The following is a 72,089-nucleotide window of genomic DNA, read 5'->3' as shown; positions in this document are numbered from 1 at the left end:
GGACTATGAGGAGTGTATTATACTATGTTGAGGACTGAGCAGTGTATTTTAATATATGGAGGACTATAGGGAGTGTATTATACTATATGGAGGACTATGGAGCACATTATAATATATGGAGGACTATGGGGTGTATTTTACTAAACAAGTAAAATGCTGCATATTCAGATTGTTTTTGCTGGAACAAAAAGCCTTGTTGTCAGCAGCACATTGCCAGTGTAAACTGTAGATGTGCTGCTGAAAACATGATACTGTATGGTGATCTGTTAGTGATCTATTAGTGATCGTTCTGTCCCATCATTATTCCTCAGCTGGTGGAAAGAGGCCGGGAAACAAGCGTTGAACAACTTCTGTATTGTCGATCAAACTCATTTAGCGGCCTGAACTCAGCACACGTAAATACAACAGAAAGGCTTCTGTGTGATGTGGAATATGTTAGCTTTTGGGGCCCCATTTTAAACTTTGCCTAGGGCCCCACTTTGCCTAAAACCGGCCCTGCCTACAAGTGTACAAAGATATTATACAGTCACCATGTGACAAGTGGGCCTGTGTAACTTCAAATGCCAGGGCTGAATTTTAGTCCCAGTCCGGCCCTGCCACAGACCAACGATCATCCAGAAGCCATCCTTACCAATATAAGCAGTATGGCTAGTAAAGGGTAGTGGAGTTGTGAGACAGTAGTGAAAACAGACCTAAAAGCCCCAAGTTGACTGGATCACAAGAAAAAAAGCCACGGCCTACAAAGTTGTACATACCACTGAGAGTCATACGCCACCAAAGGCCCCATCAAGTCACACCATGAGGCAGAGGCAGCTAATAAAATGCCCTTCACCTGAGCTGGCAGGAAAGTAGGCAACACCTACAAAGTGGCAGGAAAGCCTTCAGGCAGGCCAAACAGGAAACAGTGGCAAACACCAAACAAGAGACACGTGGCCAGATCCACAAGACATGAGACCAGACATGAGGTGGCCAGCAAAACACACAAGACACGAGCCCAGACACTACCGAGATTCTAACACGACAGGCTCTTTAACAAACTAAGCTACAGCACCTAAACGAGAAACGCCAGGCTGCAAGAATCACAATTCTTCATGACGTGATAATCACAAGACCGCGGGACTACTGAAACACAAGGCCCCAGATATCAAACATTGGTAGGAACTGAAGCATTAAATGTAGATCCTCCCAGACTGGGCCACTATATTCATTGCCATTTATACTAGAGGTATTCTATGATTCACGGCTCCTCTGTGTGCTCAAGGCTCCAACATCCAAACGACAGGAAACCACATTGAAGGAGGAAGTGCAAGTTTTTAAGTCCTCATTCTCCCCTTCAGTCTTTGGACAGCATTTAACATCAGTATCTGTAAGCCAAAACCAGGAGTGGTTTATAAATACAGGAGTGGTGACATGATTTTATTTTTTTCTCTAATTGTTCCACTCCTGGTTTTGGCAAATACTGATGTAAAATACTGACCTAATACCGAAGGTGGGAACGTGGCCTTATTTTGTGCTCTTGAAAGGCTTGAAAAATCCTTCCAGGCATGCTCAGAAGGGAAAAACTGGACCCTTCGCTGGATTCCTGTGTGTGACGGTCAGCGATGCATCCTGCGCCCATAGGCTTCCATTGTAGCCAACGACAGGCAGCGCAGGATGTATCGCTGACCGATTTTCCGACGTGCACAAAAAAATGTTACTATGAACGTTTTTTCTGCACAACTGACCGCTATTTTACGACGGATCCAGTGCACGACGGATGAAACGGATGGCCATCCATCACAATCCGTCGCTAATACAAGTCTGTGGGAAAATGTAGGATCCTGCATTCACAAAAAACGACGGATTGTGACGGGAGCTGAAAGACGGAAGTGTGAAAGTAGCCTAAGGAGACTTTCATTTAAGTCTACGCATGTGCAAAAAAAATTTGGATTCCATAAGGAGCCGACATGTAGAATCTATTTTTACAAATACAATACAAATCTTTAAATGGAATCTGTCATCCCAAAATTTGCCTATAAGCTAAGGCCGCCGCCATTAGGGGCTTATCTACAGAATTCTGTAATGCTGTAGATAAGTCCCAGATGTAACCTGCAAGATAAAAAAAAAACCCACAGGTTTATATTATAGTCACCCAGGGGCGGTCCCGGTGCGGTCCGGTCCGATGGGAGTCGCGGTCTGGATCCGGCGCCTCCCATCTTCATACGATGACGTCCTCTTCTTTTCTTCCTGCCGCAGCTCCGGTGCAGGCGTACTTTATCTGCCCTGTTGAGGGCAGAGCAAAGTACTGCAGTGCGCAAGTTAGAAATCGACTCCATGAGGATGGTCTGAGTGCCCGACGTCCACAGATGGGGGTTGTGCTCACAGCCCAACACTGTTCAGGACGCCTGGCAATTCCACAGAACACCAGGATTGGCAAAATCGCTACTGGCGCCCTGTACTCTTCACAGATGAAAGCAGGTTCACACTGAGCACATGTGACAGACGTGACAGAGTCTGGAGACGCCATGGAGAACATGACCAGTTTGGCAGCGGGTCAGTAATGGTGTGGGGTGGCATTTCTTCGGAGGGCTGCACAGCCCTCCATGTGCTCGCCAGAGGTAGCCTGACTGCCATTAGGTGCCGAGGTGAGATCCTCAGACCCCTTGTGAGACCATATGCTGGTACGGTTGGCCCTGGGTTCCTCCTATTGCAGGACAATGCCAGATCTCATGTGGCTGGAATGTGTCAGCAGTTCCTGGAAGATTAAGGCATTGAAGCTATGGACTAGCCCGCCGGTTCCCCAGACCTGAATCCGATTGAACACATGTGGGACATCATGTCTCGCACCATCCACCAACGTCACGTTGCACCACAGACTGTCCAGGAGTTGGCGGATGCTTTAGTCCAGGTCTGGAAGAAGATCCCTCAGGAGACCATCCGCCGCGTCATCAGGAGCATATGCCTAGGCGTTGTGGGAAGGTAATACAGGCATGTGGAGGCCACAAACACTACTGAGCATCATTTCCTTATCTTGAGGCATTTCCACTGATGTTTTATCAGCCTATAACTTCATTTTCCACTTTGATTTTGAGCATCATTCCAACACCAGACCTCCGTGGGATATTAGCTGTTATGATCCTTAGTGGTTGAGGATCACGAATTACTCCAGCTAAGTAACAAAAATAGGACAAGCTCTAGGGAGGTGGCAAACTGGACTGACCGTAAATCTGAACCTATCCAAACACACTAGAAGTAGCCGGTGAACGTGCCTAAAAATCCTAGACGTCACGAGCCAGCCTGAGGAACTAACTACCCCTAGAGAGAAAGAAAGACCTCTCTTGCCACCAGAGAAATAATTCCCAAAGATATAGAAGCCCCGAACAAATAATAACGGTGAGGTAAGAAGAAGGCACATACACAGGGGTGAAAATAGATTCAGCAAATGAGGCCCACTAATACTAGACAGCAGAAAATAGTAAAGGGGTCTGTGCGGTCAGTAAAAAACCCTTACAAAATATCCACACTGAGATTTCAAGAACCCCCGCACCAACTAACGGTGTGGGGGGAGAAACTCAGTCCCCTAGAGCAACCAGCAAGCGAGGAGATCACATCTTAGCAAGCTGGACAAGAAACATGATGAATGCTGATAATCAAAAAATGAACGGACAAAAACTTAGCTTGTCTTGGAGAGGCTGGGAGCAAGGTAATCACATGGAATCTGAAGAGCACTGAATACATTGATAGCAGGCAAGGAACTGAGTATCCAGGTGAGTTAAATAGGAAACCAACCAAGGATAACGAACCAGCTGATGCAGCCAACCTGCAGAAAGACAACACTACACAGTACCGCTTGTGACCACTAGAGGGAGCCTAAAAATAGAGTTCACAACAGTACCCCCCCCTTGACGAGGGGTCACCGAACCCTCATCAAGACCCCCAGGGCGATCAGGATGAGCCGCGTGGAAGGCACGAACCAAATCGGCCGCATGAACATCAGAGGCGACAACCCAGGAATTATCCTCCTGACCATAGCCCTTCCACTTCACCAATTACTGAAGCCTCCGTCTAGAGATACGAGAATCCAAAATCTTCTCCACCACGTACTCCAATTCTCCCTCGACCAGCACCGGAGCAGGAGGCTCAACAGAAGGAACCACAGGTACCACATACCTCTGCAACAAAGACCTATGGAACACATTATGAATGGCAAACGATGCTGGGAGATCCAAACGAAAAGACACCGGGTTAAGGATTTCCAAGATCTTATAAGGACCGATGAAGCGAGGCTTGAATTTAGGAGAGGAGACCTTCATAGGAACATACCGAGAAGACAGCCACACCAAATCCCCAACACGAAGTCGGGGACCCACACCGCGGCGGCGGTTGGCAAAGCGCTGAGCCTTCTCCTGTGACAACCTCAAATTGTCCACCACATGGTTCCAAATCTGCTGCAACCTATCCACCACAGAATCCACCCCAGGACAGTCAGAAGACTCAACCTGACCCGAGGAAAAACGAGGATGGAAACCAGAATTGCAGAAAAAAGGCGAAACCAAAGTAGCAGAACTAGCCCGATTATTAAGGGCAAACTCGGCCAATGGCAAAAAAGTCACCCAATCATCCTGATCAGCAGAAACAAAACATCTCAAATAAGTTTCCAACGTCTGATTAGTTCGCTCGGTTTGGCCATTAGTCTGAGGATGGAAGGCCGACGAAAAAGATAAATCAATGCCCATCTTAGCACAAAAAGTCCGCCAAAACCTGGACACAAACTGGGATCCTCTATCAGACACAATATTTTCAGGAATGCCGTGCAAGCGAACCATATTCTGAAAAAATAGAGGAACCAAATCGGAGGAGGAAGGCAACTTAGGCAAGGGCACCAAATGGACCATCTTGGAAAAACGATCACACACTACCCAGATGACAGACATTTTCTGAGATACTGGAAGATCCGAAATAAAATCCATGGAAATGTGCGTCCAAGGCCTTTTCGGGACAGGCAAAGGCAAAAGCAAACTGCTGGCACGAGAACAGCAAGGCTTAGCCCGAGCACAAATCCCACAAGACTGCACAAAGGAACGCACATCCCGCGACAAGGAAGGCCACCAGAAGGACCTAGCCACCAAATCTCTGGTACCAAAAATCCCAGGATGACCCGCCAACACCGAAGAATGAACCTCGGAAATAACTCTGCTGGTCCATCTATCCGGGACAAACAGTCTCTCTGGTGGACAACGGTCAGGTCTATCCGCCTGAAATTTCTGCAGCACTCGTCGCAAATCTGGGGAAATGGCAGACAAAATCACTCCGTCTCTGAGAATACCAGCCGGCTCAGAAACTCCCGGAGAGTCAGGCACAAAACTCCTAGAAAGTGCATCAGCCTTCACGTTCTTCGAACCAGGCAGGTATGAGACCACAAAGTTGAAACGGGAGAAAAACAGCGACCAACGAGCCTGTCTAGGATTCAGGCGCTTGGCAGATTCGAGGTAAATCAGGTTTTTGTGATCAGTCAACACCACCACACGATGTTTAGCTCCTTCGAGCCAATGTCGCCACTCCTCAAATGCCCACTTCATAGCCAACAACTCCCGATTACCAACATCATAATTCCGCTCGGCAGGCGAAAACTTTCTTGAAAAGAAAGCACATGGCTTCATCACAGAGCCATCAGAGCTTCTCTGCGACAAAACAGCCCCTGCTCCAATCTCAGAAGCATCAACCTCGACCTGGAAGGGGAGAGAGACATCTGGTTGACATAAGACTGGAGCTGAAGAAAACCGGTGCTTCAGTTCCCGAAAGGCCTCCACGGCCGCAGGAGACCAATTAGTCACATCAGAACCCTTCTTGGTCAAATCCGTCAAAGGTTTAACCACGCTAGAAAAATTAGCCATGAAACGACGGTAAAAATTAACAAAACCCAAGAACTTCTGAAGACTCTTAACAGACGTAGGCTGAGTCCAGTCATGAATAGCCTGGACCTTGACTGGGTCCATCTCCACAGTAGAAGGAGAAAAAATAAAACCCAAAAAGGAGACCTTCTGTACTCCGAAGAGGCATTTTGAGCCCTTCACAAATAAAGCATTAGCACGCAGGACCTGAAACACCATCCTGACCTGCTTCACATGGGACTCCCAATCATCAGAAAAAAACAAAATGTCATCCAGATAAACAATCATAAATTTATCCAGATATTCTCGGAAGATGTCATGCATGAAGGACTGAAACACAGAAGGAGCATTAGAGAGTCCAAAAGGCATCACTAAGTACTCAAAATGGCCTTCGGGCGTATTAAATGCTGTTTTCCATTCATCTCCCTGCTTAATGCGCACAAGGTTATACGCACCACGGAGATCTATCTTAGTGAACCAACTGGCCCCCTTAATCCGAGCAAACAAATCAGACAATAGTGGCAAAGGATACTGAAATTTGACTGTGATTTTATTCAGAAGACGATAATCTATACAAGGTCTCAAAGAACCGTCCTTCTTGGCCACAAAAAAAAAATCCTGCACCAAGAGGGGAAGAGGATGGGCGAATATGTCCCTTCTCCAAAGACTCCTTTATATAACTCCGCATCGCGGCATGCTCTGGTATAGACAAATTAAAAAGTCGTCCCTTAGGGAATTTACTACCAGGAATTAAATTTATAGCACAGTCACAATCCCTATGAGGGGGCAGGGCACTGGACCTGGGCTCATCAAATACATCCTGGTAGTCAGACAAAAACTCAGGGACCTCAGAAGGAGTGGAAGAAGCAATAGACACCAATGGAGTATAGCCATGAATTCCCTGACAACCCCAACTTGACACAGACATAGCTTTCCAATCTAAAACTGGATTATGAGCCTGCAGCCATGGCAGACCCAAAACGACAACATCATGCAAATTATGCAGAACGAGAAAGCGAATCACCTCCTGATGTACGGGAGTCATGCACATGGTCATTTGCGTTAAAGGACTCTCAAGTGCATCTTCATGTGGATGACAGTGTTCGTCCAGTAGCCCAGGCTCACAGGCGTATTCCATTTCACCTAAGAAAGAAGGTAGAAAAGGAACTCCAATTACTCATGGTGGATGATGATGTAATTGAAACTGTTTCTGGTCCCACTCCGTGGGTCTCTCCACTTGTGGTAGTTCCAAAACCAAAGAATCCAGAGCAGGTGAGACTGTGTGTTGACATGCGCCTGCCCAACACTGCTATTCAAAGGGAAAGACACATTTCACCCACAATTGATGACATTATTCATTTATTAAATGGAGCAACCGTTTTTTCAAAGCTCGACCTCAATAAGGGCTATCATCAATTAGAATTGAGTCCAGAATCCAGATACTTAACAACATTTTCTACCCATGTGGGTCTCAGAAGATACAAAAGATTGACGTTTGGGGTCTGCTCAGCAGCGGAAATTTTTCAAGATACGATAAGGAGCGTCATTCATCATATTCCAAATGCCTTTAATTACAGTGATGACATACTGGTTTTTGGGAAAACTCAAGCTGAACATAATCGTGCTCTATATGCTATCTTTGAATGTCTGCTCTCTGCTGGACTTACTTTAAACAAAGAAAAATGCAAATTTGATAAAAATTCATTGGAGTTCTATGGTCACATTTTCTCAGCGGAAGGAGTTCGACCTGATCCCAAGAAAGTGGAATCCATCAGAGCAGCTTCAATTCCACAGAATGCCAGTGAAGTGCGCTCTTTTCTTGGAATGGCAAGTTACTGTGCTAGATATATTCCAAATATTTCAACAATCAGCACTCCATTAAGGGAACTCACGAAACAAAATTGCGTTTTTCAATGGTCCCAAGACTGTCAGGCCTCTTTTGAAACAATCAAAAACGAACTCTGCTCAACAACCACCATGGCCTATTTTGATCCAGCTCTTCGAACCGAACTGATTGTGGACGCCAGTCACGTGGGACTGGGTGCAATTTTAGCACAATACAAGGATGACAATCAAAGTCCCCACATCATTTCTTATGCAAGTAAAAGCTTAACAAGCACTGAAAGAAAGTATTCGCAACCTGAAAAAGAAAGCTTGGCAGTCGTCTGGGGATGTGAACACTTTCACTTATTTCTCTATGGCGCTCCCTTCACTATTGTCACAGATCATCAAGCTCTCCTTACAATTTTTGGAAATCCCAGAGCTAAAATGCCGGCACGGATTGAACGATGGGGTCTACGTCTACAGGACTATAATTACAAAATTGTTCACAAACCTGGAAAATACAGCAATTCTGCTGATTATCTCTCAAGACATCCTACGAATGATGATTTACCTGTGCATTCTTCCATTGAAGAATACATCCACTTTGTTGCAGCTCACGCCGTGCCAAAAGCACTTTCTGTTGATCAGTTTGTGAATACAACAACAAGTGACAAGACACTCTGTGCCTTAATACAAATTATCCAAAATAGAAGGTGGCATGAAATTCAAAAGAAAAAATTTCCTGAAGATGGGATTGATCTGAAGGAGTTAAAACTATTTTCAAATGTATGTGAGGAATTATCTGTCACTGAAGACCAACTCATCCTTCGTGGTACCAAACTGGTTGTACCTAAGGCCTTGCGCAACCTAGTCATACAGATAGCACACGAAGGTCATCTAGGAATTGTTGGCACAAAAAAGTTACTCAGAGAAAAAGTGTGGTTCCCAAATATGGATAAATTGGTGGAAGAGAAGATTAGACATTGCTCCACTTGTCAATTAATTACTCCATCATCAACTCTAGAGCCATTACAAATGTCTCCGTTACCCACTGCTGTATGGGAGGAAGTGGCAGTCGACATATATGGACCATTACCAAATGGCCAATACATTCTAGTAACAATTGATGAATATTCTAGATACCCTGTCATTTCATTCATCTCTTCAACGTCTGCTAATAGTGTCATACCAGAACTGGACGACATATTTTCTGCATATGGCATTCCGAGAGTGGTCAAAACAGATAATGGACCTCCATTCAATGGACCTCCATTCAATGGACATGTGTTTGCACAGTTTTCTGAATACTTGGGGTTCAGCCACAGAAAAATCACACCTTGCTGGCTGCAAGCTAATGGAATCGTAGAACGTTTCATGCGCACCATGGGGAAAGGAATCAAGGCAGCTAGTCTGGAGCACACCCCACTGAAACAGTCACTATACAAATTCCTGCGCAATTACCGCAACACGCCACATTCCACCACTAATGCTGCTCCATCTCATCTCATGTTCAGCAGAACTCTTCGTACACGGATCCCTGATGTGACTAGTCATCCCTTACCAAATGACTCTTCAGTGCGATCAACGGATTTCTTTAACAAGCAAGCCATGAAACATTATGCAGGCAGAAGGCGACGGGCACAGCCATGTGCCATCAAAAGAGGTGATATGGTTGTTGTGCGTCAAAAATCAACCAACAAAACCTCAGCTGTATATAGTCCTGCAAAATATAATGTTACTGAGAGAAAAGGCAGTATGGTCACGGCTGAGCAAGACGGACACCATCACTCTAAATTCCTCACATTTTAAAATCATACCGCAGAACAATGGTAATAAATTCCCACCAGTGGAAGATTTGATACCTGATGGTGGAGAGGACCAACAAGAGGTGACTGATCCGTCAACACTGGACACCCCCAGTGAACCCAGACATTACCCTACACGAGAAAGAAGGGCTCCATCGAGACGTATTGAAGAGATATAGTTAAAAAAAGGGGGAATAAGACAATACAGACATATGGTTTTTCTTGGACGTTTTCGTGTTGTTACATTGTCAATATGTGTTTTAGGTTGTTAATATATATATAATGTATACATCAAAAAAAAAAAAAAAAAGGGGGGGGATGATGTAATGTATAAGAATTAGATCTGTCTCTTTAAGAAAGTAAGAGCGGGAGTTGAGTTTAGTTTCAGTTTCAGTTCTAGCCTGAGGAGGAAATGTTATGCTGCTGTTATACTGTGTGCTGGAGGAAAAGAGGAGAAGAATAAAATACAGTTAAAGCTTACTCTCTCTTAAATTCCTTACACCGTGTGGACGCTACAGACATGTTTAAGAAAAATTCACAGGATCATTGCATGGGAGCTAACTAAATGTGTATAGGGCTTAATAATAATATCACTAACATTGGTGACAAAACACACCATTTTGCTGGCATAAACTGAAAAATGCTTTTATGGAATCTGTCAGCAGGTTTTGCAGTGTATCGTAAAAACAGCATGAGGTAGGGACAGAGACCCTGATTCCAGCAATGTGTCACTTAATCTACCCTATCACAGTGTTCAAATGCCAATAATTAGTATGTCACATTATTTTTTTTTACATTTTATAATATTTCATTCTTTCATTCTTTGCTGTTGGGAGTAGGGTTTAAAAATGATGCCGATATGACAACCAGTGTTGAGCGCAAGTGCTCGCTACTCAAGTTTGCATCAAACGTGACATGGTGTCCGATCTCAATTCCAGCTATTTTTGAATTCACAAAGTCAAACTGTGCTCCTTCCGAGCCCTGACCCTGCTGAGTACAGTAGTACTCAGGAGAAATTGCATAACAAATTTTGGGGTTCACTTTATCCTGTTACCTAGTGAAAGTAAAAAATTTGGGGCTAAAGTAACATTTTTGTGAGAAAAAAAAAAATTGTAAAAAATGTTCATTTTTTCCTTGAACATTGTATTAATTCCTGTGAAGCACCTGAAGGGTTAATAAACCTCCTGAACGTGGTTTTCAGGACTTTGAGGAGTGCAGTTTATAATGATGTTAATTTGGGTATTTTCTGTCACATAGGCCCCCAAAGTCACTTCAAATGTGATGTGGTCCCTAAAAAATGGTTTTGTATCTTTTGTTGGAAAAATGAAAAATTGCTGATCAACTTTGAATCTTAATGAGGTAACCACAGTTCATTATCCTGGCTCACAGAGAAGTGCCGGTACGAACACAGCCTCTGTAACCTGTGGTAACCTCAATAACGTCACCGCCTAGCACTGAGGCTGCGCTCACAGCAGCTCACTCTCCCGTGGTTTTCAGCCTGGACAATCCAGGTTGTAAACCGCATATCGCAGACATGGATTATGGCATGGAACATCTTCACTTCGGACAGGTGAGAGATATGGGTAGTTTTTTTTTTTTTTTTACAGGAGACAAGGGCTTCAATGGAATGGGCGTAAGGCAAGTATAATTGTTTATTTTTAAATACATTTGTAAAACGGTGTGTATTTTTATTTCAAATAAAGGACTTTATTCTGGGTGTTTTTTATTTACAATATGACTATGGGGTTAGTAATGGATAAGCATCTTATAGACACCTCTCCATTACTAACTGCTGGGCTTAATGTCACGTGGCAATACAAAGCCATCAAGCCCACAAATTTTACCCCACTTGCCATCGCCACAGTGCAAGTGGGAAGAGCTGGGCAAAGTGACAAAATTGGCACATTTAATAGATGCGCCTTTTCAGGGGTCGCTGTGGGCTGCTATTTTTAGGCAGGGGCCAATATCCATGGCCCCTTAATAAACTCAGAAAACCAGAAGCTAGCTGTCTGCTTTAGCTTGGCTGGTTGTCAAAAATGGGGGGGACCCCACTGTGGTTTGTTTGTAATTATTTATTTTAATAATTAAAGAAAAGTGTTCTTGATAACTGGCCATGATAAAGCTGAAGGTTGCAGCCTGCAGCTGTCAGTTTTGCCTGCACAGATAATCAAAAATAGAACCCCTAGTCATTTTTTTCTTATTAATTTATTTATTTATAGCGCAGGCACTGTCTGATGAATACTCCCATCAGCGGTGCCTACTCTCGCTGTTATCAGAGACAACAAACATAGGCTGATGGGAGTACTGCCAATCAGAGGAAGTATTTGCCACGCTGTCTTCCAGAGGACAGCATGGCAAACAATGGATCTTTGGGGCCCCCATTCACCTGAATGGGGTCTGGGTTCAGGTAATGTTCTGATACCCGAACTGAACTTTTTTAAAATGTTCTGCTGAACCCGAACATCCAGGGGTTTGCCCTTCATTAGTCACAATCTCTCAATGCAAGTCTATGAGAACCAGAACGAGGCTCTAATACACTTGTATTGAAAAGTGACCTCTGGCGCGCTCCATTAAAATCACTGGAGCTGCAGGCAGGTCTCTTGTCACCGCAGACGAAACACAAGAAAATGGGCAGATGAGTATGAGACAGGGGGCAAGGGACTTACATTTAAAGCAGCACTCCACCGATGCAAAAAAAGACAACTAAACGCTGGAGTGGTGCTTTAACACCAGTGATTGGAACAGCTGTTTAACCTATATAAAGATGGACTAAACCTATATCCTTTAACCCAAAAAATCAAAGTTAAGAATTTTAAGAATCATCAAAATATAAAAAAAAGGAAGTGCGACTTATTTTTCATACCAACATTTCAACACACGTTAACTTTTCTCCACATTTTTCAGTCCATTATAAAGTAAAATAAATGGTGGCATCCAAAATTACTACTCCTGCCCTGCAATGCCAGCCTGTACCCCTGACCCTCAATGCCAGGCTATGCCTTTGTCCCTGATCCCCAATGCCAGCCTGTGCCCCTGATGCCCAATGCCAGACTGTGCCCCTGACTCTCAATGCCAGGCTATGCCTGTACCCGACCCTCAATGCCAACCTGTGCCCCTGACCCTCAATGCCAAGCTATGCCTGTGCCCCTGACCCCCAATGCCAGTCTGTGCCCCTGACCCTTAATGCCAGGCTATGCCTGTGCCCCTGACCCCCAATGCCAGCCTGTGCCCCTGACCCTCAATGCCACATTACGTCTGTGCCCCTGATCCCCAATGCCAGCCTGTGCCCCTGGCCCTCAATGTCAGCCTGTGCCCCTGACCCTCAATGCCAGGCTATGCCTGTGCCCCTGATCCCCAATGCCAGGCTGTGCCCCTGACCCTCAATGCCACGCTATGCCTGTGCCCCTGATCCCCAATGCTAGCCTGTGCCCCTGGACTTCAATGTCAGCCTGTACCCCTGACCCTCAATGCCAGGCTGTGCCCCTGCTCCCCAATGCCAGCCTGTGCCCCTGACCCTCAATGCCACGCTATGCCTGTGCCCCTGATCCCCATTGCCAGCCTGTGCCTCTGACCCTCAATGCCACGTTATGCCTGTGCCCCTGATCCCCATTGCCAGCCTATGCCCCTTAGCCTTAATACCAGCATATACCTCTGCCCAGCATTGCCAGCCTGTGCCCCGAAGCCTTAATGCCAGCATATACCTCTGCCCAGCATTGCCAGCCTGTGCAATTTACTTTCAATGTAAAACTATGCTTCTGTTCTACAATGCCAGCCTGTGTTCCTGCCCCAACATGCTGTGTCACCTACCCAACAACGACCTGTACCCCTGCTCTGAAAAAGACAAGAACAGCGAATTGTATTGTAGAGGGTGAGAAACTAAGTCATAGCGAAAGGAGAGGAAACCAGAAGGAGTTCTGTCCTGCAAAAGGCTGCCTCCTGTCTGAGGCGCAGGATCCGGTAGCCGGAACACCGAGGGAGTAATCATCTCCAAGCCTTGCTCCAGAGACCGGCAGGACAGGTAATTCCACGTTACCTGCCCGACCCACACCCAGGAGGCACTGTGGCAATTTGTGGGGGCTGGGGCATGCTAGAGTCCCTGTAAAAAGCCTCAGGCCACCAGTCGTACGGGTTTGTCCTATCCTTACCATCAGGGGGACAGAGAAAGAGACATAACATCTAGAACACCAACATGAGGACCTTACCGAGACGCTCAGCAGGAAGGTACTACAACATCCAGGCGCTAGAGGAAGGCTACTTATTTCCACCTGGATAAGGGGACTCTGGATTTGCCTTCAGACCGGCCGGACTCTGCCTACCCTGTGGTCCGTACCCTGGACTGTGGATGCTGAAGCCATCAGTAAAAAGGTAAAGAGACTGCAACCTTGTGTCCTTGTTCTTCACTGCGCCTCACACCATACACCATCTATACCTCTGGGAAGCCCTGGGGATACACTTCACCTGTGGGAAGGTATACCATCTAGCTGCCATTACATCACCCCAGCGGACCCCTAAGCAGCGTTGGTCACCCAGGTGGCATCACGAACATTATCCCTTTAAAGACCTTTCCCCCATTTATCAACGGACGTCCCTAGGGCCACAGACCGGGTCAGCCACCGTGACATCCCCCTTGAGAACCGAAGGACCTGGTACCGAGTACCCCACTGTCCTACGGGGGCGCTCCACATGCACAGCTCCGTTGACCCTCTGTCCTCCTCAGACCACTGTCTGGAACTGACTGAGCAAAGCTCAGCCAGCAACTATCTCCTTTTCCCTACAGACTATCAGTTATATATATATATATATATATATATATATATATATATATATATATATATATATATATATATATATATGGGGGGGTGACCTAATAAATAGGAGCAGAAGCTCCCCCTGGTGGTCCGGAGTATGAAATGTGTGGCATGCTTGTGATACCTGGATGCAGTTATCCTTTCTTGCCTCAAAACCTAGCATCACTCTCCTAGGGAGGAAAGCGACACTACTGCGATGACCAGGACCCTGGAGCGCCGCACATGCGCAGATTGAGATCTCGCCTCAATGAAGGTCTTTAGATATTTAATTGTGCCGAGATCTCAGTCTGCGCATGTATCACCATTTTACTGAAGACCACTGTCACATTAATCTAGACAAGCGCCACGCGCAGCGAGAATGGCGCCAGTGCAAGCTTTCAAACAGGAGGCAGGTCACTCACACAGCAGTAACCTGTCCCACAAACACCAGAGGCCGGTGGAGGGCCTGGTTTAGGAGCCTCTACCCTCAGTCCTGCCCCCATGACTTAAAGCTAATTACATCAAAACTTCAACTGCTGATTAAGGAACAACCATCATACAAATTTCTTCACTATAAGTATCTATTTACCCTGTGTAATAACGCCATTATAGTGATGCCTTTACTTTAACATGCAAAATCACGCTGATGGGTTATTGGTAAACAGTAAAAAAGGCAGCCAAGGTCATATTCTGTTCCTGAATGCATTTCTAAATGATAGAGCATCTTTCATCATTGATTTGTGAAAGGAAATTAATTGCACAATCTTATTGTTATTTTCTGATAATGAAAGAATGCGCCAAGCTCAAACAATACGAGAATTTTTTTCTGTAGATCTTAGACTGTGTTCATACGTGGCATTTTTGCTGCATTCTTTGTACAGCAGGCAAAACCTGCTCTCTTGGCTGTAAAGAAGCTGTTTACAAAAAGTAGGTTTTGCTGCGTTTTTATTGCTGCGTTTTTGTTGTCTCTTGTGCATGTTGATAAAGTTTAGTGGCCCCCAAAAAAGCATGATTTAAATTCCTTAGGCTTTTGCACCAAAAACCCTGAAAAAACTGATATCTGTGTTTTTGCTGTGTTTTTGCACTTACCCATTGTTTTATATGGGTGAAAATACGCTGAAAGAAGTGACATGCTGCAGTTTTCAAAAGCGCAGCAGTTTTCCATATTCAGGAAAAAAAAAATCGATGTGTGTGTTTTGAAATCTCATAGACTGTGCTGGTAGTGTAAAAGGCAGCTTAAAATGTACATTAAAAAAATGCAGCAAAGAACGCAACGCGTGAACATAGCCTTAGTCATTACAAGAAATATAAAAGACACATTGCATAATGCTGCTCCATAGGAATCATTCACTTGTTATTGAATTTTGACTACATTGTTGCTGATTTTCCTAATGTGGTCCAACAGCGTGTTTCTAGGGTGAGTGCATTCAGTCAATGATGATGAAGATAATCTTGGAAATGTTCAATCTGCTATACACAAGAAATCTTCCTAATATCTCTCTTCCTGCCATTTACAGAAGCAATATAAGCTGCTGAAGTTCCACAATGAAAGTGATGTTTGCTGAATTAATTACTGCTTGGAATGCATTGGAGCGCCCGATAGGGCCGTGGGGTGCTTGGCCTGGGTCCAACGGTTCTTAAGGCGGTTGTCTTGGCAGCAGTGACCAGTCCGTGGCCCTGGGCGTCCAATAAAAGTGAATTAAAGGGGAAAAATAAAGTTTACAGGGGGTGTGTTCGTGACTCCACCCATGGTGCGCGGCAATAAGGAGATGGCCATCTGTGGTTCAGGTCCACCGGGGCAGTTGGTGACGCAACAGAGATGTTACAGCTCTCCACGGGTAGAGCTAGGCCCCGGGGCAGTTAAGGAATTAAAGTCAATGATGGTAAATGTTGTTGTGCAGGACACGTGATGCAGTAAATAATTCTGAGGACACCGCAGGGTGCAGTTTCCACACTTTACTCACAGTTATTAGATGCAGTCCCCAGCCGGGCGCTGTGTCCTTCAGGCCTGTGGTCCAGCCAACTCTCAGGTAATTTGGGGTTTACTTTCCCGAGACTCCCTTTCTTATGTTCCTTCCCTGGTCGTCTCTCTATGGCATAAATTCCCTGCCTAACAGTCCCTATATTATATTAAACACAGGAGCAGATCTTAAGTGAATACTTTTGGTTTGGCCTCCCATTGAATTTTATGGGGATCGGGTACATTCGGCGAACTGCTTGGCAAACATGTCGGTGAACAACTAAACGTTCAGGAAATGAACCTGAATCGAACCTTAAAGGGTTCGCTCATCTCTATCCGCCAGGCCAGTCCGACCCTGTCTAGGAAAAGGTCTTGTATTGTTTGTGTCCTGCGGAAGAAGTCTGTTTTCACAAAGGGTTCAAAGTCTTTCCTAGATAATTTTGTCCATTGACATTTGAATGAAAAGAAACACTCACACTGTGACCCATCCATATTGTCTCTTGCACTATCCCTCTTTCTGTAAGCGCCCCTAAAAATTGAAAAAGATCACACTCCACAATGGTCCAGCTCCAAGTTTGAGGCATGAATAGTTAAAATCTATTATTTATTGGTTGTAACTTGTGATTAAAACCTGATCATACACTGAATACATTGTGCACCGTATCATCATGTTTTAATTGAAACCAATAAATAATGGATTCTAACTATTGATGTCAAACTTGAAGCTGGACCAGGTGAGCTGGTCTCCTTTTTCAATAGAAGTTCCACAACCCCTCAGTCTACAGAAAAATTCCCCCCAAACTGCAGTCTACAGTAAAGGCAACAGACCTCCGATGACTATGGCCTGAATAGGTGATAACTCCTTTTTACCAAAATACCTTATTAGTTAAAAAGAAAAAGGAAACAAGCTCCCTTTGTGATTATTCATGACTTAGTTGTCAGATTATCCAATAGGTTTCCTTTTATTTTTCTCACTTACGAGGCAGTGCCAGAGATAGTGGCAGGCAGGTTCTGCATCTCGGCAATCTGAAGTTCCTGAGGATGGCCAGCAGATATAGGAGTAGATAATGAGGAGATGAGGAATACATACTGTATATTCTTTGTTTTTATTTGGGGTCGGGGTGAGGAAGAAGAATGTATTTTTTATATAATTTTTGCTAATTTTATTTTTTTCCTCTTACAACCTTTTCTCAGCACACTCTTCCTCCTCTTGTTCAGTAGGCCAATGGTTGGTATAAATAGATGCTCTTCCAGGCTTTATGATGACTCTTGCAGACAACTCTCCATTAGGATGTACATTCACAGGAGTCGTAGGCATAGTCTCCGATAGGAGAAGTCATGTTGTCCACCAAGTACGTAGCCTTCAGAATAGCATGTAGGCCGTGAGCAGGATGTTTAATTTTGGAAGAAGAGGTGCATCCTTGGTCGTATTCTGTGAATGTGGATAATAAGAATGACTTTTTAAAACAAAAATACACTTATTTTATAGCGTAAGGATATAACTTTATGAATATGATCATGTTTGCAGTCCCATGTCAACTGAGTGATTACAGAAAATGTCTTTTGCTCAATTGATATTTCTCTTAATACTGGCTTTAATCTTAATCTGTCATTCAGCCTGATGCTGTGAGTCCATAAGACAATGTTTCCATAGGATCTGTGTTTCCTGACGTGTACTGGACTATATGCTGACGCTGGTAGGATGGCTTTTACGCTTTTTTTTAATTAAAAGCGGTGTTTACTAAGTACTTTATTATTTATATGCTGTATTGCCTTTACTTATTTACTAACAGCAGGGTATATCTTCACTTTGTTTCTATCTTAAGAATAGACAATAGACAGAAAAGAGCAGGAATATCAGTTATTAGTGGAAGGGCATGGATTATTAGTGAGATATTAGATCCTTGTCTTTAGTGAACTCTTGGTGTCAGAATATAAATGTCATTAATATATACTTTATAATTATATGAAAATAAAATATCTTCTTACCTGTTTTCACAACTTGCATACACGTTATTGTGCATTCAGTTGTCATCAATTGTATGATACATGCTCACTGGTGGAAGCCCAGGGTGAACATGGGTGACCTTCTGAGTGTAGGACATCCACAGTGGACCATGTCCATCATTTTGCACTCTGAAAATGCCAGCAGGCGGCATGGCACATTTCTGTGCTAATGTGTCTGTAAGGCACTCTAAAGATAGAAAATACACAATATTAGTTGTAAAGATACTTTACATCCTAAGTGCCAACCTGCTAGGCCATATTATAGGGAAGGCTGAAGAGACATTTTCCCTGGAGCTTTGGAGTTTTCGTCAAGTATATGATGTAAAGTAACTCCATCACCCAGGATGACTCCTCTGATCTATTGACCCAGCAGTTTCTAGTTACACCCCTGGCAGTCACTTATTATATGTAGTGTATCCACTGCTCACCTCTGGAACACGGAAAAAAGGCTTTTCAATGGTTTGGTTAACAACATATAACCGAGCATGTGTGTTTCTCCAGCTTGGAAGCTACAAAAGTTGCAGTAACTTTAGTCCTGCCTTAACAATCTGTTACTTCTATGAAAATGTTATATTTTTGCAAAATAATTGCCATGTGAAACTTACCTACGGAGTCACTGACTTTTTCTGACCGCTCATCCTGGGAAATCGATCCTTTTCCTGATAGATATGGATGCAATGGGCTCATGTTGCCCTCAGTCTTTTGGTCCACGATATTTGTATGGAAGCAGGAACCTAAACATGAGAAATGAAGAATCAAAATGTATTAAATCTGTTGTTCCATCAACAACAGTAGACAAGCAGTTCCTTCTAGGACACTACAAAATTGAGGAATAACTTGTGGCTACTGGTCCTAAAGACTCTGTTGGGCACCAGGGCCTGGGGTGACTGCTGCTACCCTGCTACCTCTACACCTCTATAACTGCATTTATATAGAGGGATAGTAAAGGGTATTGATGATTTTTTATGTGATAGTTTACATGAAGAGCTACAGATAGCAGAACATAGATGAGGATGTACAACCCGGGGATTGTAATATTTTACCTTGTTCTCAAACACGGTTCGGTTGTAGAGCTTGAACAGCCATGTAACCAGCTCATGTTCTATCTCCAGGAAATCCATCATGGAAGGAGATGTGGATGATGTAATATCTTTTAGGAAACAGCCATGGATGTTATACAAGGTCTGCAAATAATGGAAGCTCGTATAGTAAGCCGTGGATAATGTCTCATTCTGACTGCCTGTTTGCGGTTGTCTAGACATCTATTGTCTATCTGTGGTTTCCTTTCCCTCAACTGTCCATGTCCTATGGGTTCAATCTATATGCTGCACCGATGTCTGTTGTCCGTGTGCCCACCCCGACCTTGGGCTTGGAGGATCCACCTCAACTGGTGAGTCTAACACTAATCTTAATCTGCCATCCTTTCTAATGCTGTGAGTTTATAAAACAGTGTTTCTGTAGGATATATGTTTCCTGATGTACTGGACACTGACCATTGCATAAATGTTGTTCATATTGTTACTATACAATAAACATGTATACTTACATGGGATAATGGAAGCAATAAATTGCTTCTGATTGGTAGTCCAGCCCTGATTATGTTTCTGCAGGTTTTGGTGGATTTTTCCAGATTTAGGTCTTATTTCTGGAATGCAGGTCTCCCTGAGATGTAGATGGTCCTCCCAGAGGTAGGTGGTATTCATCTTAGATGTTTTCCATAAGAAGTTTGCCTCCACATTTTCGGCAATATTCCTTCTCTTTACAGACCTTAGAGAAACGTCCGACTCTAAGGAGACAGAAAGAACATGGATTAGCAGACAAGAAAGGGCAGGAATATCAGTTACTAGAGATGATGTCCGGGTATCAGAATATTGCATTAATGTAGTTTCTTTATAATTATATAAAAATAAAATATTTCCTTACCTGCGTCCACAACCTGCGCACACATAGTTGTACTTGTACTTGATGTCAAAAGTGTGATAGACGCTCACAGGTGGTAACTCTGGGTGGACACGTGCGGCCTGTTCGGTGTACGACACCCAGAATGGACCATGTCCATCAACTTGTACGCCATTTAAATGCCAGCAAGCGGCATGGCACATTTCGTGCAGTAATGTGTCTCTAAGGCGCTCTAAAGTTAGAAATTACACAGTTACTATAAGTTATAAAGATACTTCACATCACAAGTGCCAACCTGCTGGGCCATATTATCGGGAAAGCTTCAGAAACCTTTGCCCTGGAGCTTTGGAGATTTCCCCAACTAAAGGATCTGAAGGATCTCCATCACCCAGGCTGACTTTTCTGATTCATCGACCCAGTCATTTCTAGTTACAAGCCTGGAAGTTACTATTTATGTGTATTTTATACATTGTTCACCTTCGGACCCCCCACACTTAGGGAAAAAGGAGCCATGGAAGGTTTTTCAATTATCCTATCCAGTTAAGAGTCTACAGCCATGTGTGTGTGTCTGTGTTTCTCTGGTTTGCAAGCTATGAAAGTTTCAGTAACTTCAGTCTGGCCCTAACAACCTGTTATTTCTATCACAATGTCAATTTTTTGCTATATGATGGTCATATCAGACTTACCTGCAGAGTCGCACACTTTCTCTGACAGTTGAATTATGGAGTATAGATCTCCATCCAGAAAGGTGTTACGGCAGTTTCCAGCTGATACCCTGAGTCTCTTACTCCACTTTATTTCTATGTTTGACTCAGGAAGCTAAAGATGAGGAATGAAGAAATAAAATACTTTATATCTGTAATTCAATGAAAAACAGCGAAAAATACAGTCCCTTCTAAGACACTACAAAAGGGAGGTATAACTTGTGACTACTGGTCCTAAAGCCTCCCGTAGCCACGGGGTCCCGGGGTGAGTGCTACCTCCTCCACACCAGTATCACTGTGCATTTACATGGAGGAATAGTAAAAGTTATAGATGATTTATTACACAGACGTTTACATGAAGAGTTACAGATAGCAGAATATAGATGAGGATGTACGACCCGAGGATTGTAATACTTTACCTTGCTCTCAAACACGGTGCTGTTGAAGATCTTGAACAGCCATGTAACCAGCTCATATTTGGTGTTCTGGAAGTCCTGCACATACGGAGATGCCGGAGATGTGAGGTCCATTAAGACCCAGCCCTGAGTGGCACAAATAGGCCTAGAAGTATAGAAGATCATACATGAAGCCTTGGGTCATAACTCAGGACATACAGAACATTTACCTATTCATTCCTTTCCCCTACAATTTAGAAGGGATTTCCCAATTAAGAATCGAGTCACCCCAATGGTAGAAGGTCAGGGGCACATATACAGCAGGGGCATCCAGCAACAAGCTACGAGTCCGGGCAGGTGGAAGTATCAGCACGGAGATAAATCTCCCGAAAATGTCAATGCAAGAATATAATATATTGCTATGTGAGCGGAGCTGGAACGTCTCATTGGGAGCCAGGAGTTCTATAGGGCAGAGAGGAGGATTAACTACACCCTGACATGGATTGGGGTGTAAAGCAAGGAGATGTGGGAGTGTTGGATTTTGTGAACTGAGCTGATGGCTGAGGATGTCCACCAGTAGGCTGCACCACTTTTTAGTTTATAGGATACCATAACTTTATGTAACTTACTGCTCCTCTGAGGTGGATCTCTCCAGGCATCCTGATGATTCTGTATCTGGAAGGAAACATGGAGCAGTGAAAATCTTTTCAACTTTGGTCATTTTTACATTAGGGCATCTACGTAATATTCGTATACAGTTTAGCTAAATTTGCCACCCTTGATTTAAAGGGAGTGAAAAGGCAGCAGATATTCGGGGCCATTACTCCTTTTTACTCTAGAGTGCCAGGACTGTGACCACTTTTTGGCTATCCGGCCAAGGTGCCCTGTCTATTGTTAGATTATATTTATGGGAAATATGTGCAATCTTTATAAATTGTGATATAATCCATAGTTTTGGACTCTGACCAGTGACAGGAGATGATGGTGTTATTATATTGTAGTCTCCATCGCTGAGAATATAAATCTGTGGAGATCCACATTGCTCAGGGGCGTCATCAGCCTCGATGTCAGAAGTCCTGAGTCCTGTGAATAACATAGAACAGCGCAGAAAATGGATTAATGGACTGTGTCAGACACCAGAAATCTAGGTTGTGTCTAGAAAACACAGCTAATTAGTCCTTACTTTTGGGAGATGATGTCTCCTCCCCACTAAGATAGTCATCGTCATCAGACACAACAATGACGTTGAAGTCACTGTGAAAAGAAATAAAGAAATTGAAATTAATGGGGAAAATTCTAATATTAAAACTACATGAAATTAAGGATGAAATTATTAATATAAATGGATCAGATGAAGTAATTCACAGCCCAGGAACCATCAGGGTCTTAAATGAAGCCACGATGAAGGACACTGATTGTCCCCAATAGAAATATCTCCCAATGGAACCTGAGCTCAGAGATGGAGAAGATGAGATTCATCCTACCTGTAAATGCCATTGCTGACTGACGGAAAAGTTGTTATTACACCTGAGGAAGTGAAAAAAAGATGATATGTTAGACGGTTATTGTAGGTAACAGCAATAAGTGATAATTAAAGGGATCTTTCAGGATGTGAAGATTGGTTGCAATACTTAGGGTACCGTTACACAAAACGATTTACCAACGATCACGACCAGCGATACGACCTGGCCGTGATCGTTGGTAAGTCGTTGTGTGGTCGCTGGAGAGCTATCACACAGACAGCTCTCCAGCGACCAACGATGCCATAAAGTAAAAGCAGAGCACAGCGGTGACGTCACCGCTGTGCTCTGCGTTTACTTTACGGCCGGCAGTCAGTCAGTGCGGGAAGCAGACGGCGAGGGAACTGACGGACACCGGAATGTAAGTATGTTCTGTTTTTTTTTTTTTACATTTACGATGGTAACCAGGGTAAACATTGGGTTACTAAGTGCGGCCCTGCACTTAGTAACCCGATGTTTACCCTGGTTACAAGCGGTTACAAGCGAACGCATCGCTGGATCGGTGTAACACACACCGATCCAGCGATGACAGCGGGAGATCCAGCGACGAAATAAAGTTCCAAACGATCTGCTACGACGTACAATTCTCAGCGGGGTCCCTGATCGCTGCTGCGTGTCAGACACAGCGATATCGTATGGATATCGCTGGAACGTCACGGATCGTGCCGTCGTAGCGACCAAAGTGCCACTGTGAGACGGTACCCTTAGGATAGGCTCATAATGATTAGTGTGGGTCTTATCAAAACAATGAAGGAGTCGCAGTGCCCCTGGAAACCTAATCATTGCCCCCTTCATTGTTTGTAACCCAGTCCCATTGGGTGAGCTGCAGTACCAGAATCGGCTGCCCAAGAGATCAAGCCTGAGCTTACAATGAAGGATGTTTTCCAGGATCCGATGCCCGTTGGTCAAACACTGACAGCTTTTACTAAGAATAGGCCATTCACGTTTAAGTTACACACAAGACATTAAAAACAAAACAAAACAAAAAAAAAGTATAGAAGCTGCAAACCCTATAATCCCGGGCAAAGCTGTTCTTATAAACCCATTATTGTGAGGGCACATTTCAGCAGATTACATTGTATCGGGGTCAGTACCTGGGTCTGCAGATGTTACCCCAGTATCAAAGCCAGCTTCCTGTTGGTCCGGAAGTCTTGGTCTTTTTGGGTGATGGGACTAGAAAAAGAGAAGAAATATAAGACCCCCAATGTCACATAAATCATCAGAAACATCAGTAAGGGTGTAAAAATAACACAAGGGCACATGAGGTAACGAATGCGGGGTGCGGGGGGCATGTTATTCTTCTATTAATACTAATAATGATAGAGACGGTCTAGTAAGATGGATATAAACTCTTTTGTGATTTTCTAAGGTCAAAGCTCATTTACCCAATACCCAAACAGGACTATTACTCTCCATTATCAGTTAGTAAGGAGCCAACAATCAGCAATGTTATGTATTCTAACACATAAATCATTGGCCATAAATGAGTTATATATAAGAATAATGCAGAGAAGTGACGGCTCACCTGATGGAAATCCTCATCGCTGCTGTTCTCTGAATCAGACAGAACACATGTTCGCTTTTTATTCGCCATTTTATAACTCTCACAAAACCACAATCCACTCTCTCCAACGCCTTCAACAACCCTCAACGGAATTACGCGTTACACGGCATCTAGAACTGTCCGGTAACTGTGACATCACTGTAGTGACTCCATCAGCTCTGCACCATCGTCACTGTGACCTCAGCACATATACAATTATAGGCAGCTATGTACTGTATGTATAGACAGGAGGCTGCACGAATATCCCCGATAATTATCCTAATCACATGGGGTAATAATGGTGGGGTTATTCTCAATAAAGTCTGTTTGTAAAAAGAGTTGTTGTCTATTGGTGAAAATAGATTTCCCCCTTTTATTTTCCTCCCTTCTCTCCCCTTGTTCCTCATTTTATCATTGCTTTTATAAGTTTGTATGTCTGCTTCCTAAATCTTTTCTCGCTGTTTAGCTTTTTCTGTAACTTAAAAAATTACAGTTTTATAAAAAAATGGCCCAGATTTATCAAATAAGACCAATATTCTTCTATAAGAAACCGAGGCTTACAGGACTGTGGGACAAGTACATATGTAGTGATGTATGGTGCCAATTACATATGGAGCATCTTATGGGGCCAATTATATATTGAGCAGTATATGGGGCCAATTACATATGGAGCAGTATATGGGGGCAATAATATATGGAGCAGTATATGGGGACAATTACATATGGAGCAGTATATAGTGCCAATTACATATGGAGCAGTATATGGGACCTATTAAATATGGAGGAGTATATGAGGTCATTTACATATGGAGCAGTATATAGTGCCAATTACATATGGAGCAGTATAAGGGGCCAATTACATATGGAGCAGTATAAGGGGCCAATTACATATGGAGCAGTATATGGGGCCAATTACATATGGAGCAGTATATGGGGACAATAATATATGGAGCAGTATATGGGGACAATTACATATGGAGCAGTATATAGTGCCAATTACATATGGAGCAGTATATGGGACCTATTAAATATGGAGGAGTATATGAGGTCATTTACATATGGAGCAGTATATAGTGCCAATTACATATGGAGCAGTATAAGGGGCCAATTACATATGGAGCAGTATATGGCACCAATTACATATGGAGCAGTATAAGGGGCCAATTACATATGGAGCAGTATATGGGACCAATTACATATGGACCAGTGTATGGGGACAATTACATATGGACCAGTGTATGGTGACAATTACATATGCAGCAGCATATGGGGCCAATAATATATGGAGCAGTATATGCGGCTAATTATATAAGGAGCAGTATATGGGCTAATTACATATGGAGCAGTATATGGGGACAATTTTATATGGATTATCTTATGGGGTCAATTATGTATGGAGTATCTTATGGGGTCAATTACATATGGAGCAGTATATTGGACCAATTACATACAGTATGGAGCATTATAAGGGGCCAGTTACATATGGAGCAGAATATTGAACCAATTACATATGGAGCATTATAAGGGGCCAATTACATATGGAGCAGTATATTGGACCAATTATATATGGAACAATTTAGGGGGCCAATTATATATGGAGAAGTATATGGTGCCAGTTATGAATGGTGCAGTATATGGGACCAATAGTATATGGGGCCAATTACATATGGAGAATCTTATGGGGCCAATTACAGTATATATGGAGTATAATATGGAGCCAATTACATATGGAGCATCTTATGGGGCCAATTATATATGGAGAAGTACAGTACAGACCAAAAGTTTGGACACACCTCATATAAAGATTTTTCTGTATTTTCAGGACTATGAAAAAATTGTACATTCACACTGAAGGCATCAAAACTATGAATTAACACATGTAGAATTATATACTTAACAAAAAAGTGTGAAACAACTGAAAATATGTCTTATATTCTAGGTTCCTCAAAGTAGCCACCTTTTGCTTTGATGACTGCTTTGCACACTCTTGGCATTCTCTTGATGAGCTTCAAGAGGTAGTCACCGGGAAAGGTTTTCACTTCACAGGTGTGCCCTGTCAGGGTTAATAAGTGGGATTTCTTGCCTTATAAATGGGGTTGGAACCATCAGTTGTGTTGTGCAGAAGTCTGGTTGATACACAGCTGATAGTCCTACTGAATAGACTATTAGAATTTGCATTATGGCATGAAAAAAGCAGCTAAGTAAAGAAAAACGAGTGGCCATCTTTACTTTAAGAAATGAAGGTCAGTCAGTCCGAAAAATTGGGCAAACTTTAAAAGTGTCCCCAAGTGGAGTGGAAAAAACCATCAAGCGCTACAAAGAAACTGGCTCACATGAGTACCGCCCCAGGAAAGGAAGACCAAGAGTCACCTCTGCTTCTGAGGATAAGTTTATCCGAGTCACCAGCCCCAGAAATCGCAGGTTAACAGCAGCTCAGATTAGAGACCAGGTCAATGCCACACAAAGTTCTAGCAGCAGACACATCTCTACAACAACTGTTAAGAGGAGACTTTGTGCAGCAGGCCTTCATGGTAAAATAACTGCTAGGAAACCACTGCTAAGGACAGGTGCAGCGCCCCAGAGTCCTGGTCGTTGCAGTACTGTGGCTCCGCCGCTAAGGGGGGCTATGGTACGTCTGATGGCACTGAAGGAGTTCATCTGACCAGGTATCACATACACCAATACATTTCACAGTCTGGCCTCCAGGGGGAGCTAAGGGTACTATTCATTAGGCCACTCCTCACAGTCTGGTAAAACTGGGGGTTAGGCAGGAAGTTAGAGAGAACGCTGACTGGGTTGGAACCAGGCAACACCTTGTGGCAGAGGGTGTTGTAAGGGAAGATTCGGTAGGGTCCCTGTCAGGGGTGGGATCCTGACAGAGGCCTGGCATTCAGAGAGAAAGCTACGGGACCGCACCTGCACTTCATAGCGGCGGTGCCCTAAGAAAGGACAAGAAGCAAGATTTATTGTGCTGAGTGAGAAACGAGATCAACGCAACAGGGAGAAATACCAGTAGGAGTCGTGCTGTTAGACCGAGGCAACATCCTACTGAGGCGTAAATAACCGGTGGCCGGAACGCCGAGGAAGTACAGAGCTCTAAGCATTACTTCAAACCAACGGCAGGACAGAGAGCTATAGGCTGGCTGTCTCACCTACATCACCTACGCAGACATAGGGGGCAACCTTTGGAGAGGGGCGACTCTAGGGTCCCGGAAGAGCTCCGAGCCTTCCCGTCATACGGGTGCGTCCTACCATAAAATCTGGGGGACGAGAATAAGAAGAACATCAGAATTGAGTTGTTGTGAGGGAACACGAGGAACAGACACAACAGTTGTGGGGACTATCCCGTAAGCACAGCAGGGGAGGACCACAACACACAAGCGCTAGAAGGAAGGCACAGATTTCCACCTGCAACGGGAACTCTGGAGGTGCCATCGGACCGGCCGGACTTGCGCAGCCCGGTTAACCGTATTCCGGACTGAGGACCCAGAAGCCTTCAGTAAAGAGGTAAAGAGACTGCAACCTTGTGTCCTCGTTATTAACTGTGACCGGCACTACACCGCACCACTACCACCATCCACATCTATTATTGTACGCCCCTCAGCAGGGTCACGGACCGGGTCTAGCCACCGTGACAACCCCAGAGCAGAGACTCAGAGGCCCGGTACCAGGTACCCCTCGGCCCTGCGGCCGTGGGGGCGCTGCACAGGCAACAAGCGGAAGAGACTTGTTTGGGCTAAAGAACACAAGGAATGGACATTAGACCAGTGGAAATCTGTGCTTTGGTCTGATGAGTCCAAATTTGAGATCTTTGGTTCCAACCACCGTGTCTTTGTGCGAATCAGAAAAGGTGAGCGGATGGACCCTACATGCCTGGTTCCCACCATGAAGCATGGAGGAGGAGGTGTGATGGTGTGGGAGTGCTTTGCTGGTGACACTGTTGGGGATTTATTCAAAATTGAAGGCATACTGAACCACTATGGCTACCAGAGCATCTTGCAGCGGCATGCTATTCCATCCGGTTTGCGTTTAGTTGGACCATCATTTATTTTTCTACAGGACAATGACCCCAAACACACCTCCAGGCTGTGTAAGGGCTATTTGACCAAGAAGGAGAGTGATGGGGTGCTACGCCAGATGACCTGGCCTCCACAGTCACCAGACCTGAACCCAATCGAGATGGTTTGGGGTGAACTGGACCGCAGAGTGAAGGCAAAAGGGCCAACAAGTGCTAAGCATCTCTGGGAACTCCTTGAAGATTGTTGGAAGACCATTCCTGGTGACTACCTCTTGAAGCTCATCAAGAGAATGCCAAGAGTGTGCAAAGCAGTCATCAAAGCAAAAGGTGACTATTTTGAAGAACCTAGAATATAAGACATAATTTCAGTTGTTTCAGACTTTTTTGTTAAGTATATAATTCCACATATTTTAATTCATAGTTTTGATGCCTTCAGTGTGAATGTATAATTTTCATAGTCATGAAAATACAGACAAATCTTTAAATGAGGTGTGTCCAAACTTTTGGTCTGTACTGTATATGGGGCCAATTACATATGGACCAGTATATGGGGACAATCACATATGGAGCAGTATATGGGGCCAATTACATATGGACCAGTGTATGGGGACAATTATAAATGGAGTAGGATATGGGGCCAATAGTATATTGTCAATCAAAGGTAAAGGATTCGGAGGTGGGACACATGACGAATCCTCTCTGGACAGAGAGGAGCCCTGGGATGCCCTGGTCCTCTGGCTGGGACGGCTGCTGCTCCTACCACTTGAATGGCTGCGTTCCTTGTCTCCATGCTGATGCTGAGCAAATCGTTTTGGTCCATCTTCATCTCATGCGATGATCTGGCTTCAGCAGCTACCTGCTCCGCTCCTTGACTTTATGAAGTGGCAGCCAGCGCCATCTTGTGGGGCCTCCCTTCCAGTTCCAATGATTGCCCTCCCCCTCCCGGCAAAATCCAGCCAGACACGCTCCTCATTCCAAAATAGCATCCGGCATTGCATAGGGTGCCGTCTCTTGCTTCCGACACACCTTCTTGACGTCACTCGGGGGCGCCTACCAGCATGCCTTGTGGCACCGCCATCTTGCCCATGTTGTAGGCGGTACCCAGAAGATGCCCCAGCCGCTCAACCATGCTGATATCAGCTGGGAGCCAGCTCAGGGAGTGCAGCAGGGGGAAGGCGGCATGGCGGACCAAGCCAGGATAGACCAACTATGCCGCCTGTGCCCCCTCATACACTGAGCCCCTGGGGGACTCATGGACAGCATTTTCAGAACCGGAAGGCCAGCACAACAGGTACGAGACCTGTTCTTCAGACGACGGGACGGGCCTGGGACCTTTCCTTTCACCCATTAGAGGTGACCGTCTTTTTCAGTATGGGAATCCCATCAAGGCCAGGAACCCAACTGAAGTGGGGGAGATTTACCACCTTTTTATTTCAGTAGGTTCCAGTCCTGGGTGGGCGGATCCCTCTCTCTCTCTCAGGTGTGCTGTCATGAGTGAGGGGAAAATAAGCAATTTTCCTATCCTGGTGAGCCTGTGGCCACTCCTGGGAGAAAAATCTTCCATTGCAGACAAACGGCGAAAGGGCAAAAAGGAACAAAACTTACCCTTCAGAGGAGGCTGGTGAAGTATGGACTGAGGAAGGAGGTAGCTCATCCCTCCAGTTGCCTCCTGAATAATTTGGTCCAACTTGGAGCCAAATAGACGCGAACCCTGGAAAGGCAAGCTGGTAAGTGACTTTTTTGAAGATAAGTCCACCTGCCACGCCTTAAGCTAAATAGTCCATTGGATGGCCACAATATTGCTGGACGTCTGAGCTGCACATGAAGCGGCGTCCAGGGAGGTGGATACCATGTACTTCCCTGCATGAGGAAACAGGTCCTCGAGGTCAGCCAATTCCTCCGTTCGGACTCCAGAAAGAATTCCCTGATGGAGTTGTTTAGCCCATGCAGCTATGGACTTTGACACCCAGGTGGTGGCAAGGGCAGGGCACAATGTAGAAGCGGCCACTTCAAAGGCAAACTTAGCAAAAGACTCTATGATCCTGTCATTGGAGTCCATGAAGGATGCACCCGTTGTAAGTGGGACGACCGTGTTGGTGGACAGTCTGGAAACTGGAGGGTCCACAGTTTGAGAAGTGGTCCAGTTCGCCGTGAGCTCAGGGGGAAGGGATATAGGACGCTGAGGCACTTCTCTCTTTGGAAGCATCTGGTCGGGTTTTCCCATTCCGTAGAAAAAACCTTCTCAAATTCTCTGTGTGTGGCAAAGACCTTAGGAGCTGGTCTCGACCATCTAAACGAAACCACCTGTTCTGCGGGTTCCGTAGCGGTATCAGTGAAGTTAAAGGTCTAATTTACCACCATAATGAGGCTTTGGACCATGTCTCTCATATTAGAGGCCTGGTCAGAATCCAGGTCCGAGTCATCCTGCAATAGTCCTTCCGAAAACGCCTCGCCTGACTCTGGGAGGAGCACCGGGAAGAAGCAGTCTGCCGGGAAAGACAATAGAGAGAGACAGAGTGCGAGGAGGACCTAGAACATTGCTCCTGCTTGGATCTCTTACGACTCATGTTGGCAGGCACAGCCGGTAAGTTCTGCAATCCACTAGCAACAGCGGAAGCAGGAAGGTGCAACCTGTCAAGAGCATACACCAGGGTCTGTGAAACCTTGATGAGGTCTGCCACAGATTGTGGCAGAGGAAGCCCACACTGGGATAGGGCTCCACTCTCTCCTGGGGCAGTAGGGGACGCCTGAGTAGCAGGAATGGGGGGGCTGCTGCAGTAATGACAGAAGGGAGAGGACTGACCTGAAGGAAGTTTGCATTTACATGAAGAGCAGACAGTGTCTGACAAGAGCAGACGAAGAAGAGCAAGCAGGAGGACGAGAGCACTCTCCTTTAGGATTAGGCATGATAACAAGCAGACCCACTAACTAATGCTAGAAGGTTAAGGGAAAGAAAGATATATGCTGAGGAGAGTGTCAGTTTGTAGAGCAGAGCTACTCACAAGAAGATGCAGGAACTGTCTGGTTACAGACTGTAGAGGGAGCTCCAGGACAGTTGCAGGAGTAAATGCAGATCTTCCTGCAGAGAAAAACCACCTTCCAGGTTCCAATACCGGCAAATGGTGACTGCAGGGAGGAAGAGGAGGACCCACAGTGTGAAAAGCGTGCAGAGATTCTGCTACACTGGAGGAAGCGCGTGCAGAAGAACTTGCATGATAAGCTTGGAAAAAAGGGGCAGAGCTAACCGTGGGAGCTCCAAGAAGGGGGCGGAGATAACCGCAGGAGCTCCGAAAGGGGGTGGGGCTATTAAGATGAGGGGGCCTGTCTACAACAGGCGGAAAAAGCACACCAGATGATGGTGGGAAGAAGGGCGGAGCTAGCTGCTGAGACTATGCCGTGCTGAATTTTGGGACTAAAGAGGAAGACACTCACCGATAAAGCAGGGGAGGGTGGCGTGGAAGCCCCAAAGTTAACGGTACCGTAACCCTTCGTCCCCATTCCCTGATCCGCTGCTCGTCACCAGTGCCTGCCCTAAATAAAATAAGGGAAAGCTAGATCTTCCTCTATCTTCATTCTTTCCTTCTTTCTTCATCCTGCCTAAACCTTCTCAACACCTCTGGACAGGGACCTGAGAGGGAGAGAAAAAGAGATGTACCTCTCCATAGAAGATCATCGATAGATGTCCGAGACTCTTAGATTGAGGGACGTGCATGCCTCCTGAAGCCAAAAGGCTCTGGTGGGCGAGTGAGTAGGAGACAGGTGCCAGGACCAAAGTTAGGAGTCACCTATACACTCTTCTGTGTTAAGGGTTGGGGTCTTGCTGACTAGACATATGAGGATATGGGGTGGCAGTACACGCCGTACTCAGTCACTACGTGGGAGTACAGCTGTGACTGTTCACACGGTATCCCTCCAGAGGTAAGGGAGAAGATCCATCTAAAAAAGAAGAGATATTACTTGAAAATGCCAAAAACGGAGGTAGATATGGGTCTAGTGAAAGACCCGTGTCCACCTCCTACTGACACGAAGCTAAAACTGATTAACCTAGTGCCAGTCAGTGGGGTGTACACTGCGAAGGAGGAGCTACCTTTTCTTGTGTATAGTGTCAGCCTCCTAGTGGCAGCAGCATACACCCATGGTTTCCTATGTCCCCCAATGAAGCAATAGAGAAACGAAAATTACATCTTCAGAATGGCAGGAATAGAACTAAGCAACAGCATGGGTATACTAAAAGATCACAGACTGCATATGAGTCAACAGTGTGATGCAGCAGCAAAAAGGCAAACAGTTCACGTGAAGTAATTATCCCCCTCTAATCCTCATTGTTGAGGCCACATCTGGAATACTGTGTCCAGTTCTGGGCACCACATTAAAAAAAAAAAAAAAAAGGACATTGAGAAACTGGAGCAAGTTCAAAGAACAGCTACCTGAGTGGTGAAGGTACTGCAAAGTATGTCCAAATTGGAACGGTTAAAGAATCTAGGAATGTTTAGCTTGCAAAAACGAAGGCTAAGAGGAGACCTAATAGCAGTCTACAAATATCTCAAGGGATGTCACAGAGTGCACTCCCTGACAGAAGTTATGTCGCTTATCCATCTTATGTAAATAAAAGCTTATAACCTGACGTTAAATTCATCCATTGGTTGTATAAATAATTCTTGAATGCTGAAACCCTCCAAAATGTGGTGTAGGTTAAGAAAATAAATTGGCATCAATGCAGAAATATTGATCAGTTAATGGACACAGAATGGTCAAATTTTGGCAAGACAAAAGTTTTGTCACCCACAGAAAGTAATGTGATATTCAAACAAATAATTAACTTAAAATACAAATTAAGTTGTGGTGCTATAGAGTCATATTTAATATTTTGTGTGACTTCCATGAGCGTGAAGGACTGCATCCATGCGGTTCAACAATGATTCATACAATTTATTAATGAAGTCATCAGGAATAGCAAAGAATGCAGTCTTACGTCTCCCAGAGTTCATCTAGATTTTTTGGTTTTGTCTTCCAAGCTCCCTCTTTCATCCTACCCCAAACATGCTCAATGATATTCGTGTCTGGTGACTGGGCTGGCCAGTCTTTGAGCACCTTGATCTTTTTTGCCTGGAGGAAATTTGTTGTAGAAATGGATGTAGGAGATGGAGCACCATCCCGCTGCAGAATTTGACCCCTTTTATGATTTGGAATATAAGAGGTAGCTAATACTTCTTGATATTTTAGGCTATTGATATTGCCTTCCACCTTGCAAATGTTTCGCACACCCCCATACTGAATGTAACCCCTGACCAGGATCTTTCCACCACCAAATTTACCTGTTTTCTGGGTGCATTTTGGATCCATACGGGCTCCAGTAGGTCTCCTGCTGTATTTGCGGCTGCTGTGGTGTAATTCTACTGAAGATTCATCAGAGAAATCCACCTTCTGCCACTTTTCCAGTGTCCATCTGTTTAGCAGGCTGTGGGACTTCGCAAATGCCACACGGTTTTTTATTTGCCTTTTGTTTAGTGCTGGCTTCTGGGCACTGATTCGACGATGAAGGCCATTTCGAGATAGACGTACTACAAACTGTTCTAGTTGACACAGTGACTCGAGGTGACCAGGCCTGTTGGAGCTCTGCTGCAGTGGAAGAGGGGCTTGCTTTGGATTTTCTAACCAACAAACGTTCCTCCTGAGAAGTTGTCTTGCGGGGTCTGCCGGACCTGGGCTTGTCAAACACATCTCCAGTCTCTTCAAATCTTTTTTTTAATTCTTTGTACTTGACCCTGAGACACATTAAAGGTGCCAGCCACCTCTGCAGTAGATCTGGTCTTCAGCCTCTTGATAATCCAGGCTTTGGTCGCAGGGTGGATTTTTGGCATGTTGTCAGATCTCAAGTTGCAGTTCAAGTGAAGGTCTGGGGTGCTGGGTTTCTTTTTATACACACACATTAATTAACCAATCATTTATTGAGCACAGGTGAGAATGTAAACTAGGATTGGGTGCATTAGCAAACTTTTGTCTTCCAAAAATCTGATCATTCTGTGTCCATTAACTGATCAGTATTTCTGCATTGATGCCAATTTATTTTCTTAATCTAAACCACATTTCAGAGGGTTTCAGCTTTCAAAGAATTATTTATACAACCAATGGATGAATTTAAAGTCAGGCTATAAGCTTTTATTTACATAACCTGGATAAGCGACATAACTTCTGTCTGGAAGTGTAGAGGGATCATCATTATTCTCATTTGCACATGGTAACACGAGAAGAAATTGAATGAAACTGAAAGGGAGAAGATGCAGATTAGATACAGTGGGGGAAAAAAAGTATTTTGTCCGCCACCTTATTGTGCTAGGTGGCGGACAAAGATGAGAGAGGCCTGTAATTGACATCATAGGTAGACCATAACTATGAGAGTCAAAATTAGAAAACAAATCTAGAAAATCACCTTGTCTGATTTGGCAAGATTTATTTAGCAAATTATGGTGGAAAATAAGTATTTGGTCACCTAAAAGAATGCAAGATTTCTGGCTCTCATAGACCTGTAACTTCTTCTTTAAGAGGCTCCTCTGTCATCCACTCAGTACCTATAGTAATGGCACCTGTTTGAATTTGTTATCAATATAAAAGACACATATCCACAACCTCAAACAATCACTCCAAACTCTGCTATGGTGAAGACCAAAGAGCTGTCAAAGGACTCCAGAAACAAAATTGTGTCCTTGCACCAGGCTGGGAAGATTGAATCTGCAACAGGCAAGGAGCTTGGTGTGATGAAATCAACTGTGGGAGCAATAATAAGAAAAGGAAGACATACAAGACCACTGATAATCTCATTCGATCTGGGGCTCCATGCAAGATCTCTCCCCGTGGGGTCAAAATGATCACAAGAATGCTGAACAAAAATCCCAGAACCACACGGACGGACCTAGTGAAAGACCTGCATAGAGCTGGGACCATCGTAATAAAAGGCTACCATCAGTAACACTATGCCGCCAGGGACTCAGATCCTGCAATGCCAGACATGTCCCCCTGCTTAATCCAGTACATGTCCAGGCCCGACTGCAGCTTGCTAGAGAGCATTTGGATTATCCAGAAGAGTATTGGGAGAATGTCATATGGTCTGATGAAACTAAAGTAGAACTGTTTGGTAGAAACAAAACTCGTCGTGTTTGGAGGAGACAGAATGCTGTGTTGCATCCAAAGAACACCATACCTACTGTGAAGCATGGCGGTGGCAACATCATGCTTTGGGGTTGTTTCTCTGTAAAGGGACCAGGACGACTGATCCTTGTACATGAAAGAATGAATGGGGCCATGTATCATGAGATTTTGAGTGCAAACCTCCTTCCATGAGCAAGGGCATTGAAAATGAAACGTGGATGGGTCTTTCAGCATCATAATGATCCCAAGCACACCGCCAGGGCAATGAAGGAGTGGCTTTGCAAGAAGCATATGAAGGTCCTGGAGTGGCCTAGCCAGTCTCCAGATCTCAACACCATAGAAAACCTTTGGAGGGAGGTCAAAGTCTGTGTTGCCCAGCGACAGGCCCAAAACATCACTGCTCTAGAGGAGATCTGCATGGAGGAATGGGCCAACATACCACCAACAGTGTGTGCAGACCTTGTGAAGACTTACAGAAAATGTTTGACCTTTGTCACTGCCAACAAAGGATATATAACAAAATATTGAGATGAACTTTTGTTAATGACCAAATACTTATTTTCCACCATAATTTGGAAAATTATTCTTGCCAAATCAGACAAGGTGATTTTCTGGATTTGTTTTCTCCTTATAACTCTCCTAGTTGTGGTCTACCTATGATGTCAATTACAGGCCTCTCTCATTTTTTTAAGTGGGAGAACTTGCACAATTGGTGGCTGACTAAATACTTTTTTTCCCCACTGTATAAGAAAAAAATCTTTTTGACAGTGAGGGTGGTCAATGAGCGGAACAGGCTGCTACAAAAGGTGGCGAGTTCTCCTTTAAGGAAGTCTTCAGAGGCTGGACAGACATCTACATAGTAACAAAGTTATTAAGGTTGAAGGAAGACTAAGTCCATCTAGTTCAACCCATAGCCTAACCTAACATGCCCTAACATGTTGATCCAGAGGAATGCAAAAAAAAACCCATGTAGCAAAGTGTAAGCTCCACACTGGGGAAAAAAATTCCTTCCCGACTCCACATACGGCGATCAGATTAGTTCCCTGGATCAACACCCTAACGAGGAATCTAGTATATATACCCTGTAACATTATACTTTTCAAGAAATGCATCCAGTCCCCTCTTAAATTTAAGTAATGAATCACTCATTACAACATCATACGGCAGAGAGTTCCATAGTCTCACTGCTCTTACAGTAAAGTCTCTGTCTGAGACGGTTTAGTGAATCATGCGCAGCATCGAGAAGGGGTTTGGACACGATGACCCTTGAGGTCCCTTCCAACATAATATGATTCTATGGTCAGCGCATCTACACAGGGCATTGGGTAGGCATCAAACTTTGAGACCTCACTGAGTTTTTGATAGCCATTACAGAATCCCCACTTCGCATTTGGCTTTGGCACTAACACTATGGGACTTGACCACCTTATCTCGGATTTCTCAATTACCCCCAGGTTCAGCATCTGTGGCACCTCCTTCGAGAGTAGCTCCAGACTTCTGGAATCCTGTATGGGTTTTAAATTGACCAGAACATGAAGATCAGTGAGAACCTCATACTCAATGACCTGAGCGAAACCTGGTAATTATGTCCATATTTTGGAGTAACAATTGCCGAAATTGTTGTTTTTGGGAGGGTGACAAAGCTTCCTGCTACCTTGACATCTAAAATGTTGGCTTCTGACTTGGCCAACAAGCAAAGAGTTTCGAGAGGCACACTATCCTTCCTGGGTTTTATTAGGTTGACATGATAGATCTGAAAGGGCTTCCTTTTTCCTGATTGATGTATTTTGTAATTGACCTCTACTACAACATGTCACGCAAAAAAAACCCCACAATCTCAAAATCATCAGGATATATAGCAGTATTCCAAAGTTATTACCACATAAAATTACATTGGCCAGGTTTGAAAAATGAGGCTTGGTTAATTAAAAAGGGTTTCCCTATCTCCAAGATCCTATCCCAATATGTGGTAGGTGTAGTAATAATATCTGCAAATATCTCCAATTAAAAATGCAGCATAGTTTTTAAGATTCAATATGTCACTTTCCCCATTACAGTAGCTTAGGTATCCCTAGTACTTACTTACAGCAGGGTATATGTTCATTTTTGTTCTCTCTTAGGTTTTGTCTGTTTAATGGACAATGTGAACATGCTCCTTACACACCGTTTCTTTGAGCTGGGCATTACCTTGATATAATTTCCAATTGCTGGGTGTCCAAAGTTGGGCCCCAGTTCTGCTTGGCCCTTATCCACATTGAGGTAAATTTTGGCATATGGCAAGATTTTAATAATAGAGGTTAGGACCATCCCAATTAGTTACACCTTGTGGCTGGTGGGATGGCTTTTAAGCTTTTTTTTTTCAGATCCAAAACAATGTTTACCAAGTACCCTATGTTACTTATATGCACTATTGCTTTTTACTGACTTAGAGCAGGGAATATGTTCATTTTTGTTACATCTTTGGTTGTGTCTGTTTAATGGCCAGTGTGAACATGCACCTACAATTTGCATGTGTCCCAATATATATTTATATTTTATCTCTGGCATACTGAGCTGACAGGCAACATGTGAAACCTGTCCATGAAAAAGATAAAACTACATGAGAGACCATGACAATTTATTTCCCTGCAGCTACAGCATGCTCTCCCTCTGACATATAATGGTATTGTTTCATTTACTTTGATAAAACACAGTTATTAAAAACATCTCAATCAGTTGATTTTAAGTCACTTTATTCAGTGTGATCTTTGAAGTGTTCAGAAGAGAAATCTCCTGATAATTAAAATATGACTTAAAAAATGAACAGCAGTGGATGAACACTTATTAGTCACAGATACTGTGACTTTGTGAAGAGCGGTAAGTCCAAGGTAATCAGTCACTTTCTACATCAATAGGGTTGTAATCTAAATCCTCTTCGTCATCTAGTTCTAAATCATCCAATTCTTGGAATAGAGATTCATCCACTTCAACGCTGTTACCAGCTGCAAGGCAAAGAGGAAACAGTTATTCATTTACAATGGGTAACAACTTGTTGCTACAACCTTCTTCTAATCTAAGCATGCTCTAAGACACCAATGGACAAGTCTTTACACAAGGGTTTGTCAATCACATTTGGGGCCAAATACAATTAACAAAAAAAGTTATTCAAAATATCTAAATACAGTAAATAGCGCAAAAAGAAAAACAAAATAAAAAAAACAAAAACGATTCCTTAGTCTATTTTACAGCGTTCATTGTGCTTTTAAAAAAAACAAAAAAAACCTGGCAGTAGGATTATCCAGGTCAGAACAATTATGGAAGTTCCAAACTTTATGAAAAATAATTTGTAAAATAAATAAATAAATACAAATTTGCTTGTTGTGCTATTCTGTGAGACCAATTAGGTTTTCATTTTTGGGCGATAGAAGAGGTTTTTTTTGGTAAGAACGCTGATGTTTTTATTTATACTATTCTGCATGCATATGACATTTCTTTGCTTCTTGTTGCATTTTTATGCAGTGATCAAGAAAACAAACTTCAGGAATTTAGATTTTTTTTTTCTTATCTGTACTGCTTTTATTAATCCGGTTATAAGGATTCTGTCAGCTGATTCATGCTGTCCAAATAATAAGCAGTATAAATTAGAGTCTGGCTGCATGATTGTAGCCAGGTATATTCTGCTCTGAAATGCTCAAGACCGTGGCTACAACCGTGCATCCAGACTCTGATTTATACCGCCTATTATTTGGACAGCATGAATCAGCTGACACGTCTCCTTTAGTCATATTATATAATATATATATATATATATATATATATATATATATATATATATATATATATATATATATATATATATATATATATATATATATATAATTATTAACCCCTTAATGACCAGAGATATTTTTGTTTTTGCATTTTCAATTTTTGCTTCCCTTCTTCCCAGAGACATCATTATATTTTATTTTTTGGTCAATATGGTCACGTGAGGACTTGTTTTTTGCGGGACGAATTGTACTTTTGAACGACACCATTGGTTTTAAGCATATCGTATACTGGAAAATGGGAAAAAAATTATTCCAAGTGTGGTGAAATTGCAAAAAAAGTGCAATCCCATAGTTTTTTTTTTACCATGTTCACTAAATTGTAGGTCAGTTTTCGCATTATAATTTTCCAGGTCATTATAAATTCATAGAAACCAAACATGTCTAGGTTTTTTTTTTTTATTTAAGTGGCGAAAAAAATTCCAAAGTTAGAAAAAAAAAATTGAGTTATTTTCCAATACCCGTGGTGTCTCCACTTTTTCTTATCTCGGGTCAGGTGAGGGCTTATTTTTTGCGAGCCGAGCTGATGTTTTTAAGGATACCATTTTCGTGCAGATACAATCTTTTGATCGCTCGTTATTGCATTGCAACGTTGCGGTGACCAAAAAAGTAATTCTGACGTTTTAAATTTTTTTTTTTCTCGTTACGCCATTTAACGATAGTGTTAATTCTTCTTTTATATTGATAGATCTGGCAATTCTGAACTGGGCGATACCAAATATGTGTATATTTGATTTTTTTGTTTTATTTTGCATGGGGCGAATGGGGGGGACGATTTGAACTTTTAGGGTATGTGCACACGTTGCGGATTTGTTGTGGATCCGCAGCGTTTTTTGAGGTGCAGAAACGCTGCAGATCCGCAATTGATTTACAATACAATGTAAATCAATGAGAAAAAAAAAATGCTGTGCCCACTTTGCGGAAAATCCGCTGCGGAAACGCTACGGTTTAAAAGAAGTAGCATGTCACTTCTTTTTTGTGAATCTGCAGCGTTTTTGTACCCATTCCATTATAGAAAACCGCAGGGGTAAAAACCACAGCAAATCCGCAAGAAAACCGCAGCAAAAACGCACAAAAAAAGCTGCGGAACCGCACAAAAAAACGCAGGTGCGTTTTCTGCCAGGAGAGGCAGAATCCGCACCAGAAATTCCTAAGCCTAATCTGCAACGTGTACACATAGCCTAATATATATTTTTAAAAACATTTCTTTTCTTTTTTAACTTTTGGCATGCTTCAACAGTCTCCATGGGAGACTAGAAGCTGCCATAATCCGAAAGGTTCTGCTACATACAGGCGATGAAGAGATCGCCTGTATGTAGCAGAAATGCTCACTTGCTATTAGCGCCGACCATCGGGCGCTGCTCATAGCAATCTGGCTATGACAACCATAGAGGTCTGCTGGAGACCTCTGGTTGTCATGCCAACCAATCGGTGACCCGCGATCACCTGATGGGGTCGCCGATGGGCGGGATTCCGGCGCGATTTCTAGAAGCTCAAGTTAAATGCCGCTGTCAGAGAATGAAAGCGGCATTTAACTAGTTAACAGCCACGAGTGGATCGCGATTCCACCCGTGGCTGTTGCGGGCACATGTCAGCTGTACATATCAGCTTTCATGTGCCCGGAAAGTTGCGGCCTCATCACCGGAGCCCGCACCAAACAGGTGGAGTCCGACAGCGGCATACTATTACGCCCAATGTCGGAAAGGGTTAAGGACGCAGCGATACCACATATGTTTCTCTTTGTTACTTTATTTTTGATGGGGCTAGGAGAGGGGAAGGCCATTAATATTTTTTTTCTATATTTTTAAAAACATTTTTCTTCATTTATCTTAATTTATAGCCCCCTCAGGGATCGTGAACCTGCAATCGTCTGATCGTGGATATTATACTGTGATACTATAATATAGGAGTATATGGTATAAATCATGGTTGAAATGGAATCCTATCGACACTTCACACTGCAGACGAGAGTGCGATGGGCGCATTAAATGGCATGGCGCACATCCCCGTGGTTCCCACACTTTAAATGCCGCAGTCAGAGATTGTCAATGAGGCTGAAGGGATCAACAGTGCTTTGAGAAGCAGATAACAGCTGCATCATAGAAAAAGACCTGACATTGGACAAACCCATATATCCAATATTTGGAATGGATTAAAGAGGTTGTCCGATCTCAGAAGAAAAGTCTGTGGTCGCTATGCAATGCTCACACTATCATGATTCCCCTGTATTTCCCAAGTTAGCGGGCGGTCACATGAAACATGTATACAACTTGCAAACTTGTGGACATGTGATGACTAGACTCCAGCAAGTAACCGCAATTATGGAAATTGTATCCATGCACACACGACCACCCATCTGCACGGGAAATAGTGGTAAGGACTCACATTTCAGCAATCTGCAATCAGAGTGACTGCAGACATTTCTTTTTAAAGTGATCAACCCCTTTAAGTTCATATATTTTACTATGCCATTAAACACAGATTTACATATCACCAAGCTCTCTCCAGTACTAGTACTACATTCATGTAAAGGTTTGATATAAAAGAAGTATTATACATATATACATCAAGCTAATTGGTAACATTCATAACTTGCCTTCTTCCAGAAATTTGATGTCGGAGGTGTCCAGGTTATGATCTCTCTCAAATAGTTGCTTTCCTGCACAACACAAAACACATTAAAAAAACTTTGGTTAGAAATAAATAGTTCATGAGAAGAACATAGGAGCGGTAACCTACAAATCATTGAAAATGCAGTTACATACAAAAAGTCAATTCCCCCACATATGGACATGTGACTGTACTTTCCAATATTAGTAAAAATATTGCCAGACATCCCAACGTCTAGCACTGCAGTGATAATCCCATAAGACTTGCCTTATTTTAAACCATGATGGAATAAAAGTTATAAAATAATATATCAGGAGCATCTGTCCATCTCTGCAGCCTTTTAGGCCACGTTCAAACAACCGTATTTTTGATCCGAGTGCTGTTCATGAAAAAACATATCAAGACTAATATTGCCGTATATACTCGAGTATAGGAAGAGATTTTCAGCTCATTTTTTTAGGATGAAAGTGCCCCTCTCTGGGGAGGGGGAGCGGCAGGAGTGGAGACTATCATATCATACTCACCCTCCCTGGCGTGGTCTCTGCACGTCCCTGCTTCTCAGATGGTCTCGGCGCCGGCAGCTCTTCCTGTGTTCAGCGATCACATAGTACCGCTCATTAAAGTAATCAATATGGATGCGCCTCCACTCCCATAGGCGTGGAGCGCATATTCATTACTTTAATGAGCAGTACCATGTGACCACTGAACACAGGAAGAACTGCCGGCACCGAGACCATCTGAGAAGCAGGGACGTGCAGAGAATGCTCTAGGAGTGGGTGAGCAATGCGATATTCACCTGGGCTCTGTCTTCCGCGTCCTCTGGCTGCGACGTTCAGGTCAGAGGGCGTGATGATGTGATTAGTGCGTGCCTTCTGCCTGAACAGTCACTGAAGAGACCCGGAAGACACAGCGGTGCGGCGGTGGAACGTGAATATTGCAAGTGCTGGGGGCCTGCAATTATATTTAGGTAGAGCGTTATTCCTTAAAGCTAAGGACATTTCAAAGGAGTTATGAGAGAATTTAATATCAGTTATGTCAGGAATAGAGGGAGTATCTATTGATTTTTCACTTTGAGGCAATACAAGTTTTTATGCCAGAATAAATATGTAAAGAAACTTGTCTAACTTTTTTTTGAGGGTGGTGATCAGATGCCATTTAAGTCATTAGTAAAGACAAGAGAGAGAGAGCGAGAGCGCGAGAGAGAGAGAGCGAGAGAGAGAGCGAGCGAGATCCCCGAGTCGGAATATGCCTCCAGGCATGCTCAGAAGTAAAAACTGCATCCGTCACTGGATTCCTGTGTTTCACAGTGTGCACAGGATCGAGTGTCCATAGGCTCCCATTCTGTGGAACGACGTATGCCGCAGGAGGCGTCGGGGAACGTTTTTCCACTGCAGACATAAAACGTTTCATTGAACGTTTTTTTCCAGACGACGTACAGCAAAATTCCACTGGATCCAGTGCACGACGGACGAAACGTGTAGCCATCCGTCACAATCCGTTGCTAACGGAGGTCTATGGGAAAAAACAGGATCCTGCAAAAAAAATATGCAGGATCCTGCATTTTCAAAAAACGACGTATCTCGACTAGTGTCGCTTTCACACTTCCGTCTTTTGTCTCAGGTCGAAATCCGTCATTTTTCCATAGACTTGTATTAGCGACGGATTGTGACAGATGGCCATCCGTTTCATCCGTCATGCACTGGATCCGTCGGAAAATAGTGGTCCGTCGTGTAGAGAAAACGTTCAGAGGAATGTTTTTTCTGCACATTGGAAAATCGCTCAGCGACGGGTCCTGCGCTGTCCGTCGTTGGCTATAATGGAAGCCTTTGGATGCAGGATCTATCGCTGACCGTGAAACACAGGAATCCAGCGACGTATCCCATTTTTTCCCTCTGAGCATGCCCGGAAAGATTTTCAAGGCAGGAGAAAATCTCTCTCTCATCCCCGGAATACCAAGTCCCATATCTACACCTGAAAAGCTCAGCTGACGCATCCGTCATAACACTGGATGCGTTCCCTCCGTTGTATCACTATTTTATCGACATCCGTCGGCACGTCTTCCCGACGCATTAGGACGGGATACTGCCGACGAAAGTGTGAAAGGAGAGAGAGACACACACCTTTCCCGGGCATTAGGATGGGACACTACCGACGGAAGTGTGAAAGGAGAGCGAGGAAGAGGGAGAGATTTTTCCCTGCCTGGAAAATCTCAGAGGGAAAAAACGGGACACGTCGCTGGATTCCTGTGTGTGACGGTCAGCGATGGATCTTGCGTCCATAGGCTTACATTACAGTTTTTCCAAAACTCGACGGATTTCGACGTGAGACAAAAGACAGAAGTGTGAAAGAGGCCTTAGCCTTGTCTCTGCTACAAATCTCTAGGAGGATACCTTAGAATCTAAATGACGGGGGCAGCATGGTGGCGCAGTGGTTAGCACAGCAGCCTTGCAGCGCTGGAGTCCTGGGTTCCAATCCCACCTTGGACAACATCTGCAAAGAGTTTGTATGTTCTCTCCGTGTTTGCGTGGGTTTCCTCCGGGCACTCAGGCTTCCTCCCACATTCCAAAGACATACTGATAGGGAATTTAGATTGTGAGCCCCATCGGGGACAGCGATGATAATGTGTACAAACTGTAAAGCGCTGCGTAATATGTTAGCGCTATATAAAAATAAAGATTATTATTATTATTATAAATGACTAATAAATGCCAACCAGTCCAAATTATAACTCCAGACCCAAAGATTACCGTATATGCTCGTGTATAAGCCAAGATTTTCAGCACTTTTTTTCTGTGCTGAAAACGTCCCCCTCGGCTTATACACGAGTCATTGTCCCAGGAGGTCGGCAGGGGAGGGGGGAGCGGAAGGAGCCGGCGGCTGTCACTTCATACTTCTACTCCTCGCGCGATCGCTGCAAGTCCTCCCCTACATCACTATGTTGGTTCAGCGAGGCTCCTTCCTGTGTTCAGCGGTCACATGGTAACGCTCATTAAAGTAATGAATATGGATGTGACTCCACTCCCATAGGGGTGGAGCACATATTCATTAATGAGCGGTACCACATGACCGCTGAACACAGGAAGGAGCTGCCGGTCCCGGGACAACAGAGAGATGCAGGGACGTGCAGCAATAGTGCGAGCAGGGTGAGGAGGACGGGGGAGCACAGCAGAGCCATGCATACAACAGGAGGAGGACAGACGAGCCATGCACACAACAGGGGGAGGACGGAGGAGCCATGCACGCAACAGGGGGAGGACGGAGGAGCCATACACGCAACAGGGGGAGGACGGAGGAGCCATGCACGCAACAGGGGGAGGACGGAGGAGCCATGCACGCAACAGGGGGAGGATGGAGGAGCCATGCACAGAACAGGGGGAGGACGGAGGAGCCATGCACACAACAGGGGGAGGACGGAGGAGCCATGCACACAACAGGGGGAGGACAGAGAAGCCATGCACAGAACAGGGGGAGGACGGAGGAGCCATGCACACAACAGGGGGAGGACGGAGGAGCCATGCACAGAACAGGGGGAGGACGGAGGAGCCATGCACACAACAGGGGGAGGACAGAGGAGCCATGCACACAACAGGGGGAGGACGGAGGAGCCATGCACACAACAGGGGGTGGACGGAGGAGCCATGCACACAACAGGGGGAGGACGGAGGAGCCATGCACACAACAGGGGGAGGACGGAGGAGCCATGCACACAACAGGGGGAGGACGGAGGAGCCATGCACACAACAGGGGGAGGACGGAGGAGCCATGCACACAACAGGGGGAGGACGGAGGAGCCATGCACACAACAGGGGGAGGACGGAGGAGCCATGCACAGAACAGGGGGAGGATGGAGGAGCCATGCACACAACAGGGGGAGGACGGAGGAGCCATGCACACAACAGGGGGAGGACGGAGGAGCCATGCACACAACAGGTGGAGGACGGAGGAGCCATGCACACAACAGGGGGAGGACGGAGGAGCCATGCACACAACAGGGGGAGGACAGAGGAGCCATGCACAGAACAGGGGGAGGACGGAGGAGCCATGCACACAACAGGGGGAGGACGGAGGAGCCATGCACATAACAGGGGGAGCCAAACATACCAGGACAGGGATGAGGGGACAATACATACCCGGCTTATACTCAAGTCAACAAGCTTACCCAGTTTTCCGTGGCAAAATTAGGTGCTTCAGTTTATACTCGAGTATATACGGTAACTGGACTTACAAAGATTTCATTTGGCTTATTACAACCATTACCTACGCCAATTAGAAGGATAACTGGGACGTAGATATTTTGCTATGCTAAAAGTCGACCATTCCATTTTGAGACTGACAATGGCTTCTGATTAGAGCAACCATTTACACCCCTTGTCAAGAGGACAAACTATAACATAGATGTCAAATGCGGACCAGTTCAATATGCTATTCAACTATGAAGGATTGACTGGAAATCTATTGGACTCACCTGTTACCCTCAAAGCTGTCTTTTATGAAGTCCCCTCCTTGCTATTTAACCCCTTTACCACCTTGGGCTATTCAGTTTTTGCGTTTTCGTTTTTGGTCCCCTTATTCACAGAGCTATAACTTTTATTCTTCCATCAATATGGCCATGTGAGGGCTTGTTTTTTGCAGGACGAGTTTTACTTTTGAACAACACCATTGGTTTTACAATATAGCGTACGGGACAATGGGAAATATGTTTCCAATGCGGTGAAATTGCAAGAAAAGTGCAATTTCACAAATTGTTGGGGGTTTTTTTGTTTTTTTTTTACAGTGTTAACTAATTGCTAAAACTAGCCTGCCATTATGATTCTCCAGGTCATTGCGAGTTCGCGGATAGAAAACATGTTTAGTTTTTTTTTTTTTTTTTTAATTTAATAAGAAAAAAAAAAAATCAAAAGTTTGTAAAAAAAAAAAAAAGTGCTGCCATTTTCCGAGACTCAGAGCATCTCCGTTTTTTTAAATCTGGGGGTGTGAGGGCTTATTTTTTGCGCAGACATTTTTATTGATATTATGTTTTGAATGTGGCAATCCACAATAAGGGGGTGATTGGAACTTTTTTTAAATATTTTTAAAAACGTATTTTTTTACATGCTTTTTTACATGCTTCAATACTCTCTTTAGGAGACTTGTAGCTGCGATCATCTGATCGCATGTGCTACACGTAGCAGCCCTCTACTGCAGACCCCAGGTTGTCATGCCAACCCATCAGTGTCACGTGGTCATGTGACAGGGGTGCCGCTTTGCACAAGTTAAATGCCTGCCGCTGTCAGTGAGCGAGTATACATACATCACAGGTAGTAAAGGGGTGAATAGAATCACCACAGACCAATGATCATCCACTAGCCATCCTTACCAATATAAGCAGTATGGCTAGTAAAGGGTAGTGGAGTTGTGAGACAGTAGTGAAAACAGACCTAAAAGCCCCAAGTTGACTGGATCACAAGAAAAAAAGCCACGGCCTACAAAGTTGTACATACCACTGAGAGTCATACGCCACCAAAGGCCCCATCAAGTCACACCATGAGGCAGAGGCAGCTAATGAAATGCCCTTCACCTGAGCTGGCAGGAAAGTAGGCAACACCTACAAAGTGGCAGGAAAGCCTTCAGGCAGGCCAAACAGGAAACAGTGGCAAACACCAAACAAGAGACACGTGGCCAGATCCACAAGACATGAGACCAGACATGAGGTGGCCAGCAAAACACACAAGATACGAGGCCAGACACTACCGAGATTCTAACACGACCGGCTCTTTAACAAACTAAGCTACAGCACCTAAACGAGAAACGCCAGGCTGCAAGAATCACAATTCTTCATGACGTGATAATCACAAGACCACGGGACTACTGAAACACAAGGCCCCAGATATCAAACATTGGTAGGAACGGAAGCATTAAATGTAGATCCTCCCAGACTGGGCCACTATATTCATTGCCATTTATACTAGAGGTATTCTATGATTCACGGCTCCTCCGTGTGCTCAATGCTCCAACATCCAAAAGACAGGAAACCACATTGAAGGAGGAAGTGCAAGTTTTTAAGTCCTCATTCTCCCCTTCAGTCTTTGGACAGCATTTTACATCAGTATCTGTAAGCCAAAACCAGGAGTGGTTTATAAATACAGGAGTGGTGACATGATTTTATTTTTTCCTCTGATTGTTCCACTCCTGGTTTTGGCTTACAAATACTGATGTAAAATACTGACCTAATACCGAAGGTGGGAACGTGGCCTTATTTTGTGCTCTTGAAAGGCTTGAAAAATCCTTCCAGGCATGCTCAGAAGGGAAAAACTGGACCAGTCGCTGGATTCCTGTGTGTGACGGTCAGCAATGCATCCTGCGCCCATAGGCTTCCATTGTAGCCAACGACAGGCAGCGCAGGATGTATCGCTGACCGATTTTCCGACGTGCACAAAAAAAATGTTACTATGAACGTTTTCTCCGCACAACTGACCGCTATTTTACGACGGATCCAGTGCACGACGGATGAAACGGATGGCCATCCATCACAATCCGTCGCTAATACAAGTCTGTGGGAAAATGTAGGATCCTGCATTCACAAAAAACGACGGATTGTGACGGGAGCTGAAAGACGGAAGTGTGAAAGTAGCCTAAGGAGACTTTCATTTAAGTCTACGCATGTGCAAAAAAAAATTTGGATTCCATAAGGAGCCGACATGTAGAATCTATTTTTACAAATACAATACAAATCTTTAAATGGAATCTGTCATCCCAAAATTTGCCTATAAGCTAAGGCCGCCGCCATTAGGGGCTTATCTACAGAATTCTGTAATGCTGTAGATAAGTCCCAGATGTAACCTGCAAGATAAAAAAAAAAAACACAGGTTTATATTATAGTCACCCAGGGGCGGTCCCGCTGCGGTCCGGTCCGATGGGAGTCGCGGTCTGGATCCGGCGCCTCCCATCTTCATACGATGACGTCCTCTTCTTTTCTTCCTGCCGCAGCTCCGGTGCAGGCGTACTTTATCTGCTCTGTTGAGGGCAGAGCAAAGTACTGCAGTGCGCAAGTTAGAAATCGACTCCATGAGGATGGTCTGAGTGCCCGACGTCCACAGATGGGGGTTGTGCTCACAGCCCAACACTGTTCAGGACGCCTGGCATTTCCACAGAACACCAGGATTGGCAAAATCGCTACTGGCGCCCTGTACTCTTCACAGATAAAAGCAGGTTCACACTGAGCACATGTGACAGACGTGACAGAGTCTGGAGACACCATGGAGAGCATGACGAGTTTGGCAGCGGGTCAGTAATGGTGTGGGGTGGCATTTCTTCGGAGGGCTGCACAGCCCTCCATGTGCTCGCCAGAGGTAGCCTGACTGCCATTAGGTGCCGAGATGAGATCCTCAGACCCCTTGTGAGACCATATGCTGGTACGGTTGGCCCTGGGTTCCTCCTAATGCAGGACAATGCCAGACCTCATGTGGCTGGAGTGTGTTAGCAGTTCCTGCAAGATGAAGGCATTGAAGCTACAGACTGGCCCGCCGGTTCCCCAGACCTGAATCCGATTGAACACATGTGGGACATCATGTCTCGCACCATCCACCAACGTCACGTTGCACCACAGACTGTCCAGGAGTTGGCGGATGCTTTAGTCCAGGTCTGGGAGGATATCCCTCAGGTGACCATCCGCCGCCTCATCAGGAGCATTCCAAGGCATTGTAGGGAGGTCATACAGGCACGTGGAGGCCACACACACTACTGAGCATCATTTCCTTGTCTTGAGGCATTTCCACTGATGTTTCATCAGCCTATAACTTCATTTTCCACTTTGATTTTGAGCATCATTCCAACTCCAGACCTCCGTGGGATATTAGTTGTGATTTACATTGATCATTTTTAGGTTTTATTGTTCTCAACATATTCAACTATGTAACGAATAAAGATTTACAACTGGAATCTTTCATTCAGTGATATCTAGGATGTGGGATTTCAGTGTTCCCTTTATTTTTTTGAGCAGTGTATTTAAGCGATGAAAAAAATTCAGAATATTTTCCCAAGTTCCGTAACATTTTTATCTTTCTCTTGATGGCGGTCGAGATAGGGCTTGTTTTTTTACGCAGTGAGCCGACACCAATATTGTGTACATAAGATGCTATAATTTCTTATTTCTACAATTTTATAGGGAGGTGTGGTGAACAAAACAAAAAAAGTTCTGGTGGATTGCTTTTTTTTCTGTATACAGCATTTATGAATCAAATTAATTCCATATTTTAATAAATCAGACGAACGTGGCAATACCAAATATGCTTTGTTTTTCTTACATTTTAATGAAGGAAGAGAGGCAAATTGTTTTTGAATTATTTCTGAGTTTTCTTGTACTTCCCCTATTTACCCATGAGGGCTTGAAATTCCCTCAACCACCATATAATTTCTTCACTATTAAAGATAAAGTAGAATGTAAGCCCACAAGGGCAGGGTCCTCGCCCCCTGTATCAGTCTGTAATTGTTAGTTTGCTTACTATAAGTGATATCTGTGATTTGTATGTAACCCCTTCTCATGTACAGCACCATGGAATCAATGGTGCAATATCAATAATAACAACAGGGAAAAGAAGAGGATAGAACTCTACTGCCATCTACTGACCGCTCTTTGTACTACAAGTGCAACTATTCTTGATTTATATTTACTTCCTTACACGCTCTTAAATAAAGGATTCCTACATTCTTTCCATAATATCAACAATATAATCTGACAAACTCATTGAACAGATAATTTCAAGTCATGTGACAGGGGTACATTAAAGATAAAAATGTTTATTCAATATATTAAAGAATAAATTATTAAAATAGCCGCGGGCTCCAACTAAGTGTCTTGATTTTACCAATCTCCCCTAATTAAGTATTATTCAGGCCAGATTTACAGTGGGGGAAATAAGTATTTGATCCCTTGCTGATTTTGTAAGTTTGCCCACTGACAAAGACATGAACAGTCTATAATTTTAAGGGTAGGTTCATTTTAAGATTGAGAGATATACCTCCAATAGACACTCATCTATACCACAGAAGACAATCAGATATATTAAAAAGTCGTTATCAGACCTTCTTTTGATAGATGCTTAGAGAATTATACATCCCTCAAAAAAAGATTATTCTTTCTTCTGTACAGTACACAAGAAATATTCAAGAATAGATTATTTATACCACATCATCTCATTAGTCAGGTCAAGAAAATTACCTATGACACTAGAATATACTCAGACCATGCCCCACTTCTTCTCAACCTTACCTTTAACAATACAAGAAAATGTGCATTCAATTGGAAACTTAACAACAACGTAATCTATCATACTGAGTTGCAGACACATAAGAGAAAATATTAAACATTTTTTCTTAGAAAACTGCTTAGACAATATTTGTGACTCCAATATTTGGGAGGCACACAAAGCAGTGCTTAGAGGCATCCTTATAGAATTTGGTTCTGGGGAAAAAGAAAAAAAAGAAGAGAAGCTACCAGCTACCTTATTAAATCAAATGAAAGACTTAGAAGAGAAACAAAAGTATCTCAAACACCTACAGTAGAAAAAGACCTTTTCAGACTGAGATCAGAACTCAGTTGCTGAGACAAGAATCTGAAAAATACCTGCATTATTCTTCATCTGGGCAAATAAATTCAGCATATATACAAAAGATCAAAGATAAATGAGATCAGATACTATATATTATTAAAAGGATGATATAGCTAACATGTTCAGTTCATTTTATTCAGATCTTTATAATCTTAAAATAAAGGAAGATCACAAATCTTTCAAAAAGAAATCCGAACTAATTAACAACTATCTACAAAAACAGATTTACCAAATCTAACAGTCCAACAAAAAAGACTTTTGGATAGTTCAATTACGATTGATGAATTAGAATTTGATATCAAATCAAGTCCTAAAGGGAAAAGCCCAGGCCCAGATGGCTACTCCATGGAGTACTGTAAAATCTTTAGAGAACTCTCCCCGTATCTGTTGAAATACTTTAATAATATACCCATAGCAAACCCTTTCAAAACAGAAGCACTATCCACTCACATCACACTTATCCCAAAAGAGGGCAAAGATCCAACCCTATGCGGAAGCTACAGGCCTATTTATTTGCTCAATAATGATATAAAACTCTATGGAAAAATCTTAGTCTACAGAATTCAGATCAACCTCAAGAAGGTGGGCTTTGTGAGGGGTAGGGAGGCCAAAGACAACGTCATCAAAACCCTGAACATTATTAACTTTACAAAACTTAACATACAAACTGCCTTTTTGTTGAATGATGCCGAAAAGTCCTTTGATCGAATTGATTGGGAATTCATGGATAAAGTGCTGGCGAAATTTAGCTTCCCTGCTTCTTTCATCAAAAAAATAACGGCTCTTTATTCTAAACCCTCGGCTCAAGATTAATAATGAACTTTCTCCAAGCTTTGAGAATAAAAAAAAAAAAAGGGACAAGGCAGGGATGGCCCTCTTTCCCCACTCGTTTGTTCTGGTCATGGAAACTTTTGTACAAAAAAAATAAGACAAAATCCCTTAATCAAGGGTGTAAAATGTGGCACAAAATAGCTGCATTTGCAGATGATGTTCTCTTCTACCTCACAGACCCATGGCAATCTATCTCTCCACTACTTGAAGAAATGCACGGATTTGGCCTTGCCTCAAATTTTAAAATAAACTAAGTCTGAATTGTTAAATATTAATGTAAAACAGGAGAACTGGACTCTCCTATCCAAATTATCTCCATTCAAAAATAATTGTTCCCATATTACGCACTTAGGGACCAAGATTAGTAATTCCATCTCCTCTTTATACAACCAAAATGTTATACCTTTAATCCACAATCTAGAGCGCGATATCTCCTTGTGGAAGGAAGCGCCTATTTCCTGGTGTGGTACAATCAACCTAATAAAGTTATTTTACCCAAAATACTATATTTTCTTCAAGTCCTACCTATCGACATCCCACAATCCTTCTTTCAAAAAAGCAAAACTCTGATCTCCAAATTTATCTGGCAAAATAAAAGGCCATAGAATTAAATATTCCACACTAATAAAAAGGAAAAATAAGGGGGAACTGGGACTTCTGGACTTTGAAAAATATAGACTTGCTACGCCCCTGGCTAGTACCAGGGAATGGCGAATGTCCCCACCTAGGAGGCTCTGGGTTGACATAGAATTCAGTTCTCTTAACAGAAACATCAGTCACTCTCTCTGGCCAACACGGCATAATAAATTCAAATATTGCAAAGTTATAAACCCGCTCACCAGATTATCCATAAGCCTGAGAAACAAAACTAACAAAAAACACAATCTGGTCCCTAATATTTGCACATATACTAAACTAGTATACCCGATATCAAATGGATATAAATCTGTTAAAAAATTAAATCTTCAGAAAATCTTTCTTACATACAAATCGGCCAACTAATTCAGAAAAATAATACTCTTTCCACTCGCAAACTTAAAACTTTATTTAATGGCATCGAATTGACAGATTCTGAACTTGAAATCATAAAAGAAACAGCCAGATTTCACCTGCCAGATATCTCTACCAAAACAGTTGATAATTTAATACTAAACATCTTTTTCGGAATGAATGTAAATAAAAAAATATTTCTAAAATATATAAAATCCTTTGCGACTCAGGAGAAATCCCCCAATTTATTGGCAAACAGGAGAAATAATTCAAATATAACCTTCTCTCTCATCCCTTATTTCCCTTCCCCCTCCCTTACTCGGTTTCCTAATCAGAGTTCCATTAATCTTTGTACCCCTTAAAGAAAATGAATGTTGATTTTTCTGTGTATCTTTGCTGTTATATTGCTTATGTCAATATTCTTAAATAAGGAACTTATAAAAAATAAAAAAAATAGAAACTGAGTGACGTGATTCACACGAAACCCGAGGGATCCATTTACTATACTGAGGCAGCAGGAGTTACTCTGGACTCCGTCTGGCCTCTGGTCAGCGGTGTCCTTTTCAGAAGTGCACAAAACTGTGTCCGACGGCACTTTTATGCAATGCTAAAAAGATGGACACCGCCGGATCACAGTTCGAATGGCGTCCACAGTGCCTAATTATAAGATATCTTCCACCAGAGGTTCCGTCTGTATCACGTATTTCAGAGATTTACACGGAAACCCCGATGAAAAGGAGTCCAACGCAGGATAAATGAGTGCCCAGCATTACTGCAATCTTTAGGAGGCAGAATGAACAAAACAGCAGCAGGTGAAGAATTAGTTTTATTTATTTTTTTGACGCCGTTCCTCGTGCAATATAATTGATTAGGTGACTTTATTCTTCGGGTCGGTGCGAATACAGCGATTATTCTGATTTTTGGGAGGCAGAATGACCGGCTTGTTTTTTTTGGGACAAGATGACGTTTTGAGCGGTACCATGTTTATTTATATCCGTCTTTTTTATCGCGTTTTATTCCACTTTTTGCTCGGCAGTATGATGATAAAGCATTGTTTTTTTACCTTTTTATGGTATTCACTAAAGGGGTTAACTAGAGGGACAGTTTTATAAGACGGGTCACTGCAAATATTTATAGATATAATAATATTTATATAATAAATATTTTACTTTGTCCATCTATGGGACTATAATTTTTTGCAGGACTATAATTTTTTGCAGGCTGATCGCTTGTACAGCATGGGGATGCAGGAGCATACCCATACTATGCAAACTGACAGCTCTGCACTGACAAAGTTGCTGATCATACACTGCGTATGATCAGCAAGTTTTCTAGCTCTAGTGACCCGGATGTCATCATGGCAATGATCGGGACCCCGCATCATGCCGTGGGGTCTCAGATCCAAAAGGCAGAGGGGCTGTCAGCCCTCTGCCAGCTCCCTTGAATGCTGCAATCATGTTCGATCGCTGCATTTCAGGGGTTAAAGTGCAGTGAACAGTGCGTGTCAGAATCAGCAGACACCCATTGGCGACCAGCCGCGCACAACCGGCGTGCGTGGGCGATTGAAATGATGTAATAATCTGTCTCAAATAGGGCCAGGGAACATAGACAGATTATTATGTCAGATGTCAGAAAGGGGTTAATCCGTCAAGTGCTTTTAACAGCGAGATTTCACAGCAAGTCCACGTTAAAGGGGGAGGTGGGGGGGACACAACCTGTGATGTCTAAATATACGTCAAAGGATGTAAAGGTGTTAAATAATTAAATTGCCGCGGCTGGAGCTTGACTATATAATCTAGCTCCTAAGCCCCATCCACACCTGTGGACACGCTTCCAGGAAAATAATACAAATCCTAATACAAAAATAGTTTAAGGGCGTTATCACGCCAACCCCTTTAAATTGTGATTAATGACTGCACACTACAATACATAACATCACATATGTCTATGGCGTGCTCTCCCAAATGAATATTGAGGGACCATGTTGCAAGGAAAAGATACAACCTCAGTAACAGGAGACTTACCAGATAATTTACTTTTTCCCGCTTGCTCCTCTTCCTTTTGTCTTTTCCGTCTCATCTCTACCATCTCTACATCAAATTTGGCTTTCCAATTAAGGAAGTTTTCAATTGTAACTGGAGTCCCATGGAAACGTTTCTAGGAGAATTATCAGGTTCACATAAACATTGTTGTCTATGCATCAGCTAAAGTCACGATACAACATCTTGAAACATGCCAGCCAACCACCTCAACCCAGGACCTAAGGAACACCCAAACACCCAGCTGGTGACAATAGCATATGTGCAGAGAGGGAGCAACGATTCTAAATACTTTCCATTATAACTTGACTTTTACCAAGAAATATCTGACTAAAAGATCTAAACATCGACACAACAAACTGTCTGAAAAACAAAATTCCTGACAGTCTCAAAACTTTTGGCCACGACTGTACTGACATAACCACTGACATTCACTGAGCAGTAGGGTTGAGCGACCTTGACTTTTTTAGGGTCGAGTCATGTTTCACGAAACCCGACTGTTGGAAAAGTCGAGTCGGGCGAAATCGGCCGATTACTGCGCAAAGTCGAGGATCGGCCGGAACACAAAACCCTATGCACGTCAATGGGGATTGATCTTCTCCCTCTCCCTCTCCCCCTCCGTCCCAGCACAGAAAATTTCGTTTTACACATTCCAAATCGCTACTGCGCACAAGCGATAAAATGATGATAGGCGTGCACGCCCTAACCCCTATGTCATCACTCTGCCCACGCTCCTTCATTGGCTGTAAAAATGGCGCTAAACGCGTCATACGAAACGCGACTTTGGCGCCAAGATCGCGTACCGCATGGCCGACCCCACACAGGGATCGGGTCGGGTTTCATGAGACGCCGACTTTACCAAAAGTCGGCGACTTATGAAAATGAACGATCCGTTTCGCTCAACCCTACTGAGCAGTACTTTTCTACGGGAAGTTACCTTTTCTGCTTCTTCCACCTCCTTTTCCTTCTGTATTTTTTCCTCTTCTCTCCGGTTTTTTATTTGGTCTATAATTTCATTTAGTTTATCTTGGGCAGCAGACACTAAAGTGAAAATCATCACCATTCCCAGGTTCTCCTGAGCCTACAAAAGATCAGAGGGTTACTTATGTGGTTTGGTTCGGATTGTCTTCAACTCACAAAAACAAAAAGTTATCAATCCTTCGTCAGATGAGACTTAGGCAGGGTCCAATACTAAAACTCGAGCCAGTCTCATCTGCCAACTGTGGCTAGCTTTGTTTGGCTATCCACAAAGTAGACAAGTGCAGGAGATGCCTGCTATGTAACTGCAATAGTCTGGTCTATAAATTGGACTACAATAGTGCACGTTGCATTTTTTCCCCAGAGACCATTAGTCCATGTGAACCGAATGAGTGTGCTGTTCATGTGCGATACATGGACATATAAACCACAAAGAGCGATGTAATCACTCAGCACATTGATTGACAGACTTGCTATGTACACATACATTGATGAGCAGGCTGTGAATGTGTAAGGGAGTGATAACAATATGCTCAATGGCAGAGAGCAGTGACTGTTACAGCCCCCTTGCACCGCCCCAATGACTGGAAGCCAGTGGCTGCAGGGAGAATAAAACTTCACTTTCTCCCTTTGAGCTGCCAGTAAGCCCGACAGACTAAACAGATGATTTAAAAGCCATTTACCTGCAGATTAACACAACATCTGCAAGTGAAGTGTTGTTCTGGAGGTGACAGGTTACATTTAAGTTAAAGCGTAGAACTGACCTGCTCCGCTAATAAGGCCAAGACAGCAGAAGCATCACCATCTTCAAGGTTCTCTTGGGAAACAATTTCATAGAGAGGAGCTTCATCTGGATAGGACTCCACATACGTAAACTTCAGCGTTACTTGTACATCTGTAAAACAAATCATAAGGTGAGATTGTGATGACCTAAAAGCTGATTTAGCGGAGGGAGGCTATGTGGAATCCCAAGTATTCGGATACAGGAAAGATATATATCTTGGCACCGTGTTAGTCAGTAGATAGAAAAATATTTAGAATTGAGAGTCCTCAGTGGTTGATACCTTTTAATGGCTAACTGAAAAGATGGTAACAAATTGCAAGCTTTCGAGACTACACAGGTCTCTACATCAGGCAAAGACTAAAACAAATTCTGAAGAATCACATATTTATACACAACACAGCACAGAACTGTCATTATGGGAGAGTGATAAACAGTTGTGTCTATAAATATTGGAACAATTCCTAGATAAGGAGTGAACATTTTATTGTCCTCTGATTGGGGTCAGGTTCTGTGTCATGATGCCCCATAAGGTCTGAAGTGCAAATTTCTTAATTGATGTAAAAGGACTTAAATCCATGCGACACATTCATTCCTGGACTAAGTGTGTCAAAGCTCGTCATAAGTTTATATTCCCAGATTCTCCTGTCTCTCTGAGATTTGAAGTTACCTTTCAATACAAGTAATTTCAGGTCCATGGTGCTATGATCAGGGAGACAAAAATGTTTGGCCACAGGTAGATCTATTCTTTTATAGTGTTGCAGAGAGAATTTATCCTTGTTCTCAGTTTTTGCCCTGTCTCCCCTACATACAGAACCCCAGTTGGACATTTAGTACAAATAATTGAGTACACCACATTAGATGTGATGCAGCTGAAAGTACCTGGGATCTTGTAGTCCTGATGTTCTGTACGGTTATTTATTACTCAAAGGCCAGTAGGGGTTTTTTTTAGCATAGTTGTGAAATTCAGATATGTTATTACTGGATTGACAGCAAAATGTCAGGTATTTTATGGATAAAGATGACAAATCACATTATACTAGAATTGTTTATGACAGGTAAAAAAAAAAAAGTGGTAATAGACAGATCTCATCTGACATGGAGAATTGCAATATAAATGCAGTTCCCTATACCTTAGGTAGGAGAGTAGCCAGACCAAGCTTTTTTTGGTTTAGGCTGACCTGACTCCCAGAAGCACTGTGCTCCTTCTGTATTTTCCCTCTCTCACCTCTGGTAGAATTTGGTGTGTTGTACAAGGGATGAAAGAGTAACATAATACTCTGCAATAAATCAGCTGATGTTAAAAAAAAACAAAAACTACATGGGAGCATTAAAGACCTTTTGGAAAACTCCTCCTGTGGTGCAGTTTGCTTACAACCTGCGATTAAATCACCCTCCCCAGGTCCAGCACAGTCACCCCCACTTCTCCTGGTGTCGTTTATTGTCTGCAGCAGTGACATCACATTGACAATGCTCTTAACAATAAATGAGCTCGGTGCTTTTACCAGAGTGAAAGACACGAGTTGCTCCAAGCTAAGGAGCTCACTGATTGGCTGCAGTGCTTTCGGATTGATGACAGTGCTGCATTCAAGACATAAAGAGCATTGGAGAGCCAGCGCTGGAGCAGATGAGGACGAGAACCAGCTGGCTCTATTTTACATTCCTGCCTGCAGAACCCCTTTAAATACAGATAAGACTTGGTCTATAATGGACAGTTCTTTCAAAGCTCCAGCATCACTAACGGCCGGACATCAAAGAACAAGTCCACAGCTACATTGGGAGCAATGGCTTCTACTGTTGTAGCAGAAAGAAATAAAGCAGAGAAGGATTTATGCACAGGTATTGGCGTGTAGATCTGTGAAAATGTATGTTACTTTAACTATATTTATGCTACTTGGAGTTTTCAGCAGTGTTATTTCTCATGGATCCAACGCAAGATGCAGCATACTACTCACCTTTACTGTACTCTGCACGCCTCTATACAGAGCTTTAAGATGACAGACCATAGCTCAACATTAATAAAAAGAAAAGAAATAACTAAACTATATCCCAACCTCCACAACTTCACAAGAGAGTGCACAAAAACAAAGCACACAAGCACAACACTGCTTTCCATGAACGTACTTTCTTCTTCTTCTCCTGCCTCTGATGACACAGTGATAGAGAAACTTTCTGGAGATGTAGAGAAGACTGCAAGAAAGGAAAAGGACATGTTTAAGGAAAATTCACAGGATCATTGCATGGGAGCTAACTAAATGTGTATAGGGCTTAATAATAATATCACTAACACTGGTGACAAAACACACCATTTTGCTGGCATAAACTGAAAAATGCTTTTATGGAATCTGTCAGCAGGTTTTGCAGTGTATCATAAAAACAGCATGAGGTTGGGACAGAGACCCTGATTCCAGCAATGTGTCACTTAATCTACCCTATCACAGTGTTCAAATGCTAATAATTAGTATGTCACATTATTTTTTTATATATATTTTATAATTTTTTTATTCTTTCATTCTTTGCGGTTGGACGTAGGGTTTTTCCAAGTAAAAATGATGCCGATATGACAACCAGTGTTGAGCGCAAGTGCTCGCTACTCAAGTTTGCATCAAACATCACATGGTGTCCGATCTCAATTCCAGCTATTTTTGAATTCACAAAGTCAAACTGTGCTCCTCCCGAGCCCTGACCCTGCCGAGTACAGTAGGACTCAGCAGAAATTGCATAACAAATGTTGGGGTTCACTTTATCCTGTTACCTAGTGAAAGTGAAAAATTGGGGCTAAAGTAACATTTTTGTGAGAAAAAAAAAAATAGTAAAAATGTTCATTTTTTCCTTGAACATTGTATTAATTCCTGTGAAGCACCTGAAGGGTCAATAAACCTCTTGAACGTGGTTTTCAGGACTTTGAGGAGTGCAGTTTATAATGATGTTAATTTGGGTATTTTCTGTCACATAGGCCCCCAAAGTCACTTCAAATGTGATGTGGTCCCTAAAAAATGGTTTTGTATCTTTTGTTGGAAAAATGAAAAATTCCTGATCAACTTTGAATCTTAGGCTACTTTCACACTAGCGTCGGGCCGAGGTTCCCGACGCTAGCGTTGTCTCCGCCGCACAACGGGGGCAGCGGATGCATTTTTCCAGCGCATCCGCTGCCCCATTGTGAGGTGCGGGAAAGTGCGGGGAGGTGGGGGCCGAGTTCCGGCCGCGCATGCGCGGTCGGAAAAAGCGGACCGTCGGGAGCAAAAAATGTTACATGTAACATTTTTTGCTCCCGACGGTCCGCCACAGCACGGCGCAACCGTCGCACGACGGTTGCGACGTGTGTCATTGCGTCGCAAATGCGTCGCTAATGTTAGTCAATGCAGAAAAAAACGCATCCTGCAAGCACTTTTGCAGGATGCGTTTTTTTCGGCAAAAAGACGCATTGCGACGTAATGCAGTTAACGCTAGTGTGAAAGTAGCCTTAATGAGGTCACCACAGTTTATTATCCTGGCTCACAGAGAAGTGCTGGTAGGAACACAGCCTCTGTAACCTGTGGTAACCTCAATAACGTCACCGCCTGTCACTGAGGCTGCGCTCGCAGCAGCTCACTCTCCCATGGTTTTCAGCCTGGACGATCACATCATGGTACAATCCAGGTTGTAAACCGCATATCGCAGACATGGATTATGGCGTGGAACATCTTCACTTTGGACAGGTGAGAGATATGGGTTGTTGCATTTTTTTGTTTTTACAGGAGACAAGGGCTTCAATGGAATGGGCGTAAGGCAAGTATAATTGTTTATTTTTAAATACATTTGTAAAACGGTGTGTATTTTTATTTCAAATAAAGGACTTTATTCTGGGTGTTTTTTATTTACAATATGACTATGGGGTTAGTAATGGATAAGCATCTTATAGACGCCTCTCCATTACTAACCGCTGGGCTTAATGTCACCTGGCAATACAAAGCCATCAAGCCCACAAATTTTACCCCACTTGCCATCGCCACAGTGCAAGTGGGAAGAGCTGGGCAAAGTGACAAAATTGGCACATTTAATAGATGCGCCTTTTCAGGGGTCGCTGTGGGCTGCTATTTTTAGGCAGGGGCCAATATCCATGGCCCCTTAATAAACTCAGAAAACCAGCAGCTATCTGTCTGCTTTAGCTTGGCTGGTTGTCAAAAATGGGGGGGACCCCACTGTGGTTTGTTTGTAATTATTTATTTCAATAATTAAAAAAAAAAAAAGTGTTCTTGATAACTGGCCATGATAAAGCTGAAGGTTGCAGCCTGCAGCTGTCAGTTTTGCCTGCACAGATAATCAAAAATAGAACCCTTAGTCATTTTTTTCTTATTAATTTATTTATTTATAGCGCAGGCGCTGTCTGATGAATACTCCCATCACCTGAATGGGGTCTGGGTTCAGGTAATGTTCTGGTACCCGAACTGAACTTTTTTAAATGTTCGGCTGAACCCGAACATCCAGGGGTTCGCCCATCATTAGTCACACTCTCTCACTGCAAGTCTATGAGAACCAGAACGAGGCTCTAATACACTTGTATTGAAAAGTGACCTCTGGCGCGCTCCATTAAAAAGACTGGAGCTACAGGCAGGTCTCTTGTCACCGCAGACGGAAACACAAGAAAACGGACAGATGAGTATGAGACAGGGGGTAAGGGACTTATATTTAAAGCACCACTCCACCGATGCAAAAAAAGACAACTAAACGCTGGAGTGGTGCTTTAACACCAGTGATTGGAACAGCTGTTTAACCTATATAAAGATGGACTAAACCTATATCCTTTAACCAAAAAAATTCAAGTTAAGAATTTTTTATATCACCAAAATATTTAAAAAAAACGGAAGTGCAACTTTTTTTTTTTCATACCAACATTTCAACACACCTTAATTTTTGTCCACGTTTTTCAGTCCATTATAAAGTAAAATAAATGGTGGCATTCAAAATTACTACTCCTGCCCTGCAATGCCAGGCTATGCCTGGGTCCCTGATCCCCAATGCCAGCCTGTGCCCCTGACCCTCAATGCCACGCTATGCCTGTGCCCCTGTTTCCCATTGACAGCCTGTGCCCCTGGCCCTCAGTGCCAGGCTGTGCCTGTGTCCCTGATCCCCAATGCCAGGCTATGCCCCTGACCCTCAATGCCACACTATGCCTGTGCCCCTGATCCCCATTGCCAGCCTGTGCCCCTGACCCTTAATGCCACGTTATGCCTGTGCCCCTTAGCCTTAATGCCAGCATATACCTCTGCCCAGCATTGCCAGCCTGTGCCCCTTAGCCTTAATGCCAGCATATACCCCTGCCCAGCATTGCCAGCCTGTGCCCCGAAGCCTTAATGCCAGCATACACCTCTGCCCAGCATTGCCAGCCTGTGCCCCTTAGCCTTAATGCCAGCATATACCTCTGCCCAGCATTGCCAGCCTGTGCCCCTTAGCATTAATGCCAGCATATACCTCTGCCCAGCATTGCCAGCCTGTGCCCCTTAGCCTTAATGCCAGCATATACCTCTGCCCAGCATTGCCAGCCTGTGACCCGAAGCCTTAATGCCAGGATATACCTCTGCCCAGCATTGCCAGCCTGTGCCCCTTAGCCTTAATGCCAGCATATACCTCTGCCCAGCATTGCCAGCCTGTGCCCCTTAGCATTAATGCCAGCATATACCTCTGCCCAGCATTGCCAGCCTGTGCCCCTTAGCCTTAATGCCAGCATATACCTCTGCCCAGCATTGCCAGCCTGTGACCCGAAGCCTTAATGCCAGGATATACCTCTGCCCAGCATTGCCAGCCTGTGCCCCTTAGCCTTAATGCCAGCATATACCTCTGCCCAGCATTGCCAGCCTGTGCCCCTTAGCCTTAATGCCAGCATATACCTGCCCAGCATTGCCAGCCTGTGTCCCTTAGCGTTAATGCCAGCATATACCTCTGCCCAGCATTGCCAGCCTGTGCCCCTTAGCATTAATGCCAGCATATACCTCTGCCCAGCATTGCCAGCCTGTGCCCCGAAGCCTTAATGCCAGGATATACCTCTGCCCAGCATTGCCAGCCTGTGCCCCTTAGCATTAATGCCAGCATATACCTCTGCCCAGCATTGCCAGCCTGTGCCCCGAAGCCTTAATGCCAGCATATACCTCTGCCCAGCATTGCCAGCCTGTGCCCCTTAGCATTAATGCCAGCATATACCTCTGCCCAGCATTGCCAGCCTGTGCCCCTTAGCCTTAATGCCAGGATATACCTCTGCCCAGCATTGCCAGCCTGTGCCCCTTACTTTCAATGTAAAGCTGTGCTTCTGTTCTACAATGCCAGCCTGTGTTCCTGCCCCAACATGCTGTGTCACCTACCCAACAACGACCTGTACCCCTGCTCCTGTCCTGAATTGCCAGGTAGGGCCCCTGCCCTTCTATGCCAGGCAGTGCCCCTGCCCCGCACCACCTCGCCGCTCACCGGTGAAAGAGTCCGCATAAATGGACTCTAAAGCCTCCAGCTCATTGCGCTGCTCCTCGGCGTAGTCCGTCATGGTTAGTGGTCCATGGAAGCGAGCAGCAGCGGCGGGACGGACGGTTCTGGAAGTGTGTGACGGTTCTGGAAGTGTGTGACGGTTCTGGAAGTGTGTGACGGTTCTGGAAGTGTGTGGCGCTCCGGACTCTCCGCCGGTGTCTGGCTGCCGCTGAGGATTAGCCGGCCACGCTCAGGAAAGGATCGAGGACTCTGCCATCGATTGCTCCTCCCTTCAGCACCTCCCTATTCACCCTTCCGCTGCTGGTTCCGTGCGCGGGGTGAACTCACGACCTAGACGGCTACATGTTCTGTTGTACGGACTCACGTATTCGGCTCATATCCAGACCGGACCATTATGCTATGGTTATGCTGGGGTTACAGGTTAGCCGTAGGCACCATGGATCGATCTCTCAGGTGATTGATTGGTTGAGCCTTAAATGTCGCGGTACGTGACGTAAAACCGTGCGCCTCTTCCGAAGTGACTTCTGCAGTGGAGTGCAGTGTACTGCTGGCATCCAGTCCTCACAGAGTGTAGAGGATAACTTGTGCCGTGCGATAGAGAACGGCCTGTCCGGGGTCTCTAACCCATAGCGATACAATACAGCGACCGCCCAACCTTCTAAAGAGCCTGTCAGCGCCCCCTAGTGGTCAGGCCATAATCAGTCATGTCCTGTGTTAACGCTAGTAGTGTAGTCATGTTACTGGGTAAGATTTCTCACGTGCACATAGCAATATTTCGGTTATCCCCTGTGCATACATGCTTATAACTGGGGGCCACAGTCCCAAGAGCAGGGGTCTGCAGCCCGGTCCTGAATGCTCGACCTCCACTCCAATCATTGTCTATGGGACTGCCGAGTACAGCGCTCGGTTATTTCTGGCAGTCCCACAGACAATGAATGGAGTGGAGGTCGAGCATTCAGGACAGGCCGCTGCAGACCCCTGCTCTTGGGATCGCTGGAGGTGTTAGTCCTAACCTATTGGTAGAGGATACCATGTTTTCTTTGAATAACCCTTTACTCTATCCAAACCGTATATATAATTGTGAGAAATAATAAATGGTTTAACATAGACTCACACATGCCGTTTCCCTGGTGGCTGTAACAATTGCTTTTGATTGACAACTTCTAGCATCCATTTTGTGGGTAGAACCTCAATGGGTTGTCTCATAAGAAGCTCGCCTGATGAGCAGATAATTGCCGGCGTCCATCACCTAGAACTTGTGGCAAGTAGCTGATGTCATACAGATGTCCGCTGCAAGTTCTTCAAAGCAGAAGCCACGTTTTGTAGCAGTCACTTAGCCTGACATCAGACATTGATGGCGTATCCCAGCAAATTCTTTATAATGTGAAAAGTAACAATCCAGAGTCCTGGACACACAGAAAGCTCAATGACATGGGGTTCTCATTGACTAGCTACTATAGTAATTTATAGCGGTTAGCCATCCTTTTAAATATCCTGCAGTTTTTCTTTGGTGATCCAGCACAGAACCTCCAGCAATGCCCCTTGTTTCCTAGTGACTGGCCCATCACTGCTGTAGCCAAGCACTGGCCATGTGCCATATTACTGATGTCCTATTTTTGCTAAACTTGAGAAAAGCCGTAGACCGCCGGGATGCTTCAACAACAAAAAGTGTGATTCCTCCAGAAACCTCAGATTCCTGTTTATTATGAATGGTCACTCTTTAGCGGCCAATGACCTGTATAGCACGTCATGAGCAGGTGTCAATTCCCACATCATGGCGTGCTATGTACGTCATGTAATTGTATTGTCACTGGAAACACACAGTCCTCAACAGCGATAAGTGAGAGCTGAGCGGCCCAGCTGGAGATGCGGGGACCCATTTCAGAGGACCCCGCTCTCTGCTGTAATCGAAATCTGACTGGCCGAAGACCAATCACAACATGTGATCAGCAGGAAGTGCTGAAATATCCCCTACACTTGGTTGCCAAGAACCTCGTTACCAATGTCATAGATTTCCTCAGTGAGCGATAGTTTCTTAGAGAAATATACACATAGACGCCATTTACTAGGAGATGTACCCTGCTATAATGCAGCCCCCACTTCAGACGCATCACCTCTGCAGTAACTAGCTGAGTGACGCCAGGCTGTATGAGAATCGGCGCAGCTGCAAAACATCTTTTCAATCATTTTTCTTGACAAAGAAAAACGCTGCAGCAACCGGAGATAAAGAATAGTGAGTGATGAGCGAGTATACTTATTGCTCGGGTTTTCCCCAGCTCGCGAGGGTGACCTCCGAGTATTTGTTATTACTCGGAGATACAGTTTTCATCGCCTCAGTTGCATGATTTACGGCTGCCAGATACACTGAATACATGTGAGGAATGCCTGTTTGTTAGGGAATTCCCACATGTATTCAGGGTATCTGGCAGCCGTAAATCATGCAACTGAGGCGATGAAAACTATATCTCCGAGCAAATACTCGGAGACCACCCGAGCGTGCTCAGGAAAACCCGAGCAACAAGTATACTCGCTCATCACTAATAAAGAAGGTCTGATATGACTCTTTGCCAGATTTTCAGTCCTTCATGGCCTGCCTCTCTGGACCAGAGATACTATATACCCTGCTCTTTGGCAGCTTGGTCCCAGGAAACAGGCGCAATCAAAAGGACGATGTGGAGGAAGCTCTTGACACCCCTTTTAAAAAAACACCCCCCCAAAGTCAGACGTATTCAGGCAGAGATTGGGTACCTACGCTGGCAAGCCGGGTGCCCAAGCAGTGTTCTTGGCCATACTCGCTCCATTTTACCACCACTCAGGTCTGCCAGTCTACCAGATGGTTGTTCTTCCATAGGAGGCTAGAAGCATGCACAACTTGATCGGCTCTGCTACATAGAGGTGAAGTACAGATCACCTCTATGTAGCAGAAATGCAGGTGTACTTTGAACGCCGACCACAGAGTGGCGCTCAAAGCAATCGGCCATCAACAACCATAGAGGTCTCAAGGAGACCTCTTGTTGTTATGGCAATGTACCGATGACCCCCGATCATGTGACGGGGTCAGCGGTGCGAGCAGCTCCGGCCACGCGGCCGGGAGCGCTAGTTAAATGCCGCTGTCAGCGTTTGACTGCGGCATTTAACTAGTTAATAGGCGCGAGTGGATCGCGATTCCGCTCGATCTCATTGCGCGCACATGTCAGCTGCACAAAACAGCTGACATGTCGCGGCTTTGAGGTGGGCTCACCGCCGGAGCCAACCTCAAAGCAGGGGATCTGCCAGCTGACGTACTATTCCGTCAGCTGGCAGAAGGGTTAACAAGTGAAATGCATGCTCAATTGGGTTGAGATCAGGTGACCGACTTGGCCATTCAAGAATATTCCACTTCTTTGCTTTAATAAACTCCTGGGTTGCTTTGGCTTTATGTTTTGGGTCATTGTCCATCTGTAGGATGAAACGACGACCAATCAGTTTGGCTGCATTTGGCTGGATCTGAGCACACAGTATGGCTCTGAATACCTCAGAATTCATTCGGCTGCTTCTGTCCTGTGTCACATCATCAATAAACACTAGTGACCCAGTGCCACTGGCACCATGCATGCCCAAGCCATCACACTGCCTCCGCCGTGTTTTACAGATGATGTGGTATGCTTTGGATCATGAGCTGTACCACGCCTTCGCCATACTTTTCTCTTTCCATCATTCTGGTAGAGGTTGATCATGGTTTCATCTGTCCAAAGAATGTTCTTCCAGAACTGTGCTGGCTTTTTTAGATGTTTTTTAGCAAAGTCCAGTCTAGCCTTTTTATTCTTGATGCTTATGAGTGGCTTGCACCGTGCAGTGATCCCTCTGTATTTACTTTCATGCAGACTTCTCTTTATGGTAGATTTGGATATTGATACGCCGACCTCCTGGAGAGTGTTGTTCACTTGGTTGGCTGTTGTGAAGGTGTCGGGGTCGTAACGACAATAAACCCTCATTCACCAGTCATTCCAAATTAAACTATAAGCATGTGGTACCGGGTAAGAATGAGTCAGACAGGTAGCTGGTTCAATCTCAGTGCATGCTCGTGGATCCACACACATGTGTGTAACGGTCACAGCAACTGAGTTTATTTTACAATACACAGCACTATATTGTTCTAGGAAAAGGAATGCAATAGGCGGAGTTTAAGCAGTATACATCTAGTGCTCAGTCTCTCTCTCTCTCTGATTCGTCAGAACGTCTCCCGGTGGTTACTTCTTTCTTCACATTCCAGAGTTATCTTTTCAGGAGAAATAATTCTTAACTCTTTAGACACTGAACTAAAGTGAAAGTGAACACTGGCAGCCATCTTTAGATACAATTACATTTGCATTAGCTAGCAGATAGGAAAAACTTATTGTTTCACAGTATAAGATATAAAAGTACAAAAGGTATATAAGAAAGTATATTTTCACCTTGACAATCCCCCCTAAACACTAAGTTTTTCCCTTAAAGAAAGATCCTTCGAGACTGTCCATGTGATGGGAAAAGGGGAGGTGGATTTCTTCATCCAGACACCTCAGAAACTCTCCCCTAGCGAGAGGCCTCCAGGCAGCTGAACCCTTCACTAACCTCACATGGAGTTCTCCCACTGTCCCTAAACTAAATCTCTTAGCATCATCTGAGAATGGGGGGTTTTGTCTGCTCTCTTGAGAGGAATATACTTCGGGATCTCCCCTGGATCAGTACCATTATACTCTGGTGGGTCTACTTCTTGATTGAGGAAGGTGCCAGTCGGAGTTGCTTTGGCAATAACCTTTTTATACAAGGGAATAACACAACAGAGAATTATCGATCCAATTACAAGGAGGGCAATCAGTACTAAACAAGCTTGTTGAAGGAATCCCTTGAGCCCACCCAACCAACTGGAAAAGAAAGATATGTCTACTCCAGCATACATGACACGTCGTCCTATTGTCCTAATTTGTTCAACTTCTTTAGAAACCTTCAGGTCTTTCGGATCTACATTTCGCCATTCAGGTCTGGCTGTCTATATTTCGTCTCGTAAGTCTTTGGTCATACCGTCAATGAATGTATTTACCAATACTCTAACATCAAGTGGGTTTATGGGACTGTACTCCATGTCTTCCCATTTCAGCTGTAACCGTCCAAAGTATAGCTCTACACTCTCCTTTGTCACATTTGTAGAAAATCTTAATTTGCGTCCTAGCACGTCACCTGTTTTTGTGCTCACTAACTACCTAGGCCTGCCTAGGTGCACTTATACGTCCATCATATGATCATTATTTGTCTGTAGAATGAGAAAGGTTGGTTCTCAGGGTCAGCCAATTGCTTTTGCGTAGCTAGCTAGTCAGAGGGCCTCCAGGGATAATACTCCTGTATCTGTCTTACCCTACCTGATGTGGTTGGTTCTCTGGTGGTGGGGAGCGTGACATGACATGCTGGTCTACAGCTCCTTCCCAAAAGGATTACTGTCAGCCTACTCCTAAAAGTTAATGTCCCCACTATCCACCAACCACAATCCTGTGTCAGCTTCTTATGTCACTACATGTGATCTTGTCTGGACAGGATTCAGTGTAAATCTCTTAGGTCGGGTTGCAGCACTGGTCATACAAGTGTTAGGGCCCAAGTCCTCAACTATATCCTGAAAGGCATCACAGCTATAATTGACAAATCTTTGTTCTCTGTAATATATATATTATTCATCCATTCAACATTTTTATTAATCTGCACCTATGGGATTATAGAAACAATGCCGGCATAAATCTGGTTCTGGGCTTTAAACTGGTCAGGCACCCCCCTTGGCACTCCAATGGCATCAATATATATCAGTGGATCTTCTTCATAACTCATGTGGAGCTGATCAAGGCTTCTCCTCTTTCTGGTAGGTTTATCAGGTACCTCTGGATTCCAAGGTAAAATCTTGAACTGCATAGCTAGTTTAACAAGGGTGCATTGACCTGTCCAGGCATTAGGCAACCTGGGACGGAGCTTACCATCTCCACATAACCAATAAACATCGTACATATAATGTGTATGTTTGATTAGCAAGTCAGTATCTAGAGAACTGTTCTCCTTGCAGAAACCTGTCTCGAAGATCCCTACTGGTGTACCTGTGGTGTCGTGGGAATTATAGCAGGTGTAATTGTCAGCTAATACGGTTACTTCTCCTGGGACCTTTAGTCTGGGTTCCTTATGAATTAGTGGGACGTAGTCTGGGCAATCAGTGGGCTTCAAACCTTTCAACAGATTCATGACACAGGCAGTGGTGTTGTCATCAGGGAAAAGCAATGCATGTGTGTAGAGATGTGTATTCGCAGCAGCACAAGCAATACATCCTACAGAGATATTCTGGACTCTTACATTGTATCTCACCCATTCTAACCATGGTTTTTTTTTTTTTTCCTTGGGGCTGTTTGTGTTTCTATGGAGAAAACTTCTCGCCAACTGAGACCTGGAATGGGTATCACTTCATTAACTACATTTTGCAAACGCTCACTTGGGCCTACTTTAGCTGTACTGGTAACAGGGGTCATGGTTGGTCTGAAGCTAATATCCTGGAGCTGTATGTGGCCTAAATTCCCATGATATCCACTACTAAATACATAATTATAATGTCTTCCCAGTACAAATGTCTGCAAGTCAGCAGATTGGGAGCTTTCAAGATTTAGGAGGAGGGAGTGACAGCTTCTACCCCATTTACAGCCCCTAAGTGGTTGCAGAAAAGCTGTTAGATGCATTCTCTCACAAAGACTCCTACCGTCCCATCCTTAGGGAACGTGGCTTCACTAGGTTTATATCCCCAATCATCTCCCGTATAAAACTGGATGATTCCCTCTACCACCCGTTCAGTCTCAAGGCACTTGACTACATCACAGAAATCAAATCGCCAGATATTCACCAGGGCTGTCAGGTTTACCCAGAGAATAGTGGGGCCAGAATTCTTATTTACAATAGAGGCCGAAGAGGTAGGGGCGAGGATGGCCCCCAGTTCCAAGGTCAAAAACAACAGCAACATTTCCCTTTAGTCACTACTGTGACTAAATACTGGTTCGGTCTCTTTTACAGTGTGAAGCGTGGATCCAGGTGCTCTTTCCTTCAAGTTTTACTGCAGTGGGGGTAACCAGGATCACTGTGTGGGGTCCTTCAAATCTTGGCTGGAGACAATCTCTGCGCACAAACTTTTTCACATACACCAGGTCTCCTGGCACAAAGGGATGGTGTCCAGGAACCTTGTCTGGGTCTGGAAGAGAACTGAAGACAGTTAAATGCACTTTGACAAAGTGTCCATGTAAGGCCTGCACATAGCTAGTCAAGTCCTGGTACTTGAGCTGCAACTGTTGTGGAAAGAAACATTCAAGATTGGGGCTCCTGCCAAACAGAATCTCATACAGTGACAGTCCTGTCTTCCTGTTTGGGGTATATCTTACTGAAAACAAAGCTAGAGGAAGGCATTCTGTCCATGGTTTACCAGTCTCTGTCATTGCCTTCTGGATTTTAAGCTTAAGAGTTCCATTTAGTCTCTCCACTTTTCCACTGCTCTGCGGATGGAGTATGCAATGCTTAACTTAGCCCCAGTGCTGCCATTACCTCTGACATGATCTCTCCAGTAAAATGGGAACCCTGATCGCTTTCAATGACTTCAGGAACTCCATACCTGCATATGATCTCAGCCATCAGTTTCTTCGCCGTTGTCTTAGCCGTAGCTTTGGCAACTGGGTAGGCTTCTGGCCAACCTGAAAATAAATCAATGCAGACCAACACATACTCATACGTCCCTACCCTGGGTAACTGAATATAATCATTCTGCAGTCTCTGGAATTGGTTAAAGGGGCCGGGGAGTGTGCTTGGATGGGGTTTTCACTGTCCTACTCTGATTATGTGTGGCACATATCATGCAGCTCTGTACCTGCCTTTCTGCGCAGGTGGAAAACCCGGGGGGCAATCCATTGTTTCTGTAGGGTGTCACACATGGCCATCTTCGAGTGGTGCACATTCCTGTGCAGAACCTGTGCCATCATTGGGTACAGTACCTGTGGTAGGCAGACCTTTTCACCCCTCCCCCATAGTCCAGTGACGGTATCAGAGCAAGCCCCTATCTCTTACCACCTATTTTTCTCCTTACTTGCCTGTTCTTGTAACCGGGCTAAGATGTCTTTCAACACAAGTGGAGATGGTGGGGTGTCTAGGTGATGTACTCTAGAGGCTACAGGAGTGCTTGCTGCTTTCTTGGCAGCCTGGTCTGCCAGTGCGTTACCCTTTGTCCGTCCATCAGTGCCTTTGGTATGTGCCTTTACCTTTATGATGCCTGCTTGGGTGGGAAACTGTAGTGCATTCATAAGTTGCTGGACTGCCTCAGCATATTTAAAGGGGTGGCCATTTGCTGTCAGGAAAGCCCTGGCTCTCCAGATAGGCCCATAACCGTGTGCAATGCCAAAAACATACCTAGAATCAGTGTAGATATTTACAGTCTTACCTTCTGCTAGTTTGCACGCTTCTGTAAGCGCCTTGAGCTCTGCTTCTTGTGCAGACATATGAGCTGGCATTGACTCTGCCT

The 72,089-nt window shown here is 44.1% G+C and overlaps 3 protein-coding genes across 4 annotated transcripts; all 3 read right to left on the bottom strand.

Moving 5' to 3' along the window:
* Positions 1-17,367: 17,367 nt before the first annotated feature.
* On the bottom strand, positions 17,368-19,956 carry LOC143803930 (uncharacterized). Its single transcript, XM_077281688.1, has 4 exons — positions 19,800-19,956; positions 18,859-18,987; positions 18,236-18,440; positions 17,368-17,678 (listed from the first exon to the last, which is right to left on the bottom strand). Exons 1-3 carry the CDS (start codon positions 19,954-19,956, stop codon positions 18,271-18,273), a joined length of 456 nt encoding a protein of 151 aa, XP_077137803.1. The 3' UTR covers positions 17,368-17,678; positions 18,236-18,270.
* Positions 19,930-22,775, bottom strand: LOC143809857 (germ cell nuclear acidic protein-like). Its single transcript, XM_077292841.1, has 8 exons — positions 22,736-22,775; positions 22,435-22,505; positions 22,218-22,334; positions 21,881-21,926; positions 21,276-21,417; positions 20,839-20,971; positions 20,177-20,384; positions 19,930-20,039 (listed from the first exon to the last, which is right to left on the bottom strand). Exons 5-8 carry the CDS (start codon positions 21,384-21,386, stop codon positions 19,958-19,960), a joined length of 534 nt encoding a protein of 177 aa, XP_077148956.1. The 5' UTR covers positions 21,387-21,417; positions 21,881-21,926; positions 22,218-22,334; positions 22,435-22,505; positions 22,736-22,775; the 3' UTR covers positions 19,930-19,957.
* A 15,418-nt stretch (positions 22,776-38,193) lies between these two features.
* Positions 38,194-63,874, bottom strand: LOC143807681 (RWD domain-containing protein 1-like). 2 transcript variants are annotated; one of them, XM_077289508.1, is made up of 8 exons: positions 63,728-63,847; positions 63,539-63,689; positions 59,225-59,290; positions 57,084-57,214; positions 56,279-56,422; positions 55,327-55,459; positions 41,881-41,943; positions 38,194-38,459 (listed from the first exon to the last, which is right to left on the bottom strand). In XM_077289508.1, the coding sequence occupies exons 2-8, from the start codon at positions 63,609-63,611 to the stop codon at positions 38,350-38,352; spliced, it is 720 nt and encodes a 239-aa protein (XP_077145623.1). In that variant the 5' UTR covers positions 63,612-63,689; positions 63,728-63,847; the 3' UTR covers positions 38,194-38,349. The 2 variants fall into 2 exon arrangements, with proteins under 2 accessions (XP_077145623.1, XP_077145622.1); XM_077289507.1 differs by having other exon boundaries at positions 63,539-63,874.
* Positions 63,875-72,089: the final 8,215 nt, after the last annotated feature.

Source organism: Ranitomeya variabilis, chromosome 2 (genome assembly GCF_051348905.1).
Source record: "Ranitomeya variabilis isolate aRanVar5 chromosome 2, aRanVar5.hap1, whole genome shotgun sequence".
NCBI lineage: Eukaryota > Metazoa > Chordata > Amphibia > Anura > Dendrobatidae > Ranitomeya > Ranitomeya variabilis.
This window is presented reverse-complemented; position numbering and strand designations above follow the sequence as displayed.

What these genes read in the sequence shown, in the direction of transcription:
- LOC143807681 (XM_077289507.1), bottom strand. Translation starts at nt 63,611, where the DNA reads ATGACGGACTACGCCGAGGAGCAGCGCAATGAGCTGGAGGCTTTAGAG. An exon ending in TTATGCGGACTCTTTCACCG is followed by an intron (nt 59,291 to 63,538) that starts GTGAGCGGCGAG and finishes CCTTTCTTGCAG; the next exon opens with TCTTCTCTACATCTCCAGAA. An exon ending in GGGAAAAAGTAAATTATCTG is followed by an intron (nt 41,944 to 55,326) that starts GTAAGTCTCCTG and finishes TGTGTTGTGCAG; the next exon opens with GAAAGCAACTATTTGAGAGA.
- LOC143803930 (XM_077281688.1), bottom strand. Translation starts at nt 19,956, where the DNA reads ATGAATACCACCTACCTCTGGGAGGACCATCTACATCTCAGGGAGACC. An exon ending in TATTGCTTCCATTATCCCAT is followed by an intron (nt 18,988 to 19,799) that starts GTAAGTATACAT and finishes TCTCATGTTTAG; the next exon opens with GTTCCTGCTTCCATACAAAT. An exon ending in AAAAGTCAGTGACTCCGTAG is followed by an intron (nt 18,441 to 18,858) that starts GTAAGTTTCACA and finishes TTCTATCTTTAG; the next exon opens with AGTGCCTTACAGACACATTA.
- LOC143809857 (XM_077292841.1), bottom strand. Translation starts at nt 21,386, where the DNA reads ATGGACCTCACATCTCCGGCATCTCCGTATGTGCAGGACTTCCAGAAC. An exon ending in GCACCGTGTTTGAGAGCAAG is followed by an intron (nt 20,972 to 21,275) that starts GTAAAGTATTAC and finishes CCTCATCTTTAG; the next exon opens with CTTCCTGAGTCAAACATAGA. An exon ending in GAAAGTGTGCGACTCTGCAG is followed by an intron (nt 20,385 to 20,838) that starts GTAAGTCTGATA and finishes TTCTAACTTTAG; the next exon opens with AGCGCCTTAGAGACACATTA.